Below are 60,948 nucleotides of genomic sequence, written 5' to 3'. Positions count from 1 at the left end.
GACATCCCCATGGCAACAAAGAAAGACTTTATCTATTGATTTTTATTGATTTTCATTAAGGGAACAAGCACTGAAAGTACATTTGAACCTTCTTTGTTTACACGGACTTCCATTTTTCCTTGTTACATTTATCCAAATTGCTTTGTTGGTTTGTTGAGGAGCATGCGTAATGTTCTGAGGCCAACTTTCTAGGGTCAAGGCAAGTTGAATAGACCAATTATTTTTTTCAAGCAAAGAACTGAATTCAAGTTTGAAACTTGATTGAATATTCACTGTTGTTAGCCTGCTTTGGTGCCTCCATAATCTTAATGGAGCAGCCTGCATGGCTTTTTGCTTGGGGTTTATAAATCCCACCCATTCATCAGCTTTCCCTGGTATGTTAAAAAATAAATAAATAAATAAAAAATAAGAAGAGGAGAGGAGAGGCATAAAATTCTCCAGTTTTACCACAAACATCAGAACTTCCATAGCCTGCATGGTCTTTGTATAGACTCACTATAATTTGGTAATACATATTCGTGGGTGATCAACAAATGTTCAGTAAAATCTGCTGCATTATTCAGAATCTGCTGTAATTACAAGTAGAGTTACGCCTTCAGATGATTATCAAATTAATGACAGTATTATGCAATCCATTGACAGTACCAAAGCTGAACGAGAGCACACGCACGTGTAGGGGTTTTAAAAGGCTTAACATTGGGACTTTGAGAACAAAATGTTCACGTTTAGTGTTCTCGCTTTTTTTTTTTTTTTTTTTCTTTTTTGTTCCTGAGCTTTGAAAACTGTAAACAGTACACACTGCTTAGTTGGAGCCAGTGGTAAACAAACCATGCATACTCTGAGCAGAATGATATGAAAAGCAGGTCGGCAGTTGCATTTCTTATGCTAAATTTACGTCACAACAGGTCTGATCTATTAGATATTCATCACGGAAATTGGAATCGCGGCTTCGTGATGTGGGTCGGTTTATATGCACACACATATAACGCTTGACAGCTCGCAGATTACCGGGGCTGAATGAAACGCAGGTTCGACATAGCCCCCCCCTCCAGCTCTCTTCAGGGTATATACGTGCGCCACCGAACACCATGCTCAGTGTCTGCCGTGTCCAGCGAAACGCGCTGCTCTCCCTCCGCAGCCGAAGAGCACACAGTGTGAGTGTAGGTGACTTAATGAGACGAGGCTGAAGATTTTCTATCAAATCACTGGATATTATTTCTCGTCTTCTTTGTGTGGCGAATAAGAAGTCAGATACGTCGTTAAGAGAAAGCTTTGAAGTCCCCACAGTTGGGTAAGTATCGTGATGTTCTTTCTAGTTTTTATTCCGAGTCAGTCATGATGGGAATATTCATTTATTGACGTATGTGTGTATTTAGTGAATTATCAGCGATATAATAATAACTGTAGATTCATGTGACGGGGGGGGGGGGGGGCTCAGTGTCAGTGAAGCATCAACTCTGCATCATCAAACACTTAAATGGTGCAGTGCACACAGCTGTCTGTGAGAACTGCAGGTGATTTGCAGAATACAGTGAAAGCTCACTGAGTATGCAGTGATTAATCAACCTGCATGTACTGTCAACGATGGATAATTAAACAGGGATCACGTGTTTGCTAATAATAAATCGCACGTCCGTTCTCATTATTTGAAGTTTGTTGGTGTTTTAAGCACAGCTTGATTGAAGTGTTTGGTTTTCTCTCCGCGATCATTTGTCTTCCTTCACGTGTGTAACTGAAAGTGCAGAGGACATTGTGTGTTTTTCCCACAGTGTAACAGTAGAGAATTTAGAAGAGACTACGCATGCACATCATTATTATTTGTTGCATCACAAATTATATTTACGCATATCTGGAACAATAAATCACAGAGATTCAACCAAAGATCTGTCAAGGATCTCGATTCACCAGGACTTCACAGGAAGAGAGAAGCCAGTATGACTGTACAAAAGCAATCCAGCCTATGTCTCTCTTAGAGTAAATGCAAACAAGCATCAAGGCAAACATGTGAAGTATTTCGGGTATTTTGTGAAAGGTTTTTTACACTCTTAATAAGTGGGAGACTTTTTTATTATATACAAAGGGCCTACTTTACTATCTGTGCAGCCTAAATTGATAGGGTCTTTATAAAGAAAATGCACTTTGGTCAATGCAAAATATAAGTATGAAGGTCTGTGTCAAAAAAAAAATTGCTGCTCCACTGAATGTGTTTCCATACTAAGTCAGCATTTAAGCCTTTACATCTTCAGTTTGTTTTTTGATTTTTTTGTAAGAGAGAGAGAGAGAGAAGTAGTTCAAAGTCATGCTGTCCTCCACACAGACCTCCCTGAGTGTTCAGTACGCTCAGGGAGAAGTTCATGTCACTGAGCGAGCATCCTGGCTCTGCTGTCTCTCATTCAGCCTGCTGTTTGCATTTCCCATTAGCTTCTTGAGTGAGCTGTGCTGCTGATGTGACTGCAGTTAGAAGTCATAACGTACTTGCACCGTGAGAGCACTGCACATTTCTTTGCATCATGAAGTTGTCAGGTAAACAGGGTTTTTGTGAAGGAAGACACCTGAAACACTTTAAAAGTAAAACATTTAATATATTAAAGCATCATTAACATAATGTCACCAGTGTTTAAGACTGTGTCCTGCTCTTCCGATTGGCTTCGCTTTAAATAATATTTGCAGTCTGTTTTGAAGGCTGCATTTTATGCAGGGTTGTATAACCGTTGCAGGGTTGATATGAGTATTTCTTGAAGTTATTTCTTGAAGTTATGAAAGGTACTTTCAACTGGTTCCTATTTCATAATGGTTGCTCCACATGACATAACCCCAAAGGGATTTGTGTCTCCTTCCAGGACTGAACCAGGGACCTTTCAGTTGCTGTAATCCACTACATTATGGAGCCACTTATTTCTTTAAGCAAGAATTATCCTGATTTTATTATTTAAAAAAACTGCAGTTTATTCATACATGCCGCCAATAGCTAAATTGTTTTGTAAGTGATTGCTGTTGAGGAACACTGGCTTGATTTAATCTCTAAATCTGAATTCATTCCAATAGGTCTAAGTGAGAACGGCTACAGCAGCTCATCAAAAGAGAAACCACAGTAGGAGGCTGCTATGAAGAAAATGGACAACACAGCCACAGGCAACTGGATTGTTGATAACAACCATGACTCCTCCGCAGCGAAAAACTCCTGTCACCCAAATCTGAAGGTAGTTCACGTTCCAGGGAAAAAGTACCCAAACCCCCCAAGTGTTTTAACCTTCGTGGAGACCACAGAATCATACCTCATACCAAAACAATCTTAAGTGAGCTGAGAGTCACTTTTTGAGTTTTAGTTTTATTAATTTATGCTTTTTTTATTCTTCTGTTTTTGTTTCTTAAAAATAAGGCAAAGGTACAAAAACGTCTAAGCATTAAACTCAGAAGGACCTTCATTTCATTCCGCAATTACTTTATGAAGTCTGTAATTACACACAGGCCAATGGAGACTGTTGTTTACCAGAGAAAAGTCATATGAACATGTAGAAATGATTTCAGCTAAAAAGGACAAAGGGCCCCACATGTTTGTCATTTTCAGCGTCATCTGACTGGCCTAGAGGGTGCACACAAATCTCTCTGTCAAGTGGGATCACGTGTGTCTAAAAAACACAGAGTAGATCTGTTTGTGAATGCACCTATGTGTTTTCACATATAAGTAAATGTTACAGCTCGAGGTAACTCTGCTGTACTCTGAATTCTTCAGCCAGTTGACTTAAAAACACTTTATCCCACTTTTGTGTGTGTGTGTGTGTGTGTGTGTGTGTGTGTGTGTGTGTGTGTGTGTGTGTGTGTGTGTGTGTGTGTGTGTGTGTGTGTTGGTGTAAACTCATGAATGTTTGAACACCCACTTAAAATTTGAGTTAAGTGTGTGGCATGTAGGTTGTTAATCACCGTGCGAGGTTTAGTGCAGCAGCTCTCAGTGCCCTTTGTATTAAGTCGCTGTGAAAAAATGTCTTAGACAAAGTTTGTGCTTTAGTAAAACGGGGCTGAAAGGAGTTATTGTGCCTCTTTATTGGATTATGAGGCACACTGAGCAATAATTAAAAAGCTGCTTAGTGAACTACTTAGGTAACCACAAGAAACAATTACTGTAAAAGGAATTTCAGTCGTGACGCTTTTTTTGTCCTTGTGCTCTTTCCATTTCTATATAGTAAACCTGAAACAAAATCTCCTCAGTGGCAGGGCCCCTGGGTTCTTTAAAGTGCTAGGGTTTGTGGAGGGATTTTTCTTCTGATTGCCACATGTCTCTAACATCACATAGCAGGGTACTGAAGAGGAGAGTTCACCCATTAGTTGACCCTTGGGTTCAGGAAGAACAATGCTGTTTTCATTGTGGCTATGGATCACTGGACTGGCACATTTTCTGGGATATTCAAGAGTGTGTGGGAGTTTGCCCAGCTAGTGTAAATGTGCTGTGTGAACTTGGAGAAGTCATGACTGCATTTCTTGTGGTGTCCTGTAGGGGTTGTGAGTACTCAGCCCATTTATCATGGTAATTTTGTATGTTATGCCGTCATCAGGTTTTGAAACTTATCTGTTTTAATATTTTACACCCACAGGGATTTATTTTTAAAACAGGCTATTGATAATATTTATTACAATGACAATATGTTTCCATTAAAATGATATGTGTTGGTTGGCAGCGGTCTCCTCTGCTTTCACTATTTTAATCCCTTACAATGCAGTCTATGGTTACCTCACCTGTTTCCAATTATGTGCCCAAGGATGTGTCCGTGTCCTTGTGAGATTGGCTTCTCTAATCCTCCCTTTGTGACTGACTGTCAGTGTCCACAGGTGGCTGAGCAAAAGGAGGAAGGAGCTCAATACGCTCTCTGGCCCAGAGCATATTGCCAGCTGCCCTTTTATGAAGATGTATCTGCACTGCAAATTCATGTCATACATGCACATGTACACCCTCAGAGAAATGCATTCACATGCGCTGCTATAGCTCATCTAGACAATCTCCAATGTTCTGTCATAATAAAGGATAAAGAGACCCCAAGAAAAGAAATGCATTCTCTATATGTCATGGTAGTGAGATGTTTGGACTACTATCAAAAACCCCACAAAAAACAAACAAAAAAAACCAAATATCTATATCAGAGCCAATCTGCCTGACAGTGTTTTCTTCTTTCTTTTCGTGTCTCTGCAGATGTTCCTTGCATCCTTGTCCTTTGCCTACTTTGCCAAGGCTTTATCTGGCAGCTACATGAAGAGCACAATTACACAACTAGAAAGACGATTTGATATCCCCAGCTATCTTATTGGCATCATAGATGGGAGCTTTGAAATAGGTGAGTTTCTCAGTTTTGTTCCATGCATTTGTGTATTTACTTGCTATTTATCCATGTTTAAGATACTAATGCTGCAGCAAGAGTGCTGCAGCGAGAGTGCTGCAGCGAGAGTGCTGAAACAAGGCATAAAAGTAGAGAGGGATGACAAAGCTTATAGTTAGAGCTAGATCAGGTCAAGCTAAACCATGCTATAGGCTCAAGCTGCTGCGGACGTCCAATGTTGCACAGTAGTCTTCTCTAAGGTCTTTCCCTTGTGATGTAAAGTGCTCTGAGACCACTGTTGTAAACTTATCAGGACATTAATATTTTGGATACCATTGCATACTTGCATCTGCTTTGAGCTTTGAACAGTGCCATCTAACTGACTCTTGAAGAGTGAAAGATAGTTTGATGCTACAGTACAGTACAGGCTTGGAGTAAGAGGTTACGTAGTTACTGAACAGATTTTGGTCACCAGTAATATTCACTGTATGTACCTCAGAAAAAAATGGAACTACCGTACATTGGTTTCTGATAGGTTGGAACCACATTTGTCACACGTTGCAAAAACTCAACAAACAATGATACACAGGTACAACCAATACTGCATGTAGCTCAGAATCAGTGCTTACCCAAGATGGCACATCGTTTGTGTGATTTAGTTGATGAGAATTTTAATTCAATGTACAAATCATGGAAAAAAAGACATTATAGACCACTGATTCTGAGCAGCACATCTCATGTTTGATGCCTTTGACTCCTCTCCATGTCCTTTTCTGATCATCTGAACCCTGTAGGGAATTTGCTGGTAATTGCCTTTGTGAGTTATTTTTGTGCCAAGCTCCACCGTCCCAAGATCATAGCAGTCGGGTGTATTTTGATGTCTTTTGGAACGTTCTTGATCGCCATGCCTCATTTCATCATTGGCCGGTAGGCAAAGTGCAGTGTCTTAATGCATGCATCGCTGTTCACAAATTCACATATTACTTTGATCTCTGTAGTCTCTGATGTATTTGTGCTTCACATTGTGAATATCTAACAATACTCGATGCTTTCTCCCTTCCCTTGTTTAACAGTCACATTGGTATTTTATACGCAGCTATAAGATCGAAACATCAATTAGATCTTCAGTGAATTCAACCAATAACCTCTCTCCATGTCCAGCAAGCTCACCTGAGTCCTTCGGGGCTGGTGACACACCCTCTATACTGCCCTCTAGAGGTAAGACAAGCACTAGTATGTTGTTTATAACAGTAGATTTAATGTGTGAATATGGTTTAAAAAAAATCAGCAACTTTTCCTCTATTATTACTAGACCAACATGTGCATGTTTTTCATGTTTGACTTCCAGTCAATTTTGACAGCAAAGTTCTGCTGATGATTATGATAACTAGCACACACCCATGCTACTGTATTATACAGTTTGGCTGTTTGTGCTGTTGGACATGAAAGACCGTGATGACATAATATATCTTGTAAAAGTCAGCTTTTTGTGGATATAAATGAGATGGCATTGTCATGAAATTAAAATGATAGATAACCTTCAGGAGCCTAAGATAAACCTGTGTGTCAAGTTTAGTTGCTCAACTTCAGGAGGAGTTGGTGGACAAACAAACACGCAGACATAGAATTTGTGTTTGAGATAAATGGACTTTTTATGATTATGCAATATTTTTCATTAATGTTTTGTCTGTTTTTTGTTGGATTAAATTATAATGTATAGTTTTTAGCCCATCCGGCTGAAGGACCAATGAACTTAGGCCGTGGCCAGTCCTCCGTCGTCCGTCCATCAGTTTGTCTGTTCACAGTTCACACGAGTCCTCCTGCAGTATTGGTCAATTAATCTTCTGACAATCTCACAACAATTGCCTAATGGGACTTCATCCAAAATGTGCTCAAGGTCAAGGTTACAGTTGCTGTTTTATGGCCAATAACCTGTGAATTGTGATGGATTGTGTGGCCGTTCAAAATAACAAAGTTCAAAATAACCCAACAGGAAATGCTACCAGGAAAACACACTTCTGGGAAAACAGGAATCTCAGGAAACATAGAGCAGGGGAGCACACAGCTTAGAGGGACAACATGACAAAGGGCAAAGGGAGACTCAGACAATAAATACACATGGGAATGAGGCTTAGGAAAAAGCAGGTGGGAAACACATCGGGAACAAATCAGGGATAACAAGGGACGTTTCTATGTCACTGACATTCTGGTTGCTCTTTTTAAACCACAGGCTGTGAAAAAGACTCCAGTGTTTCAATGTGGATCTATGTCCTGCTGGGAAATGTCCTGCGTGGGATTGGAGAGACTCCAGTCCAGCCTTTGGGAATCTCCTATATTGATGACTATGCACAGTCTGATAATGCTGCTCTCTATATTGGTAATACACCTTTGACACAGTTGATAGTTTTTATAGCAATTTCTTTTATTAATCAGTCATTTTCTGGAGTGTTATTTAGAAATTAGAAAATTTGGTACTACTAAAGATGAGCGAACCTTCTATAGATTTCCATAACAGGAATATTCTTGTTTCATTCTCCTGACATATTAGGGGATATTGGATGTCTTAAAACTTGCTAAGCTAAACTTAGCCCAAAAAGTAAGGAAATTTGTGTTTGGTTGCTTATTTCTTTGTTTTAACAATGCTTCTTGGCAATAAATCTAACACTGTTGGAAAGCCTGTTTATTTCCCTGAAATGGTGCCACTTTTTAAGGAAAATGCATTTGTGGGTTGAGTGGCAGAGTTGAGTATGTGGGTTGCGCCTATGAAAAACTTGCCAAATCTTCTCTGTCAATGCCAAACAGCTTATTCTGCTACTGCCTTGTCATCATTGGAGGCAATCTCAATGCAGAGTGTTTTTGTTGTATTCTCAGGTTGTGTCCAGACAATATCAATAATTGGTCCTGTCTTTGGGTACCTGCTGGGGTCGCTGTGTGCCAAGATCTATGTTGACATTGGATATGTGGACATGGGTGAGTAAACTATCATCTAACCGTTACCTATAGCTAAAGGATGGCTGTAGCCTCCCAGGCTGAAAAAAGAAGAATGTGGGTTTTAGGACCTTTGAATTTGCTTCACTTGTCAGAACCACAAGTTTCATCCACACAGCTATGGGTGACATAAAATAGGATATACCTATTCTCTGTAAGCAGTCAGTGCAACTAATTAAAAAACAAAAAACAGTGTAGTTGTTGATAAATTAGTCACTCCCCATCACTTTTTAGAACTGAAGAAGCCTTTTGGATGCGAGGTGAAGCATCTTCAAGAACCTAAAAAAGATGTCATATCCAGTTCCCTGCAACTCAAACGCTTAAGACTTTCCTTGAATTCTCTTACATAATAAATAAATAAATGAATAACTTTAGTAAATGCATAATAATGGTCAATGACACACAGATAAAACAAAATGAATACACTAACAGTGCCAATACTGTGCTTATCCCTTCACAGAGACTATCACCATTACTCCTGGTGATGCCCGCTGGGTGGGTGCGTGGTGGCTGGGCTACCTCATTGCTGGCACCATCACTCTCATGTCTGCCGTTCCTTTTTGGTTCCTGCCAAAATCACTGCCAATGCCTGTGGAAAAGCACGACAACAGCTGCACTCCAGAGCAAACCAGGTTTATCAAAGATTCCCCAGTCTTGAAGCACAAGTTTAGACCTGAGGAGCCAGCTAATTTACATCTGATGGCCAATGGTAGGATAATAGTCACAGCACGTTTTTCTGAAAGAAAGTTAATTTGGCATTTTCACCGTATTGTTAAACTGACTGTATGCAGTTAATAGAATCTTAATGGATCTAAGACCTGTTTTACTGCTATAGTAGATATAGCACTGTCACATTTCTGTCACAAATACAAAATGACTTTTATGAACTTTATTTTTTCTGGTCTATGTGAAAATCTGATGCAATTTTAAATCCAAACGTGTTTGTCATAAATACTGATACCCCCCAAAATTATTCATTCATTTAAACATCTTTTCACAGAATTTTTGCCCACATTGAAGAATCTCCTTGGAAATCCCGTGTACATCACCTACCTGTGCGTGACTATTGTTCAGTTCAACTCTCTCATTGGTATGGTCACCTACAAGCCTAAATACATTGAGCAACATTACGGTCAGTCAGCATCGAAAGCCAATTTTCTCATGGGTGAGCAAAATATTTTACTAATTTATAATGTTTACTTCATTTAGATTATTTTGTAAGTGAGATCTTTGTAGAGCTAAAAGCTTGCTTAGAACTAGTGCTGCTTGGCTGAAAAGTACCTATTTAAGGATGCAAAGTGATGTGAGCTGGATGGTCATCATAAGAGTTTCATGAGCCAGCTTTTGATCAATTTTTTATACTCTGACTCCAACTTCCCTCTTAAGTAAATGCTGCAAATTCAAGATGACAACCTGGTTTACCGCAGTCCTTGGGCATTTTGAAATGACAGGCATTGATTTAAAAACACATAGGATAATCAGACCAATTAAAATGTCTCCCTGATGCGACTGGAGACGAGATAACAATATTGCTCTTTTTGTTCCCATAACCGAGTGGGTGAAGACTGTACTGGATGATGAGAAATGCATTCCAGATCCTCTCAACCACCATAACTCATTTTCATCTTTCACAACATGGCTTAAATAAAATATAAATGAGAGCACTTTGATATACATGAGTGTTCTGACTTTGATCTCTTTTGGCGAGTGATGTTGCTGCCTGATATTGCCTGTTTAAGTTGTTTCTTGATTCTCCATCCATTTAAGAATATGTTCTATTTTGCGTTTTTTTAATAGGCATGATCAACATACCTGCTGTGGCACTTGGGATGTTCTCTGGAGGAGTTGTGATGAAAAAGTATAAGCTGACTATCATGGGAGCAGCTAAATTTGCCTTTGGGACCTCTCTACTAGGCTACTTTCTGTCACTCCTTTTCTTTGCCATGGGGTGTGAGAATGCTAAGGTTGCCGGCATCACAGTTTCATATGCTGGGTATGTAATCCCTGTGTACAGTTTTCTTATGTCCCAGTGGACTAGATAGCCATCAAACTGGGAACCCGGTTTGGAGACTAAATGGGAGCTGCTTCTGGTTGCTTCCTTATTCAGAAAGGGTCACCACAGCAAATACCCGCATATTTGATTTGGCAGATTTTTTTTTACACCAAATGCACCTTTTTGACACAACCACCAAGGGATTTTGTGTGTGTGTGTGTGTGTGTGTGTGTGTGTGTGTGTGTGTGTGTGTGTGTGTGTGTGTGTGTGTGTGTGTGTGTGTGTGTGTGTGTGTGTGTCCCAGCTCAAACTGGGGATCTTTCACTTGTTAGCCAAATGTGTAAACAACCAAACAAAAATCCTGGAATTGCAGATTTGAGACAATATACTTAATAGAGTTTTGTTTATGTTGTGTTATATTTATCTGTCTCTGTTTGCATAGTAATGGCTGGGGTTTCTTGTCTGATCAGTGTTTCAAAAGAGTTAATAATAGCATGCCTTTTTCTTATGTCACGCGCAGAGTGGAAAGCTTATCTTCTCAGGAGCGGTCTCTCTTCTCTGACTGTAATTCGGATTGCTTGTGCACAAGGAGAGAGTGGGATCCAGTGTGTGGCGAGAATGGGATCACGTACGTGTCCCCGTGTTTAGCTGGATGCAACTCCTCCACTGGCTTCGGCAAGAACACGGTCAGATACACACCCACTACCTTTGTGAAACTTGCATATTTTTCAGTAAACACAGCATGATATTTAAACATGATTCCCGTGTGTCATTCACAGTTGTCTGCAAAATAGAGCAGCATGTGACATTTCTGTTGTATTTCCATAACTGTTTACCAAAAGGACAAGTATTACTGCTGTGCTGCGGGTCATTTATCATTGATTAACACCTTGTTTTTTTTTCTGTCAGGTGTTCAACAATTGCAAGTGTCTAGCAGTGGCTAATACCCAACCAGGTAACCTGACAGCCACTTTGGGCCAGTGTCCACACAGGGACAGCTGTGACAGGGTCTTTCCATACTTCCTGGCTATGTCTGTCCTCAGTTCCTTCATCATCTCTCTTGGGGGTACACCCGGCTTCATGCTGCTCGTCAGGTCTGTCAACAGCCCACGTTCTACTTTTCTGCCTTAAAGCCACTTTTTAGTGTCATTCTTTAAATGTTACCAGATTAAAAGTTGAGTTGTGTCTAATACGCCAGTGTTGTTTCTCAAGGTGCATTAAACCTGAGCTGAAATCCCTCGCTCTTGGAATCCACACCTTGGCCACTCGTACCCTTGGTGAGAGCTGCCTTTGGTGTTCTTGGCATAATTTCAGGCTCACAGATATTTCCTTCAAGCTGATATTCAGTATATCGTATGTAGTGGGCACAGTTATTGGAATGATGTTTGTGTATAAGGAAATGAATCTGAAGATTACCATTAAAAAAATGCTAAAATTTTAAAAGGTCTTATATTAAATGAACCCTTATTTTTTAATACCAAGTATTTAGCCTAGTTTGGCTAATTATCTGTTTACTAGTATTATTATAAATATTATAAGTCTAAATATCCTGTTATTGTAAGGAATTTTTTTAGATTGTATATCATGTTGAGGCAAACCCTGAACCCTGTTTGTAATATGAAATAAGTTACTATATGTATTTTACAACAGCTGGAATACCTGCACCTATATACTTTGGAGCCATAATTGATACAACCTGCCTCAAATGGGGATACAAGATGTGTGGAGGAAGAGGAGCTTGCAGAATATATGACACTTCAGCTTACAGGTAATTGCAAGAAGGCTTTATTTGCAAATTTTGCATGCAGTTTCTTTGGGGATTAGCCAGCCTTCAAACCTTTGATTTAGTGACCCTGTAACCAGCTTTTGCACAATAACAAAATTGTTATCGCTGATTTATTTAACCGTTTATTCAAAAATGCTAAACAGTTCTTAAATGTACACCGGTGCGTTGAAAAATGAAAAGTGAAGACAAATGTTAACAACTGCCAGAGAAAACCAGCGACTCTCAAACTTTTTCCGGTATTAATTTCTTTTTCTTACTCCCAACTTCACAAACCAAAACAAGTTCATGCCCCACATCACATCTTTGTTTTGTTTTTTTGGTTTTTTTATCATTAATGATTAAAAAAAAAAAAAAAAATTCAAGTTGAATTTTGCTTAGATGAAAGTCATCATCTGAAAAGCACCATAATTTTTCCTTTAAAAAATCATATTCATTAAACCTAGCTTCACATCATATTTTTCAACTTGTTGTTCATGTTCCACTTGCAGTGGTTCCACAGCCCAACATTGGGGCCCTCCCCACAATTTTGAAAGCCACCGGACTACACACTGTCAGCACTGAACTGATTATATTAGGCTACAACTTGCAATCTTCTTACCCTTAAAATGGGACCAGATCTGAGACCACTCACAGTCAGGTGCCACCTTCAAACCGACTTTGGTGCATCAAGATGATGATAAATCAGTATTAAGATGGAGTCAGGCTGCTATCAGTTTGTGATTGAAAAGGGTCAACTGGCAATTATATGCAGTCCGTTTGTGATAATATGGTGATTACTGTTATAAATAATTGAAAATCACAAATCTGTTGCCATCTACATGCACAGAAATTTACATTCACTACTTACAGTTGTGGTCAGAAGTTTACACACACTCATCATGACCATGAATATTATGGTAATTTAGGGGTTTTAATCATTTCTTTAAGCTGTTCTTTGTACAGCATACATCTTGGCATAATCTTTTGATAAGTGGGGCTGAAGGTTCTACACTGTCTTTTAACTTGACAAGACCAAGGCTTATTAACCTCTCATTAGTGATCATGATTGACTACAATAGGTAGTTTCTCTTTGCCAGCACAAAAGCATATGTTTGACAGCTCTCTATAGATTGACCAATGCTCAGAACAATGGGAAAGTCCAAGGAACTCAGTGAAGATCTGAGAAGGAGAATTGTAGATGGGAAGCTGGAAAGGTCGCATGGAGACATTTCTAAACAACTGCAGATTCCAAGATCATCAGTTCAAACAACTGTTAAATAACAAGTTATTTAGATGTGTCACCACTTTGCCAAGGTCTGGAAAAAGGCTGGCACTCTCACATAATAGGAAATTGGTTAGGATGTTCAGAAACAACCCAGGAACTGCAAAAGCTCACGCCTGCCATGAACCAGAAACTGCTGGAACACCAACATCACTGTCCAAAATGAAGCAACTTTTACATCCCTATGGACTGAGAGGGTCCTGAGCAAGAAGGAAGCTCCTGCTCCAAAACTGACACCTTCAAGCTCGACGGAAATATGCAGCTGTCCACATGGAGAGGCTAAATGTGAAAAAACGTGGCTACACAAGCCAAAAATTTTGCTGTGTAGTGGTGTGTGTTTGTTTGTTTACGTGAGTTAGTAAGAGAATGTGAATCTCTGTGTCTCTGTTGCAAAATGAACTTTATAATGAGGGTGAAAGCCACAACATTGCCCCCAGAAGCCAGAAGCAGACAGAGAAAGACCCAGGAGACCCGGGACATCCCCAGCCCCCCAAGAGCATTGAAGACCCAAGGCCACACATTCTAATTACAGCCACATGCCCACCCCAGCAGAAGGGAGAGGGAGGCCCAGATGGAGCCTCCCAAGCCGAAGGGCAAGAACCCCAGAGAACCAGAGGCAATGGGGAGCTGGCTGCCCCAGAGGCCCCCCCCCTCCCCCCCAAGCACAGGCTGGCAGCAGAGCACTAGAGGGCCCCACGTGCCTGAGAACAAGCCGACACCCAGCAGAAAGTTGTTCACCCAATTCTTGTCTTGTAAAATTACCATGACATTCGTGCCGATGATGAGTGTATGTACACTACTAACCATAACTGTACATTGAGAGAGTCTAGCCAGAACCTCACAGATTGGAAACAGATATTACTCCAGTGACTGCAAAATGACATAGGCGCTCAGCAACCTTGCTTTCATGGAACCAGAATTCAATCAGCTGGTGACCAGTTGAGTCAAGTACTGTATTGCAAAGAAACATATCGCAAATGAGTCGTGCTCATCTGCACAGACTGCCACTCAGACTGATTACATGTTGGGAGTCTGTCTGCATTTATAAATTGGACAGCAGTTATTTGGAGACCTTCACCAGTCTTTCTGAGAGTCCATCAGTCCGAATCAGACCACAGTTGTTTGACTGGCTGCTTCTCACCGGGTGACCTGTGCAATTGCTTTGCGATCAAAAGTGGTGACCCAGGGTGATGAGGATGTTGCACGCTCATCCTCTGGGTGATCAGCTGGTCACCACAACTACTTGCAACTGGTTGCTGAATGCAAAAAAATTCAATACAATCACTGGGCCATCGCCGATTTTACCTAGTCACAAGGAGGTTACAGTCTTATTTTAACTCTAGAGCCATCAGAGAGATTGCAGTATTTACCTGTAATAAATACAAAGTGCAGTAATTTTACCTTTTCTTTATTATGACCCCTGTCTCTGGTAGAGAGCTGAGGGTGTGGAATTAAAACATATTTTAAATTAACTGATAGAAAACGCTATCCATACAACTTTGAGAGGAAAAAGTCCAACTGTGACTAACCTTAAGGGATTTGTTGTTGTTTGACTTAGGCTTGCTCCAGACCATTGTACAGTGCTTGCACTCTTAACTGTACTGTTTTTCTTTTCTTTTGTTTTTTTGTACAGGATAGTGTACTTGGGTCTGACTTTGGGCTTGAGAACAGTCTCCTTCTTTCTTTGTATTTTGGGATTTGCTCTACTCAAAAGGCATATTAAGAAAGAGGAGAAAAATATGCTGACCAATGGGAGTGCTGAATTGGAAACACTGAGGAAAGAGGAGAACAGCTCTATACATTGTGAGCAGTTTATACTGGCCTTGGACTGCAATCCTGACAGAGAGACTCGGTTGTGAGCCTCAGCACATCTTCTTTTCTTCTGACTCAGCCCACCAAGCACCTCACCTCACATGTACTGAGGAACACACACTGTGGACATTTTTCATAGCACACAGAGTATATATTTGTAAAGGATTTGTGTAGATGTACGGCATCTGAAATAAGTCATTTTATAAGCAAAGTCTGATATTTCTGGAATGTATATGTATTTGTTTTTTTTCATGACTGGAAGACTTTCATAGGAAAAAAAAGAATGTAATTGTGCTGTATTGTCTGTTCTTCATTTTTTATGATTAAACTTGATAAAATCAGATTTTGTATTTAGCATTTAAGATGCCTGAATATGATGGTTAAACTCATCTTGTGTTTTGTGTTCAAGGCTTTGCTTTCAAGTCATGCATATGCTTAACAGGTCTGTTCACTGGACCTCACACCTGGTTCACAAGTGTTTCTATTTGTGACTGAATAATGGGTCTAGGGGTAGATCAAAGCTAGGAGCAGCCCACTGAAAGGTTATCTCATTTGCACTTCCTGTGCAGGTAGAACAGGAAGCATTAATTTGGCGAGCTTACTGTGTCTTACAACATCAAATTAAATATCACAAATTCTGCTGCTGTTTTTATTTTGATAGTCTAAGTTGGCTTTGCTAACAAGGCATTTTACAAAATGTACCACGTCTATCTGAATGTACTATTACACACTACAAATAGTCACCAGGCTGTCTCATCATAGCAGCGGTTCAGGATTGTTTTCAGCATGACAAATACACAGTCTGGGAATGCATTATTCAGTTCATCCATCCATCCGTTCTCTTCCGCTTATCCTTTTTAGGGTTGTGGGGGGCTGGAGTCTATCCCAGCTGTTATAGGGCGAGAGGCAGGGTGCACCCTGTACAGGTTGCCAGCCTGTTGCAGAGAGACAACTATTCACACTCAAATTCACACCTATGGGCAATTTTAGAATCGCCAATTAACCTAACCCCAGTAACTTCATGTCTTTGGACTGTGGGAGGAAACTGGAGTACACAGACCCGGGGAGAACATACAAACAACACACAGAAAGGTGGAGTCAAACCCAGGCCTTCTTGCTGCGAGGCACCAAATAGCGCCAAATCACAACAAATAGTTGCCTTAATTTGCAAAGAGCACACAATAATTATAGAGAAGACCCAATAGTCAGAATGACCCCCTATGACAGTGTTTAACAAACTGTGGGGCACAGGGTCATGACAGGTGGGGCTCCAACAACCTGGGAGAAAAGTCATGCGGTAAAAATGTTGAACATAGGATTAATTCTCACAGCGAAACAAGGAAATTAGCACATTAGCAGGTACGTTATCTTAGCGATTAGTGAAATTCTCCACCGTCACCATCTTTTGTGATTGCTTTGCTATCAAGACGGACTTCTCCCAGACCTCAATTTGCATGGGGTGTGAAAACATAAGTGGGGCATGATGGAAAAGTTTGAGAACCACTGCCCTATGAGCGAGCGCTTTGCAACGGTGGGAAGGAAAAACTCCCTTTTAACAGGAAGAAACCTCCGACAGAACCAGGATCAGGAAGGGGCAGCCATCTGGTGAACGGCTGGGTTGAGGGAATGGAGACAGGACAAAAGACATGCTGTGGAGGAGAGCCTGAGATTAATAATGAATGATTCAAGCTGTATATAAGAGTATATACCACATTTCAGAGTTGTGTATTAACAGAGTGAAAAGAGTTGACTGAAAAAGAAATACAGTACTCAGTGCATCATGGGAACTCCAGCAGCCCAGGCCTATTGTAATGTAATGGGAGTTTATTATTCATCCTCATGACATCGATCCATCATCAGATTATAGTACAGTATGTCAAGATGAGGGTTTTCCTCCCCAAGGTCAGTTCATTTAGAGCCACAAAAGAAGATTTTTGTTTCCATCTTCTTATTTTATATTTGACAGTATGGGTCTGAATTCCCAAACTGTTCCTAGAGGTAGTGGAGGTAGAATAGAATAGAATAGAATAGAATAGAATAGAATAACGTTTTTATTGTCACTGATAAAAAACAATGCAAGAACAATGTTAAAATGGTGAAATGCAGTTTAGCATCCCCTCTGCGGCAGTGATTTAAAAAAAAAAAAAAAAAAAAAAGCATATCCCATTCAGAGCAGAGCAGGGGGTAGAGGTGGTTTTCAAAGTGGATTCCAGTTTTGCAGTAAATAGCAAAGGTTATATGAGATTTGTTGATAATTGGCTGAGCCATCAGATGTTGCTGATTTTGGCTAGCATAGAGATCCAGTGAGAATGCTGGTGAGCTGGACTTTGTGGACACAAAATGTAAGCCCAGTTTAGATCCACATTTGCTCTTAAAAAATATCACTCATCAAAAATATATGTTTAAATTAAATATAAGATTTTTATTTGTTTATTTTTATTTATTTATTTAACCTACTAAAAAGAACAATGAAAACAGCTTTACTTTCATTAAATCTTTATCAATAAATCGAAACAAAGTTGAGAGACTGGTTGACAGGCAATCACAGATTGTTGTCAAAGCACCAACTTTACACTTATAGAGTCATGTAAAAAAGGTTTTCACAGGTGTTTATGCAGCGCTTTGAAAATCTAAGCACACCTTTACTGAACCCTTATTTGGCCATAATGCAGCGCCACATTTGGTGAAAACCAAACACATCAGCTCATACCAACTGTCAAGCACGGTGGTGGAGGGGTGATGATTTGGGCTTGTTTTCCAGCCACAGGACCTGGACATCCCGTAGTCACTGAGTCAACCATGAACTTCCATGTATACCAAAGTATTCTAGAGTCAGTGCTGCAACGGCCCATTCAAAGTCTTCAACCTGCATAAATGTATGCCAGCAAACTTCACCGAACTAAAGTGAAAATAAGATGGAGTCAAAATTATTCCATAATGATATAAGAGACTCATAAAGTCATACAGAAAGCAATTACTTCAAGTTACTGCTGCTAAAGGTGGTTCTACGAGCTACTAAATCATATGGTGTGATTAGTTTTTCACAGGACTGCATTGGGTGCTGTGAAAACTTTCTTATTCACATGACTGTGGTTACCATAAAAGTTTCAGTAGAAAAATTCTGTATATCATGTGTACACAGGTCTGTATGTGCTACAGTAGCTGAAGGTTGTCTAACATGTATGTTTTCAAGAAAAAAAATCAATACTAAGATTAGCAACAAGCACATGTCTCTGATATTTTTCCCCATTGAATTGTACACTATGAAAAATCATTACAGTTACACTTTGTATTTATGACAGTTTAGCAGTTCATATAAAAAGAAACAATGTTCATAATGAAGAGTTACTGGAAGAAACACTCAAACACAATTTAGCTATCACACTCAGTTCAAACTTTAAACAAAAATTAGAGTTTTAAAAGATAATAAAACCGCAATGCCTGGTAGTGTACTAGATATAGCACACAGTCCAGTGAAATAAGAAGAAAAATGTAGAAGGAGACAAAACCTGAAAACAATCATTTGTTTTCCAGTGTTTACTGATCCTTTTTATCTTCAGCACTCTGTAGATTCTGTGGATTAAAAACAGAATCAATCTGGGATTAGTAGCGTGTACACTCGGGAGATATTCTGTGATTTGTGATTGTGATGCGTTACCTGGAGTTGATTGTGTTCTCTGAGCAGTCTATCATACTCCTGAGCCAGACCTTTGGCTTGCCTCCTCATCGCTTCAACGTCTGCATCAGACTTCCGAGCAGCTACACACGCACACAAACCTCACAGTCGCTGACTTGGATTACATCATCACCAGAACTCTTTCATCCAACCAACTGACCAAGTGAACTCTAACTCTAACATGCTCTGCAAACATAGGTGCATCACGTCATTAACGCACTTAAATGAGATCACTCACCTTCCTCGGCAGCCTTCAGCTGACCTGCCAGCTTTTCAACCTCCAGCTTCAGCTGCTGTTTTGTTTCTGACATGGATTTTTCCTTTTCCAGGAAAGACTAAGCACAAAAGATTCTCCTTAATTATTATGCTTAAGCTGATTATTTGAAGAGCAGATGACAGAGCACACGCTGAGTAGAAATCATGGAAATCACAGTGTGGTGTGTGCCTACAGTATATTAAATATGTGGACATGACCCACAAACAAAACAAACAAACAAAAAATTATTTTATTACGTTACTTGACTGAAAAAACAAAAATAAAAAAAATGAACTCCATTTCTCACTTGCTTGAGTGTCAGTTTTTCCTCCCGGTGCTGTTCGGCTGCTTTCACAGCCTCGTCTATCTGCGCGTGAAGACCTGCGCTGTCCTCCAAGGTGACAGCAAACTGGTTTAGCAAAGTGGCAACCCGACGCATGATACTGTGTTGAGGTCACAGGATAGAAAAACACAACAAGATAAGAAGAGTATTTCAAAAAGAGAACTGTGGAGGGTGTGCAGATGAATGTGAGTGAGCATGAAATAAAATTACACTAACAGCCAGAGAAAGAGAGAGAAGCCAGATATGTAGAGGTTCCTCTGGGCTCTGAAAAGCTTCATATGCACGTGGTCATACAAGTTTGGGTTCACTTTAGCATCTTGCATGGGCTCGGGACCAGAATACTTCTGCACCTCACGCAGGGCATCTGAGGGTGGACAGACACATGACTACTTGTTGTAACTATTTAATATCTGTCACACAAAGGCGGTTACTGTAGCTCACAACAGCTTGCTTACCCAGGAAAAGAACAACAAGGACCATTATCATTGTAAAAAAGCATTTGTTCCAATAAGGAGATATCCAGCTCCATATTCTCCAGCTGAAAATCAAACGCCATCTGCAAAGTAAATGCAAAGTAGATCTGGTGAGTAAGGATCCCGGATGCACTCTGCTGGTTATTTGTGTGAATTGCCTTTTTAACAGGGCTTTTTAAATCATTATTATTATTTCAGAAATTGTGCTCCTTACAGTAAGTAGCTAAATAGACCTTTGATTATGATTTGCTTTTAAAATGGCCTTACCTGCGTGCTGATATGAAGGGCAAACACAAGATAAGGTTGACTGTAATCTCAGCATATAGGAAGAAAGCCACCACCGTCCACTGCAGAGTCATTGTGACTGTGATTCTCTGAAGAGATCAGCAGACTGAACCATGGGTAGCATTTTACACTTGAGAATATCTGCTACACCTTCATCAATGAGCACATTTGTCCAACAGATATTAGCTTTATATATTAAATTACAATTGGCAGTGGGTGTGAAAGTGGCAAAGTACTCCTCTAGTTTTATCTAATTTTTTTTTGTCTATGAAACCATTCACCATAGTGCAGCATATGCAAGCCTTTTACACTGACTTTTTTTGAGCATGCATATAATTGTGTCTACAGGCCTCTACAGCAGGACAACAACAGCAGCTATTCAGCCCTTTACTATAAATGGGGCTTTCATATCAAGATTTATCCTTAGTCATTTATGAGCTGCTGTTCTGAATGTTGCTCAAGAGCTGGACTATAGACTATATTGAAACTATAAATCTATACAAAGCAAAAATATACAGCTGTCGTCTTACCGAACAAAGTTGTATGGTGCAAAGTAGGTTATTGGAAAGTCCAGACAAGCACACATGCGCTCACACGCAGCTCACGACAGCTGCTGGGGAACTTCAGAGCACCCACAGCTCTAAATAAAACTGCCCGTTGTCCTCATTAGGGAGTCCCCTTTGGATTCCATCAAAATCTTTAAAGTAACTAAAAAAGTTTAAGTCAACAGAATGATTGCAAGAAGTTGTTTTTTGTTTGTTTTTGTAATGCCATTATACAAAAATAGCCCAGTGAGAATATAGAAATCTCTACATAAATCATTATGCAAATATGGCTGCTGTTTGTCTCAAATATTATAATTAAAGACAAACGGTCTCTGTATTTGCAATTTGTGCATGAATATGTTGACCTTTCTTAAAGAGCATTTCCGGCAATGAAGGCATCAAATAAACGTCCACAAGGGGGCGATGTTGACCAACGTTAGCTGTTGCACAGGTCCCTGGAGGAGGAAGCCTTGGGTATATTTTGCAATTACTGGGTTAAATTCAATACAAAAAAAAAAATTGCTCATGTGATAATCAAATATACAGACATTAAAAAGTGGGGATAAAGGGTTCTATTTCCCAACCAACATAATGTAAGTATCCGCAAAATGGGAAATACAAGCTCATTACAAAAGCTAATTGATTTCTTAGTTGATAGAATTGCTCTTCTTTTGTGTAGCCTTTAAAAAGGCTTTTGAATTTATTTCATTTTATTTATTTATTTTTTGGTCAAATTTCAGCTCCTAGCACTATTGTGCACATTCCTCCCTCTCCAATGTACTCAGCTTGCAAAGTGTATTCACATGGGCTTCCTCTGTGAAAGACACTGAGCTGCTATCCTCTTTGACTGCATCTCTCGGGAGGGCTGAGGAGCAAAATGTTTACAGCTGCACCCTGTGATAGCTTTTTGAGAGCGGGTAAATGAGTATGGCAGAACTGAATGTGCTTTGATTGCTCTCCTCTCCTCATTGTGTTAGAGGCTACACCTACTATAACTGTTTGTACTCACAATACATCTACAGGGAAGCATTCATAAACATGACATTATGTACGCACACCAAACATTTTATTAGAAACACCTGTACAACCTACCTATTCACACAGTTATCCCATCAGCCAATCATGTGACAGCAGTGCAAAGTAGAAATTCATGCAACTACCAGAAATAAGTAGCGTGATTTGTTACATGATTGTACAGATTACAAATGAATAAGCTGATAATGCAAGAAAATAAAGGTCAAGAGTTCAGGCTTGAGTGGCCCAGCATCAACATTTACATGCAGATGGATGCAAATACTTCATATTTCCCTAATTTCAGAGTTTAAGTATCATATCTAAATACAAACCTTTTGCCTTCCTTCAGGCATTTTCATGTGACAAACATAAGCAATATACCTTGTTTCTCTGACATTTAAAATCAAGGCTAACTACAAACAGCTACCTTGCCAGGCTTCCAGTCCCCTGCTGTGCACAGCATGGTACAGTGAATGACAGGAAATGATGCCTGACAGATGAGGCCCTGACAGATCTCCAAACTGCTGCATTTGAAAAACAGAATTTTTATTAAGCTGTAAAAAAAAAAAAAAGACCCAGATACTTTCACTGTTTGGGTTGCGAGTAAACTTACCTAAATTGTAAATGGCTATATAAGGTCACATAACGTGTTTGCATTTACTGCCAATCACTGACTCGGGTGATTTCATGGCAAAATTGTTCTGTGGTTGGTTAGAGCAGATCAGAAATGCTATCAAGCTTGGAGTTGGTGATCTTGATGATTTCAGCTCTCACTGAGATCGCCTCGTTACATGCTAGATGCTGAGAGAGTCATCGATGCAGTATTGAAGAACCGCACCAGCCTCACAAAACCCAAGGTGCTCTCTCTCCCCCAGCTCAGTGTCCTTATCCAAGGACATGTCATCTGGGCTTTAAATTTCCTTAAAAGCATACTTTCCTGCCTCAATTTCCTGTCAAGCCGAACCAAACTCAGTATTTCCTTACCTTTGCTGAAAAACAGTTCTGAAGCTCATTTCACACGACTCCCTAAGAGCTTTCATTTTTGGAACTGCAAAGATTTTTGTTATTTTTCCCCAGCACACTGGTTTCCAGACTAACAATCCCTGGTATGATATTTGTTTCTGTTCTCAGGTGTAGTGAGCACCATAAGCACATTACAGCCGTAAGAATTTATTTGGTGGCCCATTGTCCTTAATATGGATCAGTTTAAGTAAAGTTTGTATTTAAGCCAGTCCAAGAACAGACAAAAAGGAGAGAAGACAGCGATTCAGATCATGAATACACATGACTGCAAGCCTGATCTGGAAAGGAAAAATAAGGGGATGAATATTTTAACACAACAAAAGAGACAATTTCACAGAGCATGCATTTCTTGTTATTTTTTGTAATATGTTTCAGTTTGCAAAGTAACACAAACCAAGCATGATAAGCCATTACAGGTTCAGAGAATTCACGTAATGTTCCTAAAAAGGATAAAAGACAAAAAAGTTTATTTTGATTCATATGAAGCTTCTGCGCAAGGTCAGTAAGGAAGCTTTGTAATCATTCATTTGTTTGCTTTCCCGCTGCTAGTCTGTTCTTTACATTGCATCTGCTTTCCCACGCTGTCAAACTCAGTGCTGACATCATTGCTGTAGTCCAATCATCTTCTTGCCCACCTTCCCCGAGCCGATCATCCTCCATTCGGCATACTTTATATCTCACTGCTCATCTGTCATTCTCCCTTTCAGAGTCATCTGTGCAGCGCACCTCCTCCCCATCTCCACCTCACCCGAGCCACTCAGTGCTCCATCCAAGCCTCCATCTTTATCTTCACCACCACCAGTGTCTAGACTCTTGATTCTGTCTAGATTCTGTTCTGCTATGATGAGCCATCGGAGTCTAATTGTATTCTGTAAATCAATAAATCAATAAATGTTTAATTCCTTGTAAAGATCTTTCCTTATTAAAGTCATGTTGCCTGGCTTTACTGTAGTTCCATTTTGTCTGGGTAACACGGACCATGAATTCATAAACAGCTGTTTTTATCCTTCTAGTCAAATTGCTTTTTAAAACTAGGGATTGGCAGTATGACAGAAATATCGATCTGTGTTGTTTCTATTAATGTAACATGATTTAATCTATAAATTATATCACCACATAGTTCAGCTCAGCTCAGACTCTGTTGTTTACAGCAGTGTTTGCAATACATGCAGCACAGGAGAACTGTGAATAGCAGACCATAGTAGTAGTTGCTAGCTGGTAACTAGGTTTTGAAATATACTGCTGGAAAGTTAACATACAGTACAATGGCATAACATATTGTGTATATAAAAAATACTGGCTAATATGTGGACATAGTCATTTTTAACTTGAAATCAACTAATTTTTCCTCTCTTCTATAAGACAGTGAGGTGCATGTATTTTTTTTTAGACACAAATACTTTTTTTTGTTATATTTGTTATTTTAACAAGACACATTCCAGTCACATTTATATGATGAATGTGGACTAAATGTGCATACTTTCAGCTTAATTTAATTAGACAAAGAAAAGCATTAGGTATTCACAACTGCACAAACACTACACCTGTGTTTAAATTCCCACAAACACAGAAATTTTGCAACTCTGTTGTAACACCAGAACACTTGGAAGGGAATGGAATCTAAATTTAAAATGTAGCGGCCAATTTGGTCGGTATTGAATAAAACCGTGTTGTGCCAAATTCGATCTATCGAGCTCTGTTAGTGAGCTTTGTTATGGTGGTCTCACTGATATCTTTCCATGTGGGGGAGAAGACTGGTGGTATAATCACCAGACAGCAGTCATCACTGTGAGGAGAACTGGAGGGCAGCAATTTTCTCTCTGCTGTCTACCTTCTCACACGCAGTGGTTGACACTCTGTCATTGCCTGATAAACATTTGGACTGATATGTGGCTGTGTGCACACATCATATGGGCATAGCAGCATATACTGTCATACACACTCACACATTTAGGGCACACACAATGCTGAATAGATGGATGGGCATGAACATGTGCACACACACACAATTGGACTCTGACTGACACACACACACACGCGCACACACACCCTGGGCATATAGCCATGTCAGCGCAAAACTTGTGACTTCTTTTTGTCCTTCACAATTTTGGTTCTGAATGACAAGAATGTGCTAGTCAGCCCTTTTGTCTGAGTCATGTTTCCCGAAGGATGAGTAAGATTTCACAAATTCATCACATGTAAAGTTGCTGCAGTCCTAATAACTACGCTTAATAAATAAGCATTTCTGTAGTTTCTTATTTAGTGTGTGTGCAAGTTGCTTACCCACATTAACCCCTCTGGATTTCTTTGTTCTCTGACAAACAGTGGATTTTAAAGATGAGCACTTGTGTCATTAAGTGTCTGCTTTCTGTTGATAACAACGGGGAATATTCACCGACACAGCACTGTTTAAAAGGCAGACGGTGTTTTATTTTTTTCTGTATCTGATGCCATTAAGGTCATGGGAGGTGGAGGTTATGCTCCGCTGTATCTGTTTGCCTTTAATTCCTGCTTTCCTTTTTTATCTCAGCCATAGATTTTCTTGTACAGAGATTATAGGTTTTTATCAGAGTCATATATCTTTCAACTCTATAAAGTGTCCTTCCATCTCACTAAATGTGGCTTGGTGAGAGTTACATTTGGAAAATGACCACAAGCAACAATTTGTCAAACTGTGCTGGCTGGTGTGCTCAATACACTTTCTTCTTCTCTACAGTAGCAGAATTACAGTTGAGTGTTCGCTGACCTAATGCAATAGAGGCTCCATACGGACAGAGTAATGTGATTTCCTGGGCTTTTATTCTGTGTCTGCAGCTAGATAGAGAGAAGCCCCAAAGAGATGCCATCTGAATTGGGGATGGCTGTCGGAGAGAAGGCGGCCATTGAACAAGAGATGGAAGGACATAATGCATGTGATAGGGACAGCGGCAAGCTGCTGCCTCAGTGTGGACTACAGATGAGAAGGACAGAAAAAGGACTCACTGGGGTCAAGTGATTATTATAAGGTTCTCAGTGAGGCATCGTTGAACCTCTGCTACTCACTGTGGTGGTGTATTGACCTCATTTTTTTCTGTGCTGTCATTGTAGGTTAGAGGTGTAGTGGCAGCTATCCAATGTACCATATACAAACAAAAAGGAGAAAAAAGGAGACCCATGAGAAACAACTGACCATTAAAATTGTACAGCTTTTGTGAAATTTACTCATCAAAAAGAGCAAGAAACTCAATTGTTGTTGTTTTTTTGATGAACAACAGCTGCTTATCAGTATGGAGGCAAAAATGTTGTTGCAGGTCACTGCCTAACATCCAACACATTTTTACAGTGTAACCAAATGCTCTGAATCATGTTTTTGTACATGTTTAATTACATTTTAGGAACCCATGGCCTAGCTCAATGTAGGTCTGGGAAAAAGGTTAAAAAATGTCAGTGTTATAGATAAGCCGAAGACAAAACATGGTCCACAATATTTGTGTTTATTTGTGTTTATTAAACCTACAATGTGTTTGAAAACAATAAAAGTAAACGCATCATCAGCAGTGGTTCTCATCTGTTCATTTATTGCAGCAGTTACAAAGAGAAACAGGTGTACAACAATAGCAAAACAATTTAAAGAAAATAATAATAATAATAATACAGCCCTGTCAGTAAGAAAAAAATATAAAATTTTACTGTTTTTTGGGGGTTTTTTTGTTTTTGTTGTGTAAGAAAGGTGTCCACAGTCATATTTAACTACTGTATTAACCCACATATGGAACAAAAATTCTTTTTTAAAAATTTAGTTTGAAAAGCTGGAGTTTGTCATATATTCAAGGACTGAGACATCAAATGGAGAACATCAGATTTTGTGTTTGAATGGATAACCGGTGTAACATGGTGTGAAGCAAGTGTGAAGGTATTAAGATATAATTGTAGCCTAAATGCTGCTGGGTAGCAAATGTTTTCGAGCCTGCTTATAGTCATTCCTTCAGAATCAGTCACCACAACAGAGTGCATATAAAATATGGACATACAGTACCGTGCAAAAGTCTTGAGCCGCCCCTAATTTTTTTATATTTTGCTTCCAAGGAGCCAGACTTCCTTGTAATGCAATGACTGTAAAGGACTTTCAAAGTTTTACTTTTTCACTCTTTTTCAGTCCAGTCCTTGTACCTGACCATTTTCATAGGAATGTCTGTTTGTTTGTTTGCCTGTTTGTGTGTTAAACAACTTAACACTGACCTACAGTTTGAATCATTCAACCATAAAAAAAAGGCGTCTGACTCAAGAGATGAAGCAGTATTGGGTATACACATATCAGACAACCAAAATACAAATTTAAATATCTTTAGGCACTTTGTTATTTGCAGCCCGTTGCAAAGACGTATCATTTGTCCCCATTACTTTTGTTAAATCTACAAAAAAAATTCCAAAGATAACACATTGCAACAGACATACAACAGTATTTTTGCACCAACAAGGTGATTGGCAAAGAGCTATTAGCTGAAAACCAGGCATATCACAGCATGGTGTGCAGTGTGTCCTTAAAAAGTGAGGAAACTAGACAAGTAGAGGACAGTAGATGAACAATATTTGAAAAGAAATGGTCTTAGTTTCAGGGTGGTTGTCATGGAGAGGACAGGAGAGAGGTACAACAGCAAGTGTCTACAGAGATTAGTAAAACAAGGTGGAGGTTATCTCGTGGTTTGGGATGCCATTTCAGCCAGTGTTGTTGGGGATCTTATTTAAACTGATGGAATTATGAGTGCAGAAAAGTACAGTCAGATTTTGATCCACCAGGCAACACATGGTGTTTGATTGGCAGTGGCTTCATTTTTCAGCATGACAATGATCCCAAACACACTGGCAGTGCAGTAAGAGCATACCTGGAAAGAAAAATACACAATGCAACACTATCAGTCATCAATTGTCCTCATCAGAACCTCAACATTCTCAAAGTAGTGTGAGATCATCTTGACAGAGAACAGAACAACAGGCAGCCGACATCCAAAGAAGGGTGTTCAATGTCAGGCTGTGTTGAACTACCTTTGAAGCTCATTAGAATTGTACAAACTCTGTTTTTGCCATATAGGCTGTATTTCCATGTGTGTTTGCACATTTCATTAAATGGTTGCACCTACAGTATTTCCCATTTTGCTAGCAAAATATAAAGAAACGAGGGGTGCTTGAGGCTTTTGCACAGTCTTGCAGTTTCTGGCTCTGAAAAGTGAAACCAGTGTGACTACAACTAAAAGATGAATTATTCCATACTGCAGGCAGAGGCTGACCTCTGCTTTTATTTTATTTTATTATATTTTTAGTTGAATAGAATTCTAAACAAAAGAATTGTATTAAAGAATACTGTAAAACAGCCCCTCAGTTTCCTACATCTATGACCCCAGTAAATACTTTCCTGATACATTCATCTCATTCACTAGTTTCAAATGTTGTTCATTTTGCATTTATGCTCCCCCATTAAAGGCAAAAAGGACTACAAAGCAGGATATAACCAATAGGTGATGACACAGTGGCTACATCCATCTTTTATTTTCAGTCTATGGTCAGCACTCAAAGGGTTCAGTTAGCCCAGTTTATAATACAGACCTTTCTGAAGGCTTTTGCAATGTGTTTCATTGCCACAGAGGAAATGAAGACTAAAAACAATTTTACAGCACAGTGTGCATGACAAGTGTGACGCCAAAATGAAAGCGAGAAAATCCTCATAGATGATGAGCTCAGAAAGAGTGTCTAAAAAGTGCCAGATGTATCAACAAGAGACACGAAACTTGGGTTTGCACATTTCTCTATTTCGTGTTTCAGTTACACAACAGAAGAGGCTTTAGTGATGAGCAGTCTTTTCTGCTTTGTTATAGTCACGGTGGCTGTTTAGAATCTGACGTGGTTCCTTTTTCTAAATTGTGTTTATAACAGCTCGATAACATGGCAAAAATGATCTGAGTGCGGTGGTTCAGAACATAATACAACATTTCTAACACAAAGTGAGAGTGGAGATTGATTAGTTAGATGCACTACCACACACTGTCCAATTTTTCTATGATATGGGCTATTGTGTGAAAAAATAATTACTGTGTATTATTAGATAATTGGTAGCTAGTCAAATTTTATCCAAATCCCCATTTAAAAAATTTCCAGGCCAACAAAGCGTGCAGATTTCATTTGTGGCAACTGCAAACCAGACTTAGATAGGCTGTTAACAATAACCTCCCATTTTTGACATAAAAAAATACCATTAGTCAAACTAGTTTATAACTACGACGCATAGTTAGATGTCAGCTGGTTAACGCTGCAGAAAAAGTGTCTTTTTCAATCTGCTATCATGTCAGGTCATAAGTCCTCCTCATAAATGTGGAGGTGTTATTCCCGCTTTGAGAAATTACCAACGGCCTCTGTGAGCTGAAAGACCAAGACGTGATTTGACTTTAAAAAGCTGACAATGGAAGCAAGAAGGAGGTCTAACCAAGTGGGCCACTTAATGTCAGTATGTGACAGTTCAGTAGGTAAATAACAAAACGTTGCCATTATATTATGTACCCAGTACTCGCATAATTTCCATGTGTGCTGGAAGTAACATCAAGGGAACTGATACATTACCCAGTATATCAGAGTACATTGCTTGTATTTACAAGACCCTTTTGGCTTGTTTGTTTTCCTCCAATGTGGCTGCACCTCTGGATTGAAAACAAATTGTGACCTCAGAGTCTAGTTAGCGTAAATTGTATTGGTCTTTGAGAGGTAATTTTAGGAGGGAATCAATAAAAATGATTTTTTTTTTTTTCAGTGGCACTGATGAAGTTTAGAATAGTACCTGACATTTGAGCACAGATCTAATTGATGTGTTTTCCAGGAATGTATTATTGTTGGTTGTTGGGTATCACTGATGTAGTGGCAGCAGAATAGCCTTCCACCTTGGAAGTTTGTGTTCTAAAATTCAGACTTGTATCCATATTCATGTTAGGTTTATCCTCTGGCTAAATGTGCCATCTTGTAGGTCATTTTCTTTGCCGTGTCAGCTAATCTGTTGCTGGCGGTGTTCCCATCTCCACTCTCAATCACAAATGCGCCCTCAAGGCACCATGACATCCACACTGCTTGTTAACAGTGGGCCCATAAAGAACCCTGCCTGCATCAATATTCCCATATCACTCCTCTCTGCTGTGCTACAAACCAGACGCCGACAGCTAGAGAGGCATCTGATCGAGGTTGTGTAATCACTCTGGTAGCCAACAGAACTGCACTCTCAGGATTTAAAGGGCTCTTCAGTTTTCTACCATACCTGATACAGCAAAGGCATACATGTAAGAAGTTCATTACTGAGATGCACCATGGGAACAAATGAAAATGAATTTGTGTGCCTTTATGCATGCATGGGAATGTGATGTGTATATCCACATCATAGACAGAATCTAATCCTTGACTCAGGGATTGAAATGAAGTGCACCTCCTCACTAGCTGAGCATGGCTTTATATGCTGATGGATATTGTAACTCTGAATCTAGATTTGGTATTAGAGTGCATACTGAATGTAATAAGCTGACAGTTTTTTGTTTTTTTTTTCCAGTAGGTTTTTACTTCCGAAACTCTTCTGCAGCTGTATGAATAAATTACTCCAAGTTATTTAGGGCAAACATGTCAACTAGACAAGTTGAGCCAAAAATACAAAGCTGGCTGCATCATAATCTACCAGCAGCCACTTGGGAAATACAAATTTGCTGTCCTTTTCCTTGATAAACAATCAAAGGCATGCACTACTGGTAATTACACACAAGCAGGGAAGAAGAACTTCATTATTGTGTATTGTAAACAAAATCTTTTATTTTCCTTTATGATATGCTCAGTAATCCTTTATTACAGTTATGGTTTTGCTTATTTGGACAGCATTGCTGTTTGGCTATTGTTAATAAGCACAGACAATTCGATAATACAATTTCCCTTTGGTTAAATAACTTCTGTATTGAAACATTATCTGTGGATTGTTATCTCATATGAAAACAATGCTTGTTTATCATTCATTCAGTGTGTTCAGCATGTGCTCTCGCTGTCACAGTCTCCCATTCCACATACTGCCACACACAATCCTTCAAAGGAAAATAAGGCAACTGTAGAATTTCCATTTGGCTCAAAGAGGTGACTGCTAATATGAAACAGATTTTTGATAACATCTGTTTTGTGTCAGACATGATGATGATGAGAAACATGGCGTTCTGGTGTGTCTGTGGTATGTGATCTTGGTCTTCTTCAACTATAAAAAGCAGTGTTTGTGAACAGCACTCCCATAGCTTTTTAGCTATGGCAACAAAACATCCACAGCTTCCAATACCCATCTTTCCAAATTTGACCCGTGTGTTTTGTTGTGTCTTCACGCTTGTAGTCTCATTTAAGTGTGAGTGCTTTCCCTTAGAGGGTTCCCAGGCAATAAGGTCAGTGGTCACTGGTGATATCAGGGTCTGGTGTCAGAACAAGTTGCACAGTGATGAATGGGAGTAATCTCACAGCTGTTACAGAGTCACAGACATTTTACTCAGGGGAGGGGAGAATAGGAGTGAACACAAAATTTATTATAAATATACATTTACATAACAATTTCTACTTCTCTCTCTATATATATACTTTGTTTACCCTATTCTGTACATGTATTTGTATGTACACAATGTAGTTTATGTTGCTACTCTTACAAAAAGCCATGCAATATCTACAGTACAGTAAACAGTATATCTATGAAACCTAGTTTTGTTCTCAATAAATAGTAATAAATAATCTATCTTGTGTTTTTGTATGTTCTACTGCCCATATTATTTACATTACTGCTTTGGATTAACATTTTCCCTTTTTCATCATGACCTGATGTCAGTTTTAGCTGCTTTGACTGTTTTTGCTAAAGATAATAAGTCCCGTCACTCCACATTCTCAGAAGACAGACATTTCAGTTGGGCGTCTTTGTCCTCAAACGTCACCTTTTTGTTCCTCTTTGGGTCAATCCAAGAGTTGTGAATAATAGCATTATTAGGGGTAGGGTCCGCCTCAATTATTGACACCACTCGCTTCTTCATCTTGCTTTTCAAGACTTTCTGGAACTTCTGCCTAGTGAAGGCATAGAGTAGTGGGTGAAAGATAGTTGTCCCATAAGCCATGACCAGGAAGCCTAGTCTCAACTTGACCATCAGGTCACTGGGGCCCACACTCAGGATCACTGTGTTTAGCACCGTGATGGGCGTCCAGCACAGCAGAAAGGTAGACACAATGAGGAGGGACATTCTGAAAACTCTTTTTTGGCGCTCTCGTCTTTCTCTGTGGCGCTTAACAGCCCTACGCAAGGCAATAATGACAGAGACAGAGGTTCGCATACCCAGCGTGGGATTGCGGGTGCCACTGCTCTGGGAGCCATCTGTGGTCTCTTGCTGTGTTGTCACGGCCGTCATGGACAGGCGCTTTTTCCTGCGAGCTTTCTTCTTCTGTGAAGCGTGGAAACGTGTGCCAATGCGAATGTTGAGTGCTTGCAGGATCTTTGAGTAGGTGATAAGCATGACAATGGCAGTAAAGAAGAAAATAGGAATCTGAGCAAGCAAGTGGTAATAGAGGCCAAGTTCATTGTAGTACTGGTTAGTGTGGACCACGTTCTCCACCAGTGTCTGGTTTGGCTCAGTATGGCCTTGGACAAAGAAGCCCACCTCAATAAAGGGTACAAGGAAACTAGCAAAGGATAGCACCCAGATGGTAGCCAGCAGGGCTAGGGCACGGCCCATGGTCAGAACTCTGTTGGCTGGTTTGACAGAGATGTCATAACGATCAAGGGTGATGGCCAGCACATTAGCAGCAGTGGCAACACTGGCGAAAGAAACACAGGCTTCATGGAAGCAGCAGACGAGGGCAGTGTCTCCTTCCAGGGAGAGAAGGACCACCACAATGGTGAGTGGGATGCAGCACACACAGACCAGTACATCCAGCACATGGAGGTTCATTGTGACGATGTTACTGACAGAACTAATGAGGTTTGACTTCATACAGTAAAGGGCAAGCACAGTAAGGTTGGAGCTCAGGCCAAGCAGGATTTCTAGCATGAGGAAGCCTGTCAGGGAGACCTGAAAACTAACAGGATAGGAGTATGGGCTGGGGGTTGCCGGACTCATGGTGCGGCTGATGGGCTCAGTGTTGTCGGTGACCGTGACGTTGCTCATGGTGGCTTCTTTTTCTGGGCACATTATCCTGTGTGTAAGGAGTAAAGAAAGAATATTTATGAAGTGGAAAAGGAAACGAGGGGTTTGTGTTTGTGCATCTCTAGAAAGCTGCATTTAACATATATTTGATACGTCTTATCAGATGAATTTATCCAATAAGAAGGAAGACTTAGCATTTCAGTGAGAAATGCTGAGAGCACACATTTATAAAGTGCTATGATTTTTGTTTTTTCTGTTATGCCCTGCAGATTGGATTGTCTCACTACATGATTGGCATGACTCCTTAGTAACTATACTGTCTCAGTGATGTCTTACTTTTGTACTTTACTCAGCGCTATTTCAGACTGTTGCATCTGCAGCTGAGACACCACAGAAATACTCAACTGAATACTAACGTCTTCAGTTTCCTGACAGCTTGGTATGGTGTGTTTTGTAGACCTAGTTGTGGCATGTTGTAGTTCTGAGTGTCTACTGTGCTACATATTGAAAATGACAATCTTTTAAAACACTTGATGTGTTCCTTAGTAATTAAACTAATAATTTATTGCAGCATTTTATTCATTGCTAAATTATGAATGATAGTTTGTAACAAGATTACTTTGCCAAAAAGTAATGTTTACCTTGTCAGACTTCCAGCTATCAGAGGTGCACATTAAAATATGTTTAATCAGGCAGTGTATAATTAACTGAAATACTAATCAAAATTTTATGACATTTCTAAATACCATCAGGTTTTTAGAAATGTCATAAAATTTTGGTTAAGAGGAGAAAAATCATATCTCAATCACGAAAGCTTATTAGTGCATGCATTATTAAACTCATCTAGCCAACCCTAGTCTAATCTGAACATGGTTATTAGATGACATAGAGAACAACAAATGTTTTTGTAATATTTACCCTTGCCTCCAGCACTATCTGAATACCAGGGCGGTGTAATCAGGCCATACAGTCCATGTTAGATCCACAGAGACAAGCATCGCATCCAAGCATTGCTAGTAGAAAAGTGTTTCTGCTCCTCAAGAGCCCACGGTGAGGCTTTTCCTTTCACTGCTAGTCCCTCCCAGAGAGAGACTGAAAAACACCTGTCTCACCAAAGGCTGTCTGTGAGTTGCCACTTTTCTCCTTCCTGACCTTGATGGCAAGAAAGCTAAGGAATTAGCCACCTGTGTCCAGTGGATGCTGGAGAGTATAGGCTGATGTCTTCTGCAGATATATATTTTTTTTCTCAGATCTCTGATTTGCTTTGGTAATGCTGAGATAACTGATAGATGAGTGGAACAGGGATCAGATGTCTGAGCCACCTCCTGTTTATAGTTGCATGATATTCCCAGGCAGGAGAGCCACAGCCAACCAAGAAAACAAAGAAATGCAGACTCTCTTTCTCCAGTGCAGTGCTAGAATGTACTGCTCATACTATGAGCCAAAGCCTTACTTTTTGCTTTTTTGTATACAGTGAGAAGATAGCAGTCAGAGTTGTTTGTATGAGAAGATAGTTATATCCATATCCACATCTTGTACTCCAAGAGGCACAGTTGTCTGTGAGCCATGTAGATTTTCCTGTGTACACCACAATAATGTCCCAAATGTATTTGGTAGAGGTCAATGTGTCCGGCCAGGATCCAGGCCCCTACTTCCCCTGGGAGTACTAATGGAACAGGCCTTCAATCGCTACCTTTCTCATTAGTCTCTGTTCTCTCAGCTCCAGCCGCCATTGACTTGCGAATTGAGCACAGATCTCCAGCTTGTTCCTCGACATGCTGAAACCTAAATCACCAGAAATGGCATGAGTGTAGTGTGTATCCAGTCACAATGACATATGTGAACACTGTCATTTGTGATTACCGGTATTTAAAGGTACTCGGAGGGGGGTCTACAATTCAGGTAAAGGTCATTATCGTGAGGTAATGGATGTCAGTTTTAGAGAACTTGTCTTTTAGATTTGTCAAGAGATCCCAGGCAATAATTAGTCTTTAGGAGGCCAGATGTGTAAATGGTATCGTCTACATGTCCTTCAGTCCCACACCTTTCATTCACAGTGACCTAAGGAGATCTGGAGAAAGAGAGAGAGAGAGGACAGGATAATGGATAATAAGGAGAATGAGATAAGCAGAGAGCGGGAGTACAAGGAGTAGAAAAGGGAAGTGTGGGGGATGCATTAGTGAAAGTAGACATATCCTCAGTAGAGAGGCGACAAAGAAATTCTCATTAACAGAGCAACAAGCCTCTGATGTCTTATCATGTTCCTGTGCAGAACCTGATGCACTTTATGAACATAATAGTGGCACTAATAAAGGGATACACAAAAGCAGCTGGTATTTTACATCTCATCTTTCTGCTTTGAGATTGGAGATTAACTGCAATGTTATGTCGCCATTCTTGTGCATATTAATACAGAAAAATTGCTTATTAGTATGTTACTTGTGCAACAACAGTGTTGATGACATTGCTGTAGCATTTTCATGAAAGGACAGACTTGCTTAAAGCTTTAGTGGCGCGTGATTCATTTGGAAACTTGCCACACAGACATGGATGCCTCCTTGCATGTCTCGATAAGCGATTCACGTAATCTGTTTAGATGAGCATTTAGTCACTCTTCAAGGTTGCAAAAGTGAGAGATGCCATTACTTTTATGTCACAGTGTCATCATAAATGACTGTTCACTTCAGTATCATGCCTTGGTACCAGGCCAGGCATTCTATACAATTTTAAAGTGAACAACTAAGATTTCATGCTAAGTTTCTTGTATCATAGAGCATAGAGTGTGTGTTTGTGTGGAAGCACAAGTGTAGCAGTAAGACACAAATGTGCCCACAGTGAAATTATACATACATTGTAGTAGATAAATAAAAAAAAAAATTTTAAAAGCCAACTTCCTTGAATTGCACATTAGTGACTGAATGGATTTTATTCAGCTACTAATTGGTTTAAGCAAAATCAAATGTTTCTTAATAAAAGTCTCCAAAAAAATGCATTATAATTGAAATTATTCAGGACATTATATTTGTGGGGTTTTTTTATCCGGTACATTTGTTGTAACAGAGATGTTTGTAACTGAATTATCTTTGCTGCCATATACTCTCTACTCGCCTTAGCGCTGTAGATCAAAGCAATAAGTATAGAGTGCCCCATCACAACACAGCGAAGCTCACCATGCAGAGTAAACACAGATGCTCCGGAGCTGGTCTGTTCACCACACGGTTCCCTTCTCCTTCCACCTCTGCAACAATTTGGGCTGACTGATAGAAGCGGATGTTTTATCTTTTGCTTCTCCCAGCAGGAATCCAAGAGTAAGGACTGAATAGTGATGAACATACAAGGGTCACACAACTGACAGATGTTCTCTCCTTCCTGAGTACCAATCAGAAGAAGTCCAGAAAGATGAGTCTGGATATGAATGCTGGTGGGATTCTTCGTTTTCGCCCCCTTTTCCCCATTTTACTCTTATCCATCCATGCACACTGTGAAAACTCCTTAGCCAACCAACTCTCTGTTGTGATCTTTCTCTGTCAGGATAGAAGTGCAAACCATCACACTCCTGGTATCTGTCTCCCACTCTGCTCTCCTCTTTCTCCCTCACTCCCTCGATCCCTCCCTCTCTCTCTCACTCTCTCTCTCTCTCTCTCTCACTGCGGAGGTTTGCAGTGCTCTCCCCGTCCTGATTGGTCTTCTGTAATAGGCTTAACTCTTTCCTGTCCAGCAAGGGGAGGTATTTCCTTTTGTTCTCATGCGCTCCTCTTTCCCTGTCAGTGACTGTAGTATTCCATGTGACGCTGTAGTGAACTGGGGGGAAAAAGCCCTTCTACTACACTTTTGCACAGGGACTTTAGATGTCACTACATTAATCACACATCCTGCTTCAAAACAGGCAGACTTTAGACGCACAAGCAGCTTAAATTCCAGGATGATGTATTAATTAGCTCCATCACAATGCAATGAACAAGTAATGTGATTGTACACCATGGAAGGAGTGATGAGGATGGAGAGTCAGAAGAGAGAAGCAATATTTGCAAATATATTTGTGTGTGTGCAAAGGTCTTATTATGCATGTGCAAGTGAGCATGAGAGACGGCAAAATTCACAGAGGAGGGGTAAATTCTTGAAGCCACGTGTGAGAGAAATGGATTATGCAGGAAAGGTAGAAATCAGAAAAAAAGAGATTGAGTATCGCAGCTCTGATTGATAGTTTCAATTAAGTTGCTTTGTCAGATCAGTAAGAGGTTGACCACCCTGACTCATTTGTCAGGTGCAATTATTGTCAGAGGGCATCCTAGTACCTGACAGCCTCCAGTAAAGGAGATGAAGGCAACTGTCATTCTGGCATAGTGACTTGGAAATAACAATTAAAGCCCCCAGAAAACTTGGACTTAAAATTAGACCATTCTTTACAAATGTGTTCAGGAGAATATCTTAGAATGCAAAACACATCGAACCTTGAGCCCGATGGGTGGTGGCAAAAAAAAAAAAACAAAAAACAAAAAAAACAGAAATCTGCAGAAATCTGCAGTGGGCAAAAGCTCACCAAAACTGGACAGCTGAAGACTAAATGAACATAAGATTAATGAATTGATGATTTTCTGTGAACGCATAAATTCATGGATTCAACCTGCCTTACATCAGCAGCTCGTGTTTTTGGTTGTGGTGTGATGGAGTGGGAAATGTTTTCTTCTTGACACACTTTAGGCCCTTTAAATCCAATCAATGAATGCGTAAATGTTTATCTTGGCATCACTGCTGACTATGTGCCTTAATGGCCACAGTTTGCCATCTTCTAATGGGTACTTCCATCATGATATTACCCTATATCACAAATCAAAATTGTGTTACAATTGTTTAGTCAATATAAAAGTGGAATCAGTGGCCTATTAGGCACAACCTCTGAAGAACCAGATTCAGTAGAATACATCTGGGATGTTGAAGAGTGGGATATGTGCAGGATGAATGTGTATCAAACAAATCAGCAAAAATGACATAATGCAATCATTTCAGCAAGGACTCAGCAACATTTCCAATACTGAGCGATTGAGGCTGTGTTGAGGGCAAAGGGAGCCCCTACATAGGGGTTTGGTAAGTGCCTGGTAAGTGTAATAAATGTACTTTATCATCTGTCAGCTAGTTTTCAAAGCAGATTGTAAATTATAGCACCCAGTGACAAACAGTTCATCAGCTACTCAAATAGTTATCCATCCATCCATGGACTAGTTCTTATATAGTGCTTTTCTACTCTGTTTGAGCACTCAAAGCACTTATGCAACATGTTTACATCTACCCCATTCACACAAGCACTTCCATGATTAACTAAGCTAAGTGCTTTTTATTATCCAACATTCAAACTTCAACACCTGTGTCGGAGAGCAACTTGGGGTTGAGTATCTTGCCCAAGGATACACTGGCATGCAGCCTGGGGTGGCCAGGAATTGAACCACTGACCTTCTGATCAGTAAGTGGCCTGAGCTACCTCCTGAGTTACAGCCACACATCCATCCATCCATCTTCTTTTGCTTTTATTTCAATCAGAAATTAAAATCTTTCGCTAGTTCTAGCTTTTTTCATATTGTTTTACATTTATTTGACTGAACAGTTGATGGTGATTTTGATATTATTTTTTTATCTTGTAGATTTATTGTAGTAGCTCTTTCCTTTTTGTTGTGTTGAGCTAGAGTTGAGAGAGAGTGGTACATGGAGATTCTTATCTGTAAAACTAGCGACTGTAGTGCCACGGAGATCTGGCATTGTATGGTCGATGTTATGTACTCTGCTCTAACAAACCAGTGGAGACATGAGAACTCTCTCTTGCCATGTCTCACATTTTTCTAACAACCTTGCAAGGCAGTTACATGTTACTACTTTTTCTCCAACACATATGCACCCTGATCATTTAATAGAATTTGTTATTCCCACCTGTTGCCATTTAGAGGCTGCACGGCATCCCTAATCCATTGGCTTCCTTTAGATTCCTTTTGTCAGGTTGATCTCAAATGGATGTTTCTGTATCTTCATCTATGAGTGTGTTTGTAATGGGCAGTTGCAGTCCACACACCTCCCAAAATACTGGTTGGAATTTTTTTTACATTTTGCTCAACTTTAGTTGGAAGTGAGGTTGTGAGATTTGCAGTGAGTGTAGAAACCACTGCTTGCGACTGTACCAATGCCAGCTCTTTTCATGTAGAACAAATAGGGGGTCAAAGGGAAAATAGTTTCTCAGTCACTATCCCCAGCACACGTGTTCATTACAGGAATCCAGAAAGTCTTGCTATGAACAGGTTGCTGCAAAAAAAAGGAAAAAAAAAGAAAAATCATTCTCAAAGCTATCAATAGAAAGAATAATGTTATTATTTCATTTCCATTAATATTTCATCGAGCTTTTCTGTTTGTCCCTATACTCTTCCGTCTGATATTCACTGCAGTTTTATTATTTAGTCTCTGCGTGTCTGTAGATGTCCATGGATATGCTGCATGCGTGTTTTTGTAGATATTCAAATGTGTGAATATCTTCGTCTATGCAAGAGCCTTCTTGGCGCAGAATGTGTGATGTGTCTGTGAAGAGGACCTTCTCTGGCCTTAGCCCATCAGATAAAGCAGATGCAGATGTGCCAGACAGTGGCTGTCTTATAATAAGTGTACAATTTGCATGCCAAACATTAGCAGGCAATCATGCAATACAGGGAGGGAAGTGATCTGGGCCAGAGAAACCTACCGCAGACATTTTTATCTCTTTCCTGCAGCATGCATTGTGCACCTCCATTTGGTGCCACTGTGATTTGCCCCAGAATGAAACTGGTCTGCTCTCACCTGATCTATACAAACTGCCCTTTTCACAGAGCCTGAGGAGCACCTGGTCTAGCCTCATGCAGACATGGGTGGTCATTTGGAAAAGGAGAAAGACAAACAATGTCTCCTGAGTTGTTCCTGTATTCGTTTCCTTACTGTATGTAGGACATTCTTTTAACCTATGGCATAAATACCTCTTTTGATTATTCGTTGCTAATCAGTCCTTGCTTTAGAGAGAAATCAAATGCCAAAGTCTTATTTTTGCTCTTAGGATCAAGGAGGGCTGTCTGGTGAGCTAGTCTAAATAGCCACTGCATTACACAAACACCATTTAGAATGAAAAGTAGAACTGGCAAAATAAGAGTTATTTGAGCATATTTAAATAGCCTCTGCATTGTGCAATCAACACTTAGAATGAAAAATTAAACTGGCAAAATGAGAGTTGTTTGCTTTAAGAAAGTCACGTCTTCCATAGAGTAATGAGGGGGAATAAATGACTTTGTGGCTATAAAAAGCTTGAAAGAGTGGAGTGTCTTGCACGAGGCATGAAAACCATGAATATTTCATAAAAAATGAGAGATCATGAAAGTGTCAAAAGATTTGTAAGCAACTGAGAACACAGACAAATACTTTCTGTGGTATTAAAAGAACAGCTATAAAAAGCTACTTTTGAAAAGCAAACTGGTGTCAGGATTTTTCACAGCCCGACAGCTGTGAATACAACATTTTGGGTACTTGTAACCAAAACCCATTAAGTGAAGCATTTACAGTAAATGGCCCCCCAGTCATAACAAGACTACGATGTCAGCAAGAAGGTGGCAGAGAGATGATCTTGCAGGAATATTGACCAATGAAATGTAAATATCCCCACATCACCATTAAGTCTCTTCTATAGTGTGAAAAGAAGTATGATACCTTTCAGAATAAAATTATCATCATGCAGGACAACGCACCATCCCATGCTGCACAAAAAGACTTCTTGGTTGCTATGGAAATAAAAGGAGAAAGAAATTCATGATGTGGCATCATCCCCTGACCTAAACCCTGTTGAAAATCTATCCATTAAAGGAGGATGAGGGAAGGTATAAGTATACTTTGAAGCAGTGCTGTTAGAAACCATACATGGACTTAAAGTTGAAAGGATTAGAAAGTGATAACAAAGAAGGCCTCTTGAATGACCATGTAGTTTGAGCTATAAGTATTTGCAACAAATACAACATGTTTCTGTTTGGAGTTTATTATGGCCTACTGAATAGCCTTAAACTATATTCTGTATTGTAATTTGGTGCAATATATTTTGTTCTTTTCAAAATATTCATAAATCTGTCCAATTGTAAACAGTTGATCACAATCTGATAGCGTTATGTTCTTGTTCTGTCACTTGTTCTGTCCGCTGTGGGCTTGCTTCCATCACCAGAGGGGAATCTGATAGATTCTCTAACAAGCCTTGAAGACTCCAAATTTGTTAATTAAAAAAAAAAAAAAAAAAAAAAGTTTTTTAGATTTTTTTTTTCACTTGCTCTAACTTGTTTTGACCAGCCACCTCTCCAGTGTCTCAATTATCAGAAAACAGGTCAAATATTCAGGGTACGAATGCTGTTTTCTGTTGCTCTGCATCACAGAAATTTAATTGGTGCAGCATTGCTATTGAATGATATATCATTTTTGATACAGTATATCACATGACACTGATGCTCAAAGTTGATTATGAAAAAATGAGTCTGAATAAAAACAAAATGTTGGCTTTAGGTTGTGACACTTGGAGTTGGTATACACTATATTGCCCAAAGTATTCACTCACCCATCCAGATCTTTGAATTTGGGTGTTCCAATCACTTCCATGGCCACAGGTGTATAAACCAAGCACCTAGGCATGCAGACTGCTTCTACAAACATTCGTGAAAGAATGGGTCGCTCTGAGGAGCTCACTGAATTCCAGTGTGGTACTGTGATAGGATGCCACCTGTGCAAAAATTCCAATGGTGAAATTTCCTCACTACTAAATATTCCACAGTCAGCTGTTAGTGGTATTGTAACTAAGTGGAAGCGATTGGGAACGACTGCAACTCAGTCACATAGTGGTAGGCCACAAAAAAAAAATCACAGGGTGGGATCAGCGGATACACAGAGGTTGCCAACAATCTGTAGAGTCAATCACTCATCACTTCATTAAATATGCTAAAGTTATTTAAACATTTAAACTAATGGATAATCTCTAAAACAATACAAAACATACAGACCAAAACCTTGGGCAAATATCAAATTTAAAGTTAGAATGTAACTGAATGCAGATAGAAATAATAATAAATCTGTGAAAATGTGTTGCTCCCAGTAAACATTACACTTTTTAGATTTTTTTTTACATGATGTCATCCCTTCAGAAAGATGACCTCATATCCATGTGTTGCATCTGGTTCTAATGAGCAAAGATGTCCTGTGTTGCTGTGACCTTCAGAGGCTAATGATCTTTGTTATCTGTGGCAGGTCATTTCTTTCAAAAAAGGATTTCCCTCTGTGGTGGGTCTCTGGTGACTACTGAGCATAGAAATTTGGATTTGTATTAGTAGTTAGTCAGAAAGCCAAAGGCACCAACAACATTTGAGCACTGGCAATGTCACTTAGTGTTCTGTGTTTGAATGTTACTATGTTCTGTGTGCAGCAAGCTGCTTCAAAAAAATGTCCCTACTGGGATTAATAAAGTTGTTTGCATTCTGGTTTTTGTAATAACACAAACACAATACAATGGATCCAAACATATGTGCAGACAGACTTACAGCCTCTGGGGCTGAAATGTCCTTTGCACAAAGCATGCTTGAAAAATAATCAATTTTTCCTGATGTGCATTCAAAGCATGGACTTTTCAAAAAAAAAATCTCCTGACCCAGTTAATATATAGTCACTGACAACAAATTGGTTACTGAAGTCCTTTAACTGCTTTTTCATATAGAGTGGCTGCTTAAGAAAAAAGGCACAATTCCAAGGGGAAGCAGCCAGGCCCCATGAAATGAGATGACAAGCACCGAGTTGTTCTGATGGCCGGGTGCCTGTAGGGAGGAGCCTGAATGTGCGCATCTGCGTGTTTATCTGCAGAATGTGTGTGGTTTTTCTGTACGTGCTTTCCACAAGATTCAGCCCTTCACTGCACTCGTACCCCCCCTGTGAGCGTGTGGGGGTCCCGCATGCATCGCCTTGGGTTCCCACGCCTTGGTCAACACTCTTTGACATTGCTAACGTAAACAGATGTTGTGCTGCAACAGGAAATGGACAACTTCTGAGGGCCTTATGGAAAAAAAGCTGTTATTCTCAGTGACAGAGAACAGTGAGGAGGTCACAGCTCAGTAGAAAAAAGCAAGGAATGTCTCCCAGGCGTCAGGGTTTGTAGAGGCTATTGGGGATTGAACAAACTCGATGGACAATGTCTAATTCCATGCTCAGGGTTAAATAGTTGACCTCACCTAGTTACAACTTTATGGCTCTAACCTTGCTGACCTGCAGTGCCATCTAGAGTGTAAATCACAGGCAGAGTAGCGAGGTCATATCCAAGCACAGCAGAGGGAAGGACGAGTGATTGACTATGACAGAGAGGGAGACACAGCTACAGAGAGAGAAAGATTACATAATGGTGGCACCTGTATATTCAACAGTTGAGTAATAGCTCTATGCTTGAAAATTAAAAAAAAAAATCTAAACATTTAAACTGAAGCTCTTCATTAAGTACCGCAGCATAACACAAGCCAGAAATAATAAAAACCATTTAATAACACATGCTATCACTACCCTTAAGATTCAGGCTTATGTTCATTATCAGTCTCAAGGAGGCTCTGAGAATTATTTTCCTTTCTTTTCCCCTTTTTCTTTAACCTTCTTTTTGACTGCAAATGAATGAAGGTACACTAGGACTGAGGCCAAAACAGGCAAACCCAAAGCAAAAACCACCAAGGACCACCTTGGAATTGACTTTTTTTCCTTCTTCTCTCCTTCTCCTTCAACCCTGTCTCTTAGAAATTGTTTTCTCAATTACATTTACTGTAAGTGCCTCATAAATAAAATCTACTGCCTGCAGGGAAGGGTTCCAATATTATACCTTGTACACACAGGCAGTATGGCACAAGCTTTTTGCTGTGTGTCTCTGCCTTAAATTTCCCATTTTTTCCCTGCCCTTTTTCATGCCTTTACATACTTTCTTCTTTCTCACTTTCCTGGGTAGGCCCTAACGATAATTAGGCATTGCTAGCTTTTGCCTTCTGTCTAGTCACCACTTGTCATCAAGGCCACTCTTGTCAGTGGTTCACCACTAATGGCCAACTCCCTCGGCTCTGTCAGCCAGGCTGAGCCTATCTTCCTCAGCTGCTACCTCTTCATTAAGGCCTGCCTCAAGTAACTGTTGCACAAAGATCAGCGCCGTTGTCTCTGTGTATGCTACACCAGTTGGGGATCTTCACAGCATCTCAGCTCCTCCTTAGACTCAGGTCAATATCCACATCCTGATCCACACACCTAAGCACTGGTAGTAGCATGGCTGCATGTCTGCTCTCCTGGTGAGGGCAAAAACTGAGTGAGTGAAAGTGGTGTCAATCATATAAAAGTAGAGTTAAAATTGGCCTAACCTTTAATCCAAATGACAAGATGTAAAGGGTCTCAATGTGTGCAAAAAACCCCCCATGAAGACAATATTCTCTCCTCCTAATTCTTGACTGTGTGAATGGGATTAAATAGATGATAATTATATATAATTAGGGTAAAATTCAGCACTGGGGTGCTCACCTTCCTTTGCTTACTGCAATGATGACGTTCATAGTGACTTGTGTTTTTATTTTTTGATGCACAACTCAACCTCTGACAGGTGTGGCATGAAAGATTTATCTTTCTATGTACAGAATTACTGTAATGTCCTTAAGTCACTGCAATGTATTTAGCCTTTTTAGAGCATCAGCGACACCAGGTGCACTTCAATCCAGTCTTCCACGTTTCACTGAGATAACTGTTGCTTAGGACTGTGGCTGTCTGTGTGGGTAGCAGCTGCAGGGTGTGGGCCCTGCCTGTGGGCATACTGGGCTCCTGCCCTTGATTGTCTGGCACAGGGTCAAGGTAACAGGGCTGGTCAATACTCTCAGCACTTCCCACTGTCAAGGCACATACTGTAATAACACTCAGATGTGTGTGACTCAAGTGTTTTTGCTTGTACTGTAGGTGCCTCGTCTGTGCTTTGAAGGTGCTATTAATTTTGATGCTGTCTTTTTTTATATGTTTTAGTATTAGCCATGTTAAAGAAGATTGCAAAAATATTTCTATATAATCAGTGCATCATTAATGATGACACAGTGGCTGAGTCATCCACTTGCACTCTAACATGTACATCCTGTTTTGTGTGCTTAATTGTAGTCTGCGATCAAACACTTTCATCCGGTAGTGTCACAGGAAATTGTGCACTAGTTCATTCAAAAGTAGGAAGAACCTAGAATATTATTCAGACATCTCTGTGGGGCTTATTATTTAGCTATCATTTTCCATTAAGAGATCTTTGCCTCCACTATGAATTAGTCTTGCTGTCTGCGTGGAGGAAGCTGATGCTCTCGGGCGCTTACTCATCTCAACAAAATGTGAATTGATCGTACTTTATCCAGGCAGAAATCCAGGGAGGGTGACTTGGGGAATTAATTGAGTGGGTGACAGCATAAAATAGTGGTGGGTGAAATGACTGTCGCTTTTTAGTCAAAATTCAAATTGTGAAAAATGTATAAAATGTATGTTTTGTTTGAATTCAAATGTTAAATGTGTCAGCAAGTGAATGGCACTCCCTAAATAAATGATTTCATTTAGTAATGGAAAAAAGCTAACCAAACCTACATGGCCCTGTGTGAAAATGTAACTGCTGCCTAAACCTGATAACTGGTTGTGCCACTCTTAGCAGCAAAAAAACATTTGTGATAACTGGCAATGGCTCTTTCACATCACTGTGGAGGAATTTTGGTCCACTGTTCTTTGCAGTATTGTTTTAATTCAGCCACATTGGAAGGTTTTTGAGCATGAACGGCCTATGTAAGTTCATGCCAAAACATCTCAGTCAGATTTAAGTCTGGACTTTGACTAGGCCACTCCAAAATCTTCATTTTGTTGTTTGTTTGTTTGTTTATGGGGATTTTTTTTGAGCCATTAGGAGATGGGACTTGCTGGTGTGTTTCGGATCATTCTCCTGCTGCTTAACCCATGTGTGCATGAGTTTCAGGGCACAAACTGATGGCCAGAGATTCTCCTTCAGGATTTTCTGGTAGTACAGAATTAATGGTACTATTAATAATGGCAAGTTATCCAAGTCCTGAAGCAGCAAAGCAGCCCCAGACTATCATGTTACCACCACCATTTTAGTATGATGTTGTTTTTATGAAATGCTGTGTTAGTTTTACACCAGATGAAACAGGACTCAGATCAAAAGGTTCAACTTTTGTCTTGTCAGTCCACAGAATATTTTACCAAAAGTCTCTGGGATCATCGAGATGTTTTTTGGCAAATGTGAGACGAGCCTTTGTGTTCTTTTTGGTCAGCACTTGTTTTCTCCTTTTCTCCTAACTGAAGCAAGTGAGACCTGCAGCTAAAAAAAAATCATGGGTGTAGCTTCCAGGTTGGAAAAGTTAAGCCAATGTGTAAGCCTTACATCAGCATTCTATCTAGGAGCCACCAAATGGTGAGAGCTGTGGTTGCAAAACAGACTTTCAGCTCTATAGAAGTCTTTTTGTTTTGACCTCTGTAAACACTCCACTGCTTAGTTTATGGGCTCAGTCACTTTTTTTGGGTCATACTGAAGAAAGAAATTCTATTTTGTGAACCTTGGTCATACTATGTTTCAAAATGTAGGATTATATGTGGCATGAAACTGCTCATTGAAAACTCATTGGCTAATGATCTGTCAGTCAAAAGTTATTAGCTAATGAATGTCCAGTTTCACAGTCAGACCCACCATCACCCCAATATGGTGATGGTGGAAATGGTCGTCTCAAGGCTTCAAAATGGGACTTCAGAAGCCATTGGGTGACATTATGGTAGCTATGTCCGTTTTTTATACTGTCTACTGTAGGTTGCAGCACCTCCTTTGTGACCAATTTCACGTAGCAACAGCCGGGAACCTCCAAGAACCTCTGGCCAACCAGTCAGGGCAACCAGTGGCAACCATTTTTTCCTGGCATCCAGTGGTTGTATCCCGTCCAATATGGCGGGCAACTATCAAGCAATGTTCGCTTGACATCACACAAAAACCTCTATACTAAAACGATGGTAATGATCGCTCTGAAACTGATTCTCTAACTGTGGTGGATACAGAGAGGTTCTTGGTGGCATCAAATGCTGGATGTGATAAGCCAAAAAGGCACAGGGGCTTGCAAACAGGCTGTTTAGTGGGCCCTGTAAAAAAAAAAAAAAAAAGAGCTTCATATCATTAAACAGACAGATTAGATTTTCGTTCCACTTGACAAATTGATTGAAATTTCTTTTGCTGTCTGGATGAAACTGGATTCTGCTCCATACAAAATTCACTGGAAACATTAGCAAAACAAACATCTAACGCATGATTCAAAGTGTCTTTTTCCATTACCTGGTGCCAAGATTGATTTACTCTAGAGTTAAGGATATATAACACAGTGAATAAGATGTTGAACTGATAAGAAGTGAAGTGATAAGTTGCCTTTATGAAAGGAGTCTCAGAGTGACTAATCGATGGGGTCCGCAACAGGAAAGATCTCAAAAAGGAAATACAAGCTATGGTGCCAAACATGGCAAGCAGATGGCAAGCAACAGGGCCCTGTCAGTCCAGTGCAAGGTTGGGCATGTGGAAGAAAATACAGGGAAAAAAATGGTTAGGATGGATGATGTCAGACCATCTGTCTACATTAAAACAAGGTGTCATTTTTTTTTTTTTTTTAGAGGGTGGATGCATTCACTCCCACTCTTTCTTCAGATCTAGTCTTTACAGCAGATAACACTTAAACAACTGTGCTTCTGCCTCCTCTGTCTTTGACTTTTTATGCAATCAAATCCCACAGTGTCAGTTGCATAATGATATTTGTTTTAACGTTTCTAAATTTAAGAATGCTGTGTTGCAGCACTGATGTTTTCTCACACTTTTTTGTTGCATTCTTTCTGTGCCCTCCCTTAGATTTGGTTTTTGTTTAATTCCCCATTTCTATCTCTGCCCTTCTCCACGAACACCCGCCCCAGACATCAGCGCTCTGACCTGTATACCATCAAATACAAAGTATGTGGAAAAACACACATGTATTAAGAGAAGTACATATTTGTAACTGACTTCTATTAACTATTTTATTTATTTGTTTATTTGAGATGGATATGACTCAATCAATAGAAAATACCTGTAAATGAGCCAGGCTCAATCATAATGGCATCACTGCAGTTCTTGTTTCAGAGCTGCGTAAAGTCACACTGCCATAACTTCTTAAACACGACTGATGATGCGGCCATCTGGTTTGATTAAAACCTGATGACGTTTAAGTGGACGCCTTCTTTAATTTGAAAAACAAGGGCTGTGTTACACACCATGAATAAAAACGTTACACGTTATTTATCTTCTGCATACTAATAGTCTACATGTGCACATTATCCAGACTGTGTGTTGGACTGAATTATTAAATAAACATTGCTGGGTATGATAAACTTATGCATTTGAGTACTGAGATTATCTTTCTGGTATAATGAGTATCATATCTTCTGGCAATTTAAGTAATCAGTTAATTAGGTGCTTTTAGAAATAAGTGATTTGGTTCTCATAAAATATTATTGTGTCTCCCTGTTTCTTTTGTTGTGTCAAAAAGGGGAAAAAAACAAAGATCACGGATGCATTTTCAAAATTTCTGTCTCTCTCCAACTCCTTGGCATGTGGCTGCATGCAAGAGGATTTAATGCTGTTTTCAGATTTTCCCGTCACTGTTGTGACGCATTAACCGTACTGTTGTAACAGCCACAGAAAATTTTTTTTTTTTTTTTAAATCTAGCCATTAAGCTTTTGTTTACATTTATGTATACATTTCTTTGTTTTGTTTTGTTCTTTTTTGTTAAATTAGTTAAACCTAAAATACAAGTGTACGTCGGTAGGGACTGTCTGTAACCGTAACTGCACAAAAGCACAAAAAATGGCAAATCTAAAGTTTTAATAATCTAACTAGTAGCTTCTACCTTCTTTCAGACTGCTAGCTACACTAACAAGTTGACCTAACTTTATTTATCAATCTTGTACAAACAACAAGCATGTAAACATGTACTTAAAGGCACAGGTGCAGCAAGGACAAATAAAATCATAAACAATATAAAAAAAGATTACAAGTAAAATAAAGAAAGCTTAGGTAACTTAAAAATGTCAGAGCTTTTCTTTGCATTCACATTTGCCATTATTTTAAGTGTTTTTATATATGATAGAAAATAATTGAAAAATAAACAGAATTTGGGGGTCAATTTCATAAATTTGGGTTTGGATGCTTTCCCTAGAATGAGAATAATGTTCACCAAAAAAATAATCTTTTCAGTTTCCATAGTAAGTCCATATATAGTATCCTTTTTACAGAATTTTTCTAGCTGAAACACTTTTGGCTGCAACCAATCACAAACATCCTACCGGAAAGCTTCAGTATACATCCAATGAAAAAAAAAAGGTTGGTAGATTCAATATCATTATCCCAAAATACACAACAGTTGGTTTCAAAACCAAAATGCTGGAGCAATAAATCAACAAATTTCAAGTATTTAGTCTGTAAAATATAAATTGTGTTTTGGGGAAAGATTTGTGAGACTGAGTTTTTTGTGTGATTGAATGGATTTCGGAGTGTTCTGTGATTTCACTGAAGTCACAGCCTCTGATTAAGATTCAGGGAGGATGAGGAGAGACACACTAATCAAACACCAAATGGAATCAGGAATAGCCTTAAATGTCTTAGCTTTACTAAAATTACCATATTTAAGACAGAAATCATTGCAGGATAGCATACAGCCACTACTATCAACTAAGTGAATAGGTGACCAAATGCCTTTATCTATTCATTCCTTGTTGCACAGTGATCTGCTCCGGACAGTAACATCTATTGTTCCATATCAGTGTATTATGAGAGGTGAACTTGTGATGGTACAGAAGTTCCCAATATAAAAGGACCTTCTGGTAAAAGAGAGATAATTTAATAGAGAGTGTTTGAATCATGAAATCACACTTTAATAAGAATTTAATAGCACCCAAATTCTTTGATATTCCTCTGGGGATAAGGTTCCAGAGATTATCAGTGACTGGCTCTTTTAGAAATTGACATTGGATATGCTGGGTAGAAGCATCTCAAAATACTCTTCATTTTAGTTGGAAAGATTCTACCTACTAAGCTGATATCACGTAATAACCAAGAGTTGAGTTTGGATTGGTTGTTACACACATTTTTTATTTTCCCCTTCAATACAATCTTTTGATATATGAATTCCTAAATAGGTACAGCTCTGATAGAGGAGTTTGATAAATTGGCATTAACTCACATTTATTTATTTATTTTTTATTTATTCGTTTATTTTAACCCCATTGAGATCCAGATCTCATTTGCAAGAGGGATCTGGGCAGAAAATCTGCAACACAGCAACTGGTTCCACAAAAATAAAAACAGTGATTTAAATTAAGTGGTTTAAATAGTGGTAAATAGTGGTTTAAATTAAATTTCAAACCCATGGCTTTAGAAAAGTGCTTCATAAAGACATAAAGACCAATGGCTGTATCATCGCCAAGCTGGCTAATGATTATTGGCATTCTAATAGCATCCAATGGAGCAACAATCAAGTTTTTAATGAAAACTGAAAGCATTTCTACTGCAATTATAAAAAGAAAATGGGGAAATTGGGCAACCTTGCTTCTGTAACTTTTCTGTAGCTTACCAGGTAAGTTACAGAAAAGACTAGCTAAGCCTGCTGATTTTGCCAAATCGTGACCAAAGATAATTGTCTCCCCCCATTGATTTATCCAAAATTTTTCATCTGCTGGTTTGGAATGAGTTTCTTGTAGAAAAATAAAATTGAGTTTTTCCCCTTTCAAAACAAAAACATTGATTTTCTTTTGCTGATGTCTCTTAAGCCCCTAAAATTAAGTGAAATACAAGAAATAAAAACATTTATATAAACTAGCAACCGCTAGTGATTATCAAAATTATCAACCAACAACGACTGTAGAGTAGTGAAAAGGAGCCCTCCAAAAACGGCAATGTCCCGTTAATATCAAAATTAGGAACTTTAACTATCCAATCTGTTTGAAAAAGTCAAACAAACTATTTGGTGCTTATTTGAATTCACCATTGGAAACAAATCTCTGCTGTGAGTACTCTAGGTAATTCTTTGTCCCCATCCCCACCCCTACAGTAAGCCCACTTACCATCCGCTCTTGCTTGCTGTATCTTTGGCCATACCCTTGCTCGTGCCTCCCTGTCAGCCTTGCAGAGATCCTCCATGAATGCTCAGCTCCCTACAGACTCCTGAATCCTTTTTAATCTTCCACAGTGCATCTCAATGTACTCTTTGGGTGATCTGTCTGGTTTTGTTCTCAACACGTCTGCCTAGACCAGAGATGTCAAACTAAGTCACAGGATGGGCCAAAATTGCAAACATGGTCTAAGTCACGGGCCAAACAGGATAAACATTTATTGAACATCTATTTGAATCAGCAACATGAATTTGAATGGCCAGAAAATAGCAATATTTTCCTCAACACATTAAATAAAATATAAAATTAAAATTTTCTTCAAAAATAACATGAGGGAAAATGAGAATCCGGAGCCCTGCTGAGGCTTTTCCTTTACTTTCTATGAACTGACAGATTTCCTCAGGCAGCTCATCGCACCTGTGTGATAAGGCACGTCTGTAGGAAGCTATTTCCTACAGAAAAGACACTGCTGGTGATTTAAACCTTTGTCTCTTATAAAGTTCACTGTCTGTGTTACGATGATTACGGTGTTCTGTCTTCAGGACTTTGCTGCGCAGCATTTCCTTGTGTGTGATGCAGTGATGCACTGTCAGCTCACCTGTGCAGGTCTCCCTCTGCATCTTCTCGAATATCTGCCCCACCAATCTGCTCTTTTCCCCGCACATCGCCGGCGAGGAACAGAGACAGACGGTTTACCTCCGATGTTAGTGATCAGATCCTTTGCCTCCCACCTGTTTGGAAAATCCCTGTTTTCCACTTTTTGTTTGGCCATTTTTGGGGGTCAGGCTAGCTTGTCACTGTAAAAAGTGTTGACCGATATTTTTATCCACTGATCTGTGGACTGTTTTATAGCATCCAGGGCAGTATTCATGCCATCTGTAGCATTACCATCTGCCCATGTGTCTTTCTTCTTAGTTGCTGGTGGGTCTTTAATAGGTAAAAATGTATCTTTTCTTTTTGAATTTCCAGCAGAACACTTGTGTTAGTAGCATAATCATGGCAGGCTAGAGTACTGGCACACTATAAGTGATGTATGTTACTTCAGAGTTCTTATGGCTTTTGTCGGAAAGAAAGAAAGAAAAGTTGAGTATAAAACTAGAATGAAGAAACAGAGCTGAAAACGTACACTGCGCCCCGTTAGCCATCGCGCCAACAAGTTGACTGCTGATTGCGTACACTTGATTCAGTCACATGACAGCCAGCAGAAAAGGCCACACCAGGCTGCTGTGCGAGGTAATTTAACTAATGTTAAATGTCAAAACAAACAAAATGCATAATGCAGTAGTGGTGTTATTTATGTTACAGACTAGCAGCATTAAGTTATTTAATATTATATTTAATTATTATTATCTACTTTTCAAATTGCCAGTCCTGTAGTTTAAGGTTTGTCAGCCCTCGGGGGCCCCCTACGGGTCTGGGTCTCCAAGCAGTTGCCTACCTTGCCTGGTGCCAAGCGGCACCTGTGAAGTCAAGTGTCTCTTCCTAAGGAGCTTTGGGTCACATGCAAGATCAGTTCAGCAGACAACACTGGTAGTAAGGCTGGTGGTACAGATCAGAAAATGATCTGTAGCACCAGCCTGGTTTAGTTTGGGTTACTAACTGCCCAAGGGATGTTAACAGTCTTGTTAGGGTGTAGGTAACGCTCAGCTTGCTATGCAATGAAGTCACAATTAGACGCAAATGTATAATATGGTACACATGCAGTGAAAAATAAGGGTGGGGAGGAAAAAAAATCAATATAGCATAGTATCGCAATAATTTACACATCAACATTGTATTCATGCAGGGGCACCAAATATTGATATTTTATTAAAGAATGTGCAAAAAATTTTAATTATATAATAATAAATCAATTGCTTTTTCAGTCCACCAGATGGGAATGTTGAGGGTTTTTTTCTAGTGAGGTCACAGTGTGGGAGGAAGTTTGTAAGACAAAGATGGAGGCGTTGGGGAAAGAACTCAGAAAAGTACCGTCCATTTTTAAATCAAATGTCCGGATTTTTATTTATTATTATTATTATTAATATTATTTTCATTCAGGATGGGACAAAAGAGATGGAAATGACACATGGGATTTGAAAGGAGTGTCGTATGAAAGTAAAGTACTTTTAAGGACATGCAATACTGTTAGCTGAGGTTGGCAAAGCTAACATTAAATTGGCTCAACCGAAATAACACTGGACACACTTAGCTTGACAAAGCTAACTCCCAATTCAGACCAAACTAAGAAATTAATACAATCAACCTCTTTTTTTTTTTACACGCTCAAGATACTGGAACTCCAGCATGTGGCACCATCGCAGTGATTTTTCACAAACACAGCCGTACCCAGGCTATACAGAGAAGTGAAGCATAAACTGTGGGAAGCTGGAGAAAGGGTTGCATTAACTTGCGAAGGGTGGCCGTCGCGGGCTGTGGATTCATAAGTGTCTATAACAGCTCATTATCTCAGAGAGGACTGGCGACTGCTGTCTCACATTCAAAATACCTCTAATAGTACAATAGTCCACACATTCACTTGAGTTGGACTAGACAGTAATATAAACAGTTCAGTTTGGTCGGTGCTTACAACATTTATAGCAGACAGACTGACAGTGTTGGTCACTGCTGACAGTCCCATTTTGCAGCAAGGGATATCAACGACCTTTGGGGAAATAATTTGATGTGATAAAAGGGATAAATTACAATACATAGCAAGTTATTGCAATACTCAGTATATCATAGAATGTTTAACCTTCAGTAATATACTGTGAGAATATTGTACTATAGAGTCTCTGGTGAGTCCCACCTCTATCGGACAGTATGAGCTACAGTGCTTATAACGTAGTGGTAATGCAAAAGTGCTTTAATGAGTAACATTATCCAAAAGATACTGCAGTAATGTAATGTAATGATTACTATTTAATAGCATAAATCTTGTAAAAGTAACACTGTAGGTCACAAAGGTCAAACATGAGCTGCTATAGTAAAAAGTATTTGCCCCCCTTCCTGATATTGGCTGGCTGGCCACTCATGGGAAGGTTCACCACTGTTCCAAGTTTTCTGCATTTGTGGATAATGTCTCTCACTGTGGTTCACTGGAGTCCCAAAGCCTTAGAAATGGCTTTGTAGCACTTTCCAGACTGTTCTTGAGTTTCTTTAGATTGTGACATGACGTGTTGCTTTTTGAGATCTTTTGGCCTGCTTCACTTTGTCAGACAGCTTCCATTTAAGTGATTTCCTGATTCAACAGGTCTGGCAGTAATCATGCCTGGGTGTTACTAGTAAAATTAAAAACAAAATTGGTTAATCACGGTTAATTTTATGATTCAACAATCAGTTTAACAAACTACTTTTTCACACAGGGCCAAGTAGGTTTAGATAGCTTAATAAATAAAATCCTCATTAAAAACACTGCATTTTATATTTACTCAGGTTGTCTTTGTCTAATATAATTTGTTTAATGATCTGAAACACTGAATTGTGGCAAATATGCAAAAAAACTAAGAAATCAGGAAGGGGCCAAGTACTTTTTCATGGCACTGTAATGGTTGTGCTATTCAGTCTCTGTTGTTTGCTGGTATTCTGCTTCCACTATTTGACAATGAAAGCCATTTTAAAGCTATATTTTTTCATCACTGTGAGCTCCATATTACGGCCTGACAATTGACCCGTACAATGTGAGATGAAAAATCTGCAGGTTCTGCCCAGACAGGAAGACAGATTAAAGCATGTGGTGAGAGTTAATGCAGAATGAATAATAAAAATAATGTTTACCCAGCTTTATAATATAAACCCTATTAGCACAAGAGAGTTGGTGTCAGTCTTCTAAGATTAGCACTTTGGAGGCAAGAGCATCTATACATGGATAGACTATTCTGACAGTATTCTAGATTCTAAAGCATACTGAACATAAGAACATGATGTACCAAACAGTTTGAGACAAACACACATATCATTAGACACGTAATGCTCATAGATTCTAATGACATTCACAGAAAAGAAGCTTTGTGAAGAAGGAAGTACTGAAATTCACACACGAAGAGGGACATTCTTGCTGTTACCAAGTGGAAAGGAGTTTGTCCGCCTACACGCTCAGAAGACCAGGGGATGTGTGTTTGGGCCTGGTTTAGAGGCTGCTGGCTTGCTTTACTGTAGCAGGTGGTGGACATTTTTCATTTACAAGAAAACACTAAGTGTAGGCAGCAAAGAGGAGGTGCTGTCATCTATTCCTGCATTGAACAAAGCCGCTATGAACTACTTTGTGGCAGCATGAATGATCACTTTGCACGGATGCCATTTCTTCTGGCCTCAGTAATATTTCAAAATTTACACAAAATAAAGCCGAGTTAAGAAAATGTTGCTTAACCGGAGCTGAGGCTTTCAGACTGTCCTTTTTAGTTAGCTGCAAATTTCAAAACTAGCATGCTGAACGGATACAGCAGGCAGTTGCTGCATCAACGTGGTTGAGTTTCAGACTGCAGAGAGTAATTTTGCTAACATTCAGGAACAGCAGGGCTCTGGTGACACATGCTTTTAACAGAATGAATACAGAACTGATTTGCTACATCAGTGCCCCAAAAGGTTTGGACTTTTTCTGAACATCTGTTGTAGCTGTTTCCAGGTGGGACCAATGGATATGGGAGCTTTTCTGTTTTAATTAAGTCATTATTTGATGATATGTGAACAGTAATTGCAGTAATTTGGTCTCTCTTTAATTCATTCCTCAAATTCATGATTAAGACAATTCTCCTTTTGCAGTCCAAGCGGTTAAAATGTTCTGTTAGGCTATGTAACAATCAGTGATTTTTCACTATTATAGTGATAGTATAGTTAGCTAGGGATGCAGTTAATCGCATTCCCCTCAGAGCCTAACCCAACCAACACTGACTGAAACAGTTAATTTTTAATTCAGTTTTTATCAGGCAAATAATATAATTTAACCTGTAATCCTTTTTTTTCAATGTTGCTTTCTGGCACTTGAGCCATAATGTAACAAAACAAACCTTATTCCAGAAACACAGACCACTTTCTATTTTACAAAAAAAAAAAAACAACCCTACAACATGCTTCTAAATAATGGCTGACAGCCTTTTTAATTTAAAAAAAAAAAATCAACAGAACAGTTGCTGGCAAAACAGGTAGCTGGCCGCAGACAAAAGAATTGTTTGGTGAACTGCCGAAGAAAGCGTCTAAAATTAGTTTCCCTTTTCTGTTTATTGAATAAAGGATCAATTTTGAATTTACGAGCAGATAAGGGAATCGCATGGTGTAACAAGAGTCGTAGTTGGATTGAGCTTCCCAAAAATTTCCATCCCTACAATCAAGAACATGTGTTGTTCAGGGATGAGTTTGTCCTCATTAAGTTAATCAAGTTGTCCAGAGTCCAAGTACTCTTGCTTAGGAACAATATGATCTATTTTTTTGTTTTGTTTTGTTTTACCACCCCTAAGTTTATCACTGCTCAATAGGAGCATCTGTCTCTATAAGAGAGACATGTGGATCAGTGTAATTTGGACCAGTGTAAGGTCATCTATTTAGAACTTCTGATTTCATCTCTTTGAAGACAGACAGAGAATAGACGCACATGTGCAAAATTTTTAAGGAGTGACATCCAGTGAAAGTCATATTGTCATGCAAGACATTTTTAACTGTAGATAAAAATATATAGATGCAGTTTTGGCTCTTATCATCGTGACCCAGAAAAGTCATGGAGGGCCCTGGGGGGCATTGCCCTGATTTACGTGTATTTCACATGCAGGACTGATGGAAGGATGATGGGTGAGTAAAAATCAAGAGGAGGACGGTAATGGAGATTATCCCTGCCTTTGTCACACAACTGCAGGATCCCACACTAAATAATAGAGATTATACAGTCAAGCTTTGGATACCATGATTAGGATTAAGTTCTAGGGATTCATAGTTGGTGAGGTGTCCTCCTCTGGGTACCTGACAGACTGTTGTTTTGTTGATATATTTTTTTTTTCACTTTTCCATATTATTCAGTAGTATTATTAATATGTATATACATTGATTCATTCTTTTATGCACCACAGTGTTTTATATTTACACTGAACTTAGCACTGATGCTGAGTAATATTTGATGATGGCCCGAGCGTGTTCAATTCCCCAAATGTGATCCGATACAGTGGCTCTGGTCATTATACTCAGAGCAAGCATCCTTTAGAAAGCAATTTTAATGAAAGGAGTTCTGAAATAAACTCCTGCAACTAGACTTTAAATTGTGAAATCATGATCACGTGGAGTTGTTACCGCTAATGGCTTCCTTACTAAATAATATTATTGAGTTGTTAATATCAGCTCTGCATAGCCTTGTTGCTAGACAGAGGCATACTGATTATATTACTGTTTCAGTGCACTTGTTCAGGGATGAAGAATGCAATATGTTTACACGTGGCTGAAAGCTGGAACCGTTCACCTCACTCACCCTCTTGTTTACATTGTAAAACATGAAACAGAGATCACCCATATAATGATATACATTTAATCTGAAAATACTTTCACGTTGTAGGCACGTGATTTCTTGCTATTTCTGGAGCCTCTACTTCCTGTTGCTGCAGATGTGTTGTCGTACGGCTAACTCAGGCACTCATTCACCTCACACGTCGCAAACAATGACAGATCCTTGTGTTTTGCAGGTCTCTCTCTCTCCCTCTCTCTTTCTCTGTCTCTCTCCCTCCACTTCCCCTTGGGCAATAAGAGCTGAAATGGAAGGAGAGATGGATGATGTTATTTTGAACTGTGACACGTCTCCATGCAAGTCATTCCATTATTATTCATAAATAATTGGCCAGCACCGTCTGTAGAAGCTATTTATAAAGCTGATTGCTGTTTTGATAAGGAGCGCAAACTCTGAGAGTGCATTCTTGTTTATCCAGGAGAAGGTTTTCATAAAGCTCTCCGTAAAGCTCTGGCCTCTCTCTGATTTTGTTTGCCCTCAAACACTGGTCAGATATTACAGTTGGAGTAAATGTGCAAGGTATTGATTCTAACTCTGTCATGTCACATCTTCATGCTGAAGCCCTGCGAACAGCTCGGGCATTTAGATATGCTTAATTCTCTTTCACTGGCAGCTAGAGATATCAACTTCATCCTTCTTCTAAGGATCCATCTTCCACTTGAATTGAAAATCAATACAGACTGGTGACGCTGGTCAGTTATGCCGTATTAAATAGTAGCACTAATCCTGCTCGGACAAATAGCCTACACACACATGAACCACTGCTCTTTTTTTTAATCCTGACTGCAACATTGCAAACTCCATTACTTACATCAGTGGGCGTATGTATGTCCCGACATACCTCTATAGTTAAACATACACTGTTAAATGTTTCGCTGTACCCTTGAAGAGACAATAAGAACAAAGAGAGGAGAAGATCTAAGAAGAGGGGAAAAAATAGAAACTAATCTGTTTGGGAACAAAGGAGTGGATTATTTAGCCTTCATGGGCCTTCATTAGGATAAGCCCGGAGCCTTATGACGAATATTACACTTGAGTGTTAGAAGAGACGAAGAACCCTTGCCCGGACAAGTTATGCATAAACAAAGTGTAGACTCAATAAATGTTTGTTTGAAAGATGGAGTCTAAAAGAGTAAATGCTTGAAAAGAGAACAGAGTGTGATTCTTCTTTCTTTCTTTTTTCCAGAAAGTACTTGGAGTTACTTTGCACATGTGTGTAGGATTAAGCAGGTTCAAGTGCTGGCAGTGCCGGAAGGATTTCACATTCAACAAATATCCTGATTTAGCAAATCAGGATATTGGGGTGTAATATGTTAAACTTAGGGGTTGGGGGGGGGGGGGGGGGGGGGGGCATTATGTATTTGGTCTGGGCTTATCTACATAACAATAAGGAATTCAATTTGAAACACAAGTCGGAGCATTGCATGTGCTGTTGCAAAACAGACCGTGCTGCAGCGCCTCATAAAGCGCTCCATCTGCACCGCAGCGTGACAGCATGAGAACATGGCTGGAATGCAGGATGACAAGGCTGTGTGGTGGAAACAGTTGACTGTCATTAGTATGCAGCACAGACCCATCTTGTCTAGCTGGACCTTTGCAGAAACTCTCTCCCCCTGAACAGGAGATAAATTGTCTGTGGTGAATTGAGCAGCTGAGGCAAATTTGTGCTCTTTTCTACACAAGGAGATTTCTCTTGTTTCAATCTGCTCCACATACAGCAGTCACAATGGCCTAACTACAAAAGTTGTATGAAGAAAAGGGTCAAAGTTTAACTTCCCTTTAATGCTGCCATGAGACAGAGAAGCTGAGAGACAGATAGAGAAGCTTATTAAGACCTCTCTCCAGAGGCTTAGTTCTCAACTCCTGAGTGTGTTTTATCTGAGAATCCCTTCAAGCATGACCACAGTAATGAACCTATTAGCCATGAAATTGACTTTTCTGATAAATGGGGAACAGATGAGAGTTTAGGGAACCAATTCCACATTACAACCCTTTTGTTTGCAATTCATAATTACATTTTGGCTTTAGTCTCTTTTTTTTTAGCCAATTGATTTGCATTTGTGCACATGAGTTTTTCATCATCCAGTTTTTTTTTAGCCTTTTCTGCTTTGTTTGCCACTGAATATCTCAAGGCCCTGGGTCCGTAACCCAGCGATTTGAGTTTTGTATCCTTGGTTTAATTTTTGGTTTGTATTTACTTCTTTGTGTGTTTCAGTTTAATCTAGCATCCCTAGTTGTTCCATTGTGTTTTGTTGTCTGGTGCATCTCTGGTGCTTTATATTTATTTTTACTTACCTTGTCTCGTTGTCCCTGATTAGGTTCAGCTGTGTCCCCCACCTGTTACCTCTCTCCTTGTTATCTTGTGTACATATTGTCCGAGTCTTCCCTTGGCCTGTGTTGTGTTGTCCATGTTGCTGTGTGTTCCCCTTGCTGTGCTTTCCCTGAGTTTCCAAAGTGCATTCTGGATGTTTGGATTCCTTGTTATCTTTTGGATTTTGGACTTTTTTTCTCTACCAAGAAGCATTAAAGCTTGAAGCAAAGGCTTGAAAGTTTATTCTTGTCTCAAATTTCCTGCATTTGGGTCCATAAAACTCTGTCTTCCACACAGCATTTCATGACAGAATAAATATTTACTAATTTTCTAGGTAAAAGCATACATCATAGCCATATAAGCAAATGACTTAATACTCAAAAGGAGACTTTCATGCATCACAAACTAGTATTTTAATTGCTGTTATTACAGAATGGAAACAGCTTTTATTTATTGTAAGATATCATAAAATAGCTCTTTTGAAACAAGGTGATTCCCAAAGAGCCATTAGCCTAAAACTTGTTCTTAAAAAACTGAGGAAACTGGACACGTGGAAGACACAGGAAGAAGTAACAGGTCTAAAAAACCTATGTGCAGCAGATGAACAGTATCTCAAAGTCATGTCCTTAAGAAATAGGGAAAAAATCCAGCAAAGGCCTGACACAGGACCTGAGAGATATATCAGGCCCTTCAGTTGATCTGGCTACTCTTTCCAAAGCCTCATCAGAAATGGTCTCAGTGGAAGGATGGCTGTCAAGATGTCATTCTTAAGGAAGGGAAACGGGGAGAAAAGGCTGAGGTATGCCAAATTACACATAAACTGGACAGAAAATCAGTTGCAACATAGGGGGTGATTAATCCAAATTTGAAAGTTTTGGTTGAAACTGATATCAATATGTATGGTAGAAGTCAAGAGAGGTACAGCAGTGAATGTTTGCAGCCACGTGTAAAACACGGTGGAGGCTCTGTCATGGTTTGGGGCTGCATTTGAGCCAGTCGTGTAGGAGATCTTGTTGATGGAATTATGAATGCAGAAAAG

At 39.5% G+C, this 60,948-nt stretch overlaps 3 protein-coding genes across 3 annotated transcripts; 1 reads left to right on the top strand and 2 right to left on the bottom strand.

Annotated features, from left to right (window-relative positions):
* Positions 1 to 1,117: 1,117 nt before the first annotated feature.
* On the top strand, positions 1,118 to 15,619 carry LOC115781679 (solute carrier organic anion transporter family member 1C1-like). The gene is made up of 15 exons (XM_030731477.1): positions 1,118 to 1,291; positions 3,046 to 3,200; positions 5,183 to 5,324; positions 6,101 to 6,233; positions 6,403 to 6,524; positions 7,537 to 7,683; positions 8,178 to 8,276; positions 8,755 to 9,003; positions 9,295 to 9,459; positions 10,092 to 10,287; positions 10,808 to 10,973; positions 11,197 to 11,381; positions 11,500 to 11,564; positions 11,938 to 12,055; positions 14,968 to 15,619. The coding sequence occupies exons 2-15, from the start codon at positions 3,105 to 3,107 to the stop codon at positions 15,191 to 15,193; spliced, it is 2,109 nt and encodes a 702-aa protein (XP_030587337.1). The 5' UTR covers positions 1,118 to 1,291; positions 3,046 to 3,104; the 3' UTR covers positions 15,194 to 15,619.
* A 2,958-nt stretch (positions 15,620 to 18,577) lies between these two features.
* On the bottom strand, positions 18,578 to 20,757 carry LOC115782195 (B-cell receptor-associated protein 29-like). Its single transcript, XM_030732259.1, has 8 exons — positions 20,710 to 20,757; positions 20,162 to 20,268; positions 19,877 to 19,977; positions 19,638 to 19,785; positions 19,386 to 19,521; positions 19,061 to 19,157; positions 18,805 to 18,905; positions 18,578 to 18,719 (listed from the first exon to the last, which is right to left on the bottom strand). The coding sequence occupies exons 2-8, from the start codon at positions 20,251 to 20,253 to the stop codon at positions 18,684 to 18,686; spliced, it is 711 nt and encodes a 236-aa protein (XP_030588119.1). The 5' UTR covers positions 20,254 to 20,268; positions 20,710 to 20,757; the 3' UTR covers positions 18,578 to 18,683.
* A 9,825-nt stretch (positions 20,758 to 30,582) lies between these two features.
* On the bottom strand, positions 30,583 to 36,469 carry LOC115781820 (G-protein coupled receptor 22-like). The gene is made up of 3 exons (XM_030731688.1): positions 36,080 to 36,469; positions 33,828 to 34,980; positions 30,583 to 32,958 (listed from the first exon to the last, which is right to left on the bottom strand). Exon 3 carries the CDS (start codon positions 32,952 to 32,954, stop codon positions 31,650 to 31,652), a length of 1,305 nt encoding a protein of 434 aa, XP_030587548.1. The 5' UTR covers positions 32,955 to 32,958; positions 33,828 to 34,980; positions 36,080 to 36,469; the 3' UTR covers positions 30,583 to 31,649.
* Between the last annotated feature and the right edge of the window lie 24,479 nt (positions 36,470 to 60,948).

Source organism: Archocentrus centrarchus, chromosome 6, assembly GCF_007364275.1.
Source record: "Archocentrus centrarchus isolate MPI-CPG fArcCen1 chromosome 6, fArcCen1, whole genome shotgun sequence".
NCBI classification, from domain to species: Eukaryota; Metazoa; Chordata; class Actinopteri; order Cichliformes; family Cichlidae; genus Archocentrus; species Archocentrus centrarchus.
Note: the sequence above shows the minus strand (reverse complement) of the source record. Positions and strands in the feature narration are given on the sequence as shown.

Coding starts and splice junctions, on each gene's coding strand:
- LOC115782195 (XM_030732259.1), bottom strand. CDS start 20,253: ATGACTCTGCAGTGGACGGTGGTGGCTTTCTTCCTATATGCTGAGATT. Junction 19,522..19,637: donor TTCTCTCTCTTTCTCTGGCT/GTTAGTGTAATT, acceptor ACCTCAACACAG/TATCATGCGTCGGGTTGCCA. Junction 19,158..19,385: donor AAAAACTGACACTCAAGCAA/GTGAGAAATGGA, acceptor TTTTGTGCTTAG/TCTTTCCTGGAAAAGGAAAA.
- LOC115781679 (XM_030731477.1), top strand. CDS start 3,105: ATGAAGAAAATGGACAACACAGCCACAGGCAACTGGATTGTTGATAAC. Junction 10,288..10,807: donor ATCACAGTTTCATATGCTGG/GTATGTAATCCC, acceptor TGTCACGCGCAG/AGTGGAAAGCTTATCTTCTC. Junction 12,056..14,967: donor TATGACACTTCAGCTTACAG/GTAATTGCAAGA, acceptor TTTTTTGTACAG/GATAGTGTACTTGGGTCTGA.
- LOC115781820 (XM_030731688.1), bottom strand. CDS start 32,954: ATGTGCCCAGAAAAAGAAGCCACCATGAGCAACGTCACGGTCACCGAC.